This window comes from Phycodurus eques, chromosome 5 (genome assembly GCF_024500275.1).
Source record: "Phycodurus eques isolate BA_2022a chromosome 5, UOR_Pequ_1.1, whole genome shotgun sequence".
NCBI classification, from domain to species: domain Eukaryota; kingdom Metazoa; phylum Chordata; class Actinopteri; order Syngnathiformes; family Syngnathidae; genus Phycodurus; species Phycodurus eques.
In genome coordinates, this window is record NC_084529.1 from 18,934,890 (window position 1) to 18,995,837 (window position 60,948).

The following is a 60,948-nucleotide window of genomic DNA, read 5'->3' on the forward strand; positions in this document are numbered from 1 at the left end:
GCAAGGTCAAAATGGAACATTATATACACATGCAACACCCACTGTTGCTTGTTGTGGTTCTATTTTCATTATTTCATATGGATGAACGTGTGGTTTAGCCCCCCCCCCCTCCTTCCCCCCCAAAAAAACGTGAATTAATTGCACAATCAACATGTTTGAGCACTTAGTGGAGGATAAATATGACAATAGATGTAAAAGATTCGATTGTCACTTGGATGACACACATGGCTGTGGTGCCAAATAGTCACGCCTGCTCGAGCCAGCAATAATTTTTCAAACATTGCAAGAGGAAATAACTGTGGAGCCCCACCACACACACACACACACACACACACACACACACACACACACAATCCAGTCCCCATCATTAAAAGACCAAAGGCATACTGTTTATTTTGCTGCCGCCTATTATTTGTTGCTATTGCTGATTTGGAAGGTCCACATAACTGTCATTATTGTAGAGCAGATCAGCCGAGTTTACAGACACAGTGGATTCTCTCATGCGGAGGTGGGGAACCTACACCCGTATGCGGCCCGTGAAAGCATTTGATCCCGCCTGCCATACAATTCCAATTGGGCTGAGTTCCCATAAAGGACTATACCGCTTATCCTCACTAGGGTCGCGGCCGTTAACCGGAGAAAACCCACACAGGCACAGGGAGAACATGCAAACTCCACAACGGTGGGGCCGGGATTCGAACCCCGGTCCTCAGAACTGTGAGGCAGGCATGCTAACCGAACCATAATACCATAATAATACCACAAAACCATAATTTCGTCTAATGAAAGTCTTATAGCTTAATGCTAACATATAATGTGAAACGCCAGAGGGACTAATAGAAATTAAGATTGATGTTACTGTAATTATAAAGCTTAAAAAACTGCTAGTTTAACACGCATAAAGGAGCAACACACACAAATGGAATATGCTGATTTAATGGGAAAGGGTCGTATTTTATAGGGCCAGCATTTTGAGTACTGTTGCCAACTCTGGCAAAAGCCCACAATTTAATTGGACCGCCTTACATGGGCCTTAATAAAACCTCAGAAAAGCCAAAAATATTTGACTCATAAATGCTTATAATATATCCATCCATCCATTTTCTGAGCCGCTTCTCCTCACAAGGGTCGCGGGAGTGCTGGAGCCTATCGCAGCAATCATCGGGCAGGAGGCGGGGTACACCCTGAACTGGTTGCCAGTGCAGGGCACATACAAACAAACAACCATTCGCACTCACATTCACACCAACGGGCAATTTAGAGTCTCCAATTCATCCATGTTTTTGGGATGTGGGAGGAAACCCACGCAGGCACGGGGAGAACATGCTAACTCCACACAGGCGGGGCCGGGGATTGAACCCGGGTCCTCAGAACTGTGAGGCTGACGCTTTAACCGGTCGTCCACCGTGCCGCCCTTATAATATATGATGATGATAATTTGTTGGATACATATTTTTTCCATAACTAGTACGCCCCTTGTATGAACGAAATGGGCCTGCTCTAGCCATGTCTATGTGTCTGTGTGTTAAGATCTGGACAAGTGCTAGTGGAGGGAGGTACGTAGCCAGAAAGAGGAGGAGGAGGAGTATTGGGCTTTAATTTTGGAGGATTTTGGATATCAGTGTTTGCTCTGGCCTGCTTCCAAAGGACCCCTCTACTTCTCTCAGTTGGTTATAATAAGGAATACAGAGGAACGAAAGGTGACCCAAAAGAGACGGTAGAGCAGGGGCGGATGTCGTGTGGGGAAGGCACGCAATCAGAAAGTCGTCGGAGGGCTGCAATAACAGGTTGAACGTCCTTGACTTGTGAGTGCCACAATGAAAATGAGGGGGAGAGAGTAACATGAGAAGGAGGAGGCGAGTAAGTGGGCAGTAAAAAAGAATAAGTAAAGTGAGCAGTGAAAGCAGGGACTAATTTATCCCCCCCAAAAAACAACATAGATTACAGTAGCGTGTAGCTGGGACAGGGAACCATTTCAGTTTTACTGTATGTCCTTCGAGGCCCATGATCAGTTTATGAAAGAATTTGATGCAGCCAGTGGAACTTCAAAAGTTTATACTGGTCGCCTCGCTATATTGCGGTTCATCATTCACCCCCCTCCATTGTGGCATATTTTTTTGTGGAACGTATCTGTCTGTTGCTGAAATCCATGTTTTATCGTGGAAGTCGGTGGTTTATAGTGATTGTTTTTGTAGGTTTTAAAAGTATACAGTGGATTCACATTTTTTTGACCCGATCCCCTGCTTGTTTGTTTTTTTGGGGGGGGAGGGGGATAAAAAAATGGCAATAATGATGAGCATCAGTCATTCGGGGTCGGGCTGGGCCCTGTCCTCTCCAAATTGTGAAAAATGGACAAATAATTGCCATGATTAACCCCCCACCAACCTCAAAAACACAAATAAACGGCAGATTGGGTGGAAAAAATCTTGAAAATAAGCAGAGGATTGGTAATAACGCAGGATAGGTTCCCCATAAAAATACAGGAATAGGGTAATCCGTAAATGCCGAACCGCAAATACGTGGGGGTCCACTGTTGTTGCTTACTGTAATGTCCTCGCATGCGGGAAAAGGAGAGCCACAGTCAGCGATTTACTTTCAAGCTGTTTATTGAATGCTGGAAGAAGAGTAAAACATAATAAACACAACGAGCACACCCACGCATGAGCTGCTGTTGACCACAGCTCACACCGAGATACTCACACACAGACTTGCTGACATCAGATGCTGACCCAACAGTTCCCGCCTCTTAAAGGCCCATGCATGTTTCTAACTCATACACTATCATACATATCGTATGCAGTATTTTCTATACGTTTAATGCTTGCAAGTTTTTTTGTATCCAAATGCATTTTTTTTTGTTTTAATAGCTTAAAAGTTTAATAGCTTTTTTATGGTCTCAACATGATAGAATTATTTATTATGAGCATGTTTTCCAGATTTTAAGAATTGTATTCTCAGGATCTCTAGACAGGCCAGACCAAATGCTCTCTGACTTGGCCCGCTGGCAGTAGATTGTTACAGGATCAACACTTAAAATTAATAGAACAACATGAATGCAAACGAGAATCATGATAAAGCTTTTTCTTCCATCGAAAACGGCTTCAGTTCATTGTCACATTTCACTTTCTAATCAGTCCTGCTTTGGGGCCACGGTGTTATCATTTCCAGACGACCTTGAATGCCGTGTGCTGTTGAGCAATATGGGCTGTACCAAGTGCAAATGCACAGCAGGGGGGCTGGAGGCCGCTAGAATTGCTTTGTATTTGTACAGTACTGTAAGTTGTTTTCCAGCCATGCTGACTCGATAACTGCAAATGTCAAATTATAGCATTCATGTACATTTTGGGGTGAACAGTCAACCCCTGTTCGTCATGGGGGATACTTTATGTTCCAGACCCAACCGCAATAGGTGAAAATCTGCCATTTAAAGAGCCCGTTTGAGAAATAGTTTTGAAGTAATTTTAACTCTCCTACACACTTTAAACCCACTAAAACTTGTTAAAACACACCTTTTAAACACACTGTAAACACATCCCTTTCAAATGTATAGAAAATGTCTGTATTGTCGTATCTCTGTATTAGCTACGTGCCTTTAAGAGAGGTAGGGTCGCCTGGTAGGGTAATGTGTGTCGTCAGCAAGTTGAAGGGAGGTTGGCCGGTTAGCGTAGGCGATGAAGAGTCCGCGTGTGAGCGTTTGACGTCTCCTATCAAGCTGGACTGGGTTCCAGACACAAACCTGCAGTCTCAGTGCAAGAACAACACACCACTTTGATGGCGACAAATCTAGCACAAGTAGCGTTTACCCTACGCTGTGTAGTGACGCCGCCGTATCCCTCTGTTCTTTTTATGTCTGTCCTTGTTGAGGGCTGGTAGTGGGGAGCCACGTGTCCGACACCTGTGCAGTTTTGACAAGGCAGATGTGATGCTGCAGCCGGATCAAAGCCACTTTGATAATGTGGCTGAGGTTTAGACAACACGCTTGAAAGTAAAGGCCTGGTTTACTAAAGGTGCAAATTTCATTCCTCATGTTAACAGATACGGAAGCTGATCTTCTAACCCAGGACTGCGTCGGCCAAACGGGCAAAATTGGGGCCCAGTCTTTCAAATTAGGTGGAGTAGATGCAAAAAAAAAGTTACAGGTGCAATGGGCCTTATTCTCTTGTCTTGAAATCAGTTCTTGATCGAGTTCTGTGGCTTGCCTCCAACTTGGAGCATAAATAGTTGCGTTTCCTCACCAAACTAAGCTTTGGTTCGTGAACTGATGAAGCCTGCTCGGATGCGAGGCAAAACCAGACCAGTCCAGTTGCAATCAATTCAATGCCCTGAAATGTTAATTTCGTCGACATCAGCATTCAGTGGTCTATAATAATTGTGGGTTGTGAAAAACTTAAAACAGAAATAACATTTACTTTAAAGTATGAATGAGGACAAAACCACGAGAGAAGCCTACACGTCACCTCAAGCAACTTATATTTGAATGAAAGACACAATGACTCATTAAAGACACGTGTACAAACAGGAGTGGACACTCGGCAGCCAGCGATTGCACAGTCAATTGGCTTCATTTTGCATTTTCAAACTGTGTAACGTATGCTGGCGGCACACTGGACGACTGGTTAGAGCGTCTGCCTCACAGTTCTGAGGAGCGGGGTTCAATCCCCGGCCCCGCCTGTCTGGAGTTTGCATGTTCTCCCCGTGCCTGTGTGGGTTTTCTCCGGGCACTGTGGTTTCCTCCCACATCCCAAAAAACATGCATGGTAGGTTAATTGAAGTCTCTAAATTGCCCCTAGGTGTGAATGTGAGTGCAGATGGTTGTTTGTTTATGTGTGCCCTGCGATTGGCTGGCGACCAGTTCAGGTTGTACCCCGCCTCCTGCCCGATGATAGCTGGGATAGGCTCCAGCACACCCGCGACCCTAGTGAGGAGAAGCGGCTCAGAAAATGGATGGCTGGATAGATGGATGGTAACGTATGCCCGTCGTGTTGCGCCCGCTAAATAACGCCTGATGCGACTTGACGTGCAGTGGACTCCTTGTCAAACTCGCTCTGTGGAAGTCAAACAGTAAAATGAGCTACATTTCCCCCTGTAATTTTTTTTTTTTTATTGGGGGGGGTGTGATAATGAGTCTGTCTCTTTGGCTAGTTTGCATGTCATGCTAACAGCTAACTCTGTGGCTAACACTACTGTTTGCGGACCTATTTATGTTGGCGGGGCTGACTGATTAAATAATGAAATAAATCCTCATTTGTTGTTGCTTGATGGCGTTCGCCGCCCTGTGCCTACGATTGTGACGACATACAGTAAAACATCACTCCCACTCGTGTGACATTAACACACATGCAACTGCAAATGTTTCCCGTTGTTATTTTGTTTTGTTTTGATAGCAAGACATATTTTTTGTTGTTGCTGTGGTGTGGTAGCTCATGACTTCACGGTGCAAGTTTGGCAACAGGAAGACGATCTGGGGGATAAATGAGACAGGAAGGAAGCCGATACAGGACATACGTCCGGGGCTACGTTCTAAACATTTGTGTTCTGTTTTGATGTCTTGTGCTTGACGATAAGGATGGCCCTCAGATCACTGCGTCTTATTACTCTGAGTAGTGTAAGCACTCAGGGGACAGCTCATTACGCAGATCTGACAAAAAGAGCAAAACAAAGCAGCGCATTTGTATGTCTTGACAAAGGAAAAACACAAATCTCTGTCCCAGAGGATTTTGTTTGCTTACTTTGCTCGCCCTGCCCTGCCCGCAATGCTACGAGTGTCTCCTCAGGCTAACACTGTCTTAAAATCTTAGCGCTGTCCTTTGTGGGATGACGTGAAAATCCACTTGGATGTGGAATAAAGGAGGGGATTTAATCTGTTAGCGCTACTGTCAAAAAGCCACTCGGAGGGATCAAACCCCTCTGCTTTGAAAAATCACTTCAGCAGCACTACATTAACCTCCACTATTGCCCTAGTAATATTTAGGATTTAGTGTCCAACTAACTAGAATTAGTTGTTTGACATTTCGGTGTTATTTTGACAGGATGTATTGAATGAGATTATCCACATCCTAAGAAATGACCAGATCTCACAGTAAAGTAAGAACACTTGTTTTTTTTAAATGGTTCCATCCAGACCCAACGATGCCCAAGGTAGCTGAGAATAAAAGGCAAATCGGAAGTGTTCCATTACAGCGGTCTAACAGTTACATTTTGTAACTGAGCAAGAATACTATTTATTTTGATTATCTGGCAATCGATGGCTGATTTAGAGGGCAAAACTGTATGTCAAATATATACAGGTTGCATTTCAGTGCTACACCACTCAAACCAAATAATCCCATTTAAACAAATCATTTTCCAAGTTAAATGCAGAGTTTGACAAGAATCTGAAACAAGATTGCCAAGTTAGGTTCAGGGCTCTGCCAGACACAATTTAGAATCAACGCATTCACATTTTTAGTAGTTATTCCAATAGCAAAGCGAGAACACTATTCATTTGGATTTATCTGACACAGAAGATGGCTGACATAGATGTTGGTTTATGTCAAATCATTACATGCTCCATTTTAGCACAATACCCATCATGAAAAGTAAAGTAAAAATCCCATCCTAATCTAATCATTCGAATCTTAATCTACTCCTTTCTACCAATAAAAAAAATCGGTCAAATGAAGAACCCTATTAATTTTGAAGGGTATCTGACACAAGATGACCGTTATCTAAAGCCACATGACGATTAAAAATATTTTTCCACCACAGCACTCTGCCAGTCACAATTTGTAAACTACATCCTTCTAGTTATTCCAACAGTGAAGCAAGAACCCTCTTCATTTTGACTACTGACACAGGATGACTGAGGTGGATGAGGGTGTGTCAATTCTGCTACATGCTCTGCGCTGTACCACTCAAGAATTTAACCCCCCCTAAAAATATTTTAAGGAAAATTAAGAGCTCAATTGATTTTGAATGGTTTTGATTTTGAATTAGCTGGCATAAAATGGCAGACAATTTAACATGATTTTCCTCTTGAGCTCTACCGGTGGCAATTTTCGATCAATCTTCTTCAGACATTCATTTTGATTTTCGAGTCAAAGAGAAAATTTAACAACTATGTGACTCTGAGGTTAGCACATGAAATTGATGTTAGAGGGCAAATCGGTGTACTGTATGTTCCTTTTCAGCACTCCACTGTTTGGAATTCTCACATATTTTAAAAATGATTTCTGTAGCAGAGCAGGTACACTATTACATTTTTTAAAACGAAATGTGACACATTTTGGCATAGCCAAAATCGATTGTGCAATGAAGCGTAGAGTATTTTTAACCACTTCTCGATATATTTCCAAGAACTGAAACAAGAACTCGACTAATTATAACTGATGGATGACACAATTTGTCAGTCACAGAGGTCAAATTTCTTTTTTGGTGGTTTGACGGTCTCAATTTCTTATCAAAGGACTTTATATTTTCAGGATTTACTGTTTCTTTGGTTAAGCAAGAAACATTCATTTTAATCTGCAGGCTGTGGTTGGAAGCGTTCCACACTATCAATTACAAGCATGACCTAAATAACTTCAAACCTTGGTTTGCCTATATCAAGGCATAGACTTGTTATAATTGAGAAGACTTACTTTTACTTTGAAGGAACTTTAATTATTAAATTGCCATTCTGCTGTACATTGTTCGCTGCTGGTGAAAAACCAGACCACACACATGCAGACAAGGGAGGGATGTCATAGTGAAAATCCCCATAATTTTTTTACTTTCATCCACAGATGGTTTTGAACCATCAAGTCCTAACAGAGTGAGCCACTGCCAAAAGTCAGTCCTTCGAGCCAGATTTGAACCAGCAATTTAAGTACCTACAGTCCTCCACTCTACCAACTGAGCTACCAAAGGTGATGTGTGGGCTAAATTTCCACTATTTTTAAGGGGTCAAGTCCACTGCCAAGTAACGACTTCTCATGGGTCCACAGACCTTTTTCATTGATGAAGCCTATCCCAGCTGACAGTGTACACACCGGACTGATCCAGTCACCACCCAATCACAGAACACACACAGACAACCAATAATTCACATCTAGAGACAATTTTGAGTCTTTTGGAGATTTTGGAATGTGAGAAGAACCTGCATAAAACCCACACAAGCACGGGGGTTACATGTAAACTTCACACAGGAAGGCTGGAGCCAAGATTTGAACCCCGAACATCAGAACTGTGAGGCTGACATGCATGCAATTAATCCTGTTTACCTGTTTGTAAAAACTGTTAAGGATAGTTCAAGTGAAACAAGTCCCGACTTCTCACAACGGTCACATGGGGGCATACTTGAACCGGCAGTAAAACTGATCCTCACCCTTGCTGGCCTGTTGCAACACACACACACCTAAACACACACACTGAAACACACGCACACACGCCCCTACTCACAGAGGGCCCCCGGCCACCCCTCCTTTTGAAAATCCACAATTGCCTTTCATGCTGCAAAACACACACACACACGTTGCCTGCACTTGCTCAGACACACACACTTCCCAGAGGGCCGTGTTGTCAGTGGATGGCGAGAAGCTGGTGGAGACGTGAAGCGCTGGTGCGCTATATACAGACAAAGGTATTGGGACACCTGGGCTTCAGGAAGTGAAAATGGAAGAAAATATTAATTTAAAGATGTGACTGCATACACACTTCTGGGAAGACTTATACAAGAGTCTGTGTTGTATTTTTGTTTTTTTTATTTTAGATTTTTATGAGTTTGGAAAAGGAACTTTATGTATACAATGGATATACACACCCCTGTTCATATTCCAGGTTGTTGTGGTATAAAAAATGAGACTAAGATAATTTTTCCACCATTAATGTGACCTGTACATTTCAATGGAATTTTTAAAAATCTTTTCGAGAGGAGAATTAAAATAAACAACTGAGATGTATATAACTTACGTGGTTGTGTTCAGAATTAATCACTTTCAAACTCATGTTAAATGCGAGTCACCACACAACTGGCACCATTTTAATTGTCTTCAATTAACCCCAAATAAAGTTCAGATGTTTTAGTAGGCTTTACCTGACATTTTCTTTCTAGCAGAAGCCTGAAGGTTTTGTGCTAACACTGACTGCTATTTGAAACTGTTCCTAATGATCTCATCCTTGTCTTAGACCCCAGTTCCAGCTTAAGAAAAACAGCCTTAAAGCATGATCACGCCGGTGCTATGCTTTGCTGTGGGTATGGCCTTCTTTTGGTAATGAGCAGTGCTGTGTTTGCACCTAACATATCTTTCGTAATTATAGCCAAAAGGTTCAATTTTGGTTTCATTGGACCATATAAAAATCCCCCAAACCCATGTGTAAAAATGTGATATGGTCCGAGGAACCTTCAGGCAAGCAAATAAAATGTCAGGAAAAGCCAACTAGAACAGCTCAACTTATTTGTATTTGTATTTTTAAATGGTGGCTTATGTGTGCTCAATCCCTTTAACGTGTTTCAATGTGATTGGTTAATTATGAACAAAGCCACATCCCAGTTATTTTCAGTTGACTTCTACAGGTTATATTTCATATTAATTTTATATCACAAAAACCTGGCATTTGAACTAGGGTGTGTAGACTTTTTAGTATTCACTTTGTCTCGGTTGACTGATTGTGGCAAGTTAACACAACTTAACTACAAGTTAACATATCTTTATTTATGATTGTTAGCAAACTTCCAGGTCAAAAAAACAACAACCAATCAACCATAAATGACTAAAATCAAACTCAGTTCTGTGGCGTGCTTTTCAATATCATATTTTAGATGTGAGCCTAAAATTTAATTATACAAAAATCGATTTATTTTAAATAATGCTGATTCTTTAACGCATCCTTTTGGTTGTTGCGGTGCCTTTATTGTAATTTTCATTCATGGCTTTCAGCTCATCTTTTTCTCAACCCCTCACCTCAGCGACCCTTGCCCGCCTTCACCTGCGACTCTCTCCCAAGGGGGTCGCAAGATATTTGGGGATACGGACTGGGAAGCGAGGGCTGTGGGGATTGTTTGGAAGCAGATGGTGTGCTTCTTCCTCTCATCTCTTTTTGGTGACATCCACTGGGAATCGGGGATGCCTTTAGGCATTCCTATAGAGGCCACGGACAGATAAGTGAGTTATGCAGTTGGCCACCATCTGGGCTTGGAGAAGGCCTGGCCTGCAGCTGACAAGTGTGTGGGTCTATGCCTATAAGTAGTCGTAGTATTTTGGGGAGCGGTTGAGGTGTTTCCATAGTAATAGGGGGATGGAAAATTTATACAATCAAATATTAATTTCTGTGTATTCTTACGTAACTGTTTGACTGCTTAGGCTGCTGAATACGTTTGTTTGGGGGGATGGTTTCTGTTCAATTAAATCACAAGATGACAAAGTCTGACGGGACCACCTTCCTGGGATTTGAGAAGACGATAATAATCAGATAGGGCACAGTCAATGTTTAGTGACGGAAATGGGGCATGATTTACAAATGTATAAAAGAGAAGCTCAATTAAGTATTTGAACAAGTTGTTGCTCCTTCTTGTAAGAATATTAAATCATCTTTAAACTTATCGAGGTCTCCTAGATATTAATTGTGTACAGTGATGCCTCGAGATACGAGTGACCTGACTTAGTCAACATGGGCCTGGTACACACACAAGGATTTTTCAAATCTCTCTGTTTCTGTTACAGACCCACCACATGAAAATTTAAAAATCATGTATTTGGTCAACACTGAAAACCAAATGCATAAAGATTCCGTTCCGCTGCCGTTCTAGAAGGAAGTCCTCCCAAGCAGAAATCTCGTATGATCGCATGATTTTAAAAATGAACAAACACTAGTAGATAAGTTTCTTTAGCCTCTGTGAAAAACGACTAATATTACTTGCAGTGTACTGAGTCGCTTGGAGTAGTTTTGAAAGTCTTCTTTGTTTGTGTCTTCATGACTGTATAAAGTGGCAAGGTCTGGTGCGTACACTTGAACGCCGGTGCTGACTTTTGAGCGCATCTTTGTATGTTTTTGTCTCCCATTGTGGACAAATTTGGTGCCGTTCTTGTGCAGCTGACGGCGCCTTAAAGGAACATAGCATCTGTTTTGAAACAAGGGGGGGGCAGCAAAGGACCATGGCAGGGGACCATGTTCGCTTTGCCAATTTCCCCTTTTCCCATAGCTGGGGGGCTTTGTGCGCCGTCCATTGATGCTGCCAATTCTCATCCGCGCTTGACTTGCTGCATATCTGCCTGTTGTTATGCAGGTTTACGTGCCCGCTTTCAGCCATTGTGCACACGTGTGTGTGTGTGTACAGTTTTTCAGAAACCCCGCATCCTATTCACGTAGCCGTACATCTGTCCTTGGCTGAGTGCAATTGTTGCAGTGGTGCGTGGCAGCTTCCTGCATCATCGCCACGGTATTCCTAATGGAAAAGTCTTTTCCATTAGGAATACTGTGACCAGTTGATTCCCTACCAGTGTGCGCCCCACGGTCTTTCTTCGATTCCTGCAAGTATATAAGCCTTTTGGTTAGGTTCGTGTTTCACACCAAGTAAATCTGTGAGTAAATTAAAACAAGATCATCCTTATTTCATTATACAGTGGCGCTCACTGCGATTGGCTGGCAACCCGTTCAGTGTGTACCCCGCTTCTCGCCCAAAGATAGCTGGGTTAGGCTCCAGCACGTCCGTGACCCTAGTGAGGATAAGCGGTACGGAAAATGGATGGATGTTTTATGACCACATTTTAAAACATTTCCATCTGAAATCACCTTTCCCTGTTGAAAGGAATGAAAATACTTTTAATTCATTCCGAGCGCCCCAAAAAAACACCCCCAAAATGTTTGTGACACGCTTTTAATAACATCACTCTACAGTATAGTACTTTAGAAAAACATGGTCGAAATTTTGGCCACTGTCCATGTTTACTGCACAGACTGGGTGGGGCATTACTTAACTATTCAATGGAATAATCGATAGGATAATTTATGCTCAAGAGATTCGAATGTGATAGCCCTAGAATACATGCCTGTGGGATTGTTATACAGGATATGTCTGTCTACATGTGTTGCTGCATCAGTTTAAGTATCAGTTACTTAAAGGGTTATAAGTATTGCATCATCAATTTTTGTTGCTGCGAGGGTTTTTATCTTTGTAAACGCTGATACAGCTCTTGTTTTGGATGTCATTCTTATGCAGGTGTACCTAATGAAGTGGCCACTTTTCATTTTTCACATTTCTTTGAAACCAAATAACAATATATTAGATTTAAATCAGTCATTCTGACATACTTCTTAAAAATATATATATATTATAAAAGGATAATTAACCCTGGACAGTATGAGCCACTTCCCAGTGTTTCCAAAGAATGTTTGGATCCCTGCAAAGCCCACACACTGTGGGACATTGGTCACTTTGAATTACAAACCCCCCCTCCCGCGATGCCATTTGCCTGGTAGACATGTGGCCGTTTCATGTCTGCCAGCGTTCTGTACACATGGTGTCACGTTGGTTGGGGTACAGTGGCATTTCTGTGACCATAAACCGCTGCATTGACGGCCGTGTGCACAATGCGGCTGAATGCACACTGTGGATGCACAAAACCCTCCCCAAAACACACACAGACGCTTTCCCTTTATGCTTAAATCCTCATCAAAGCCGCCCTTACCGCCTCTCTCTCTCTCTCTCCTTGGCCATCTATGTACAATTTTGTGTGTGTGTCCACATGTGCCTAAATGGGCCCTTTCCTGCTGTGTAATTGCGGGCTGCCCGTCAGCTCATTGGCTCTGCCCTGCGTGGCGACTAAAAGATGTTGCTAATCCCTCCGCATAAAGCCGCAGGTCAAGCAGCCAGCGGCGCTTGAATTCAACTCTGGGACGGCAGCCACAAATTAGGACCGGCCGACGAGGCCCCGCAGCATTCTGGGTATTGTTGTGAGCTGCCAACTGGCCTCAAAAGCCCGTGGCCCCTGAGAGAAGGAGCAGCCGAAGGAGAAGTGGAGATTGATGGAAGCACGGTGACCTGCGATCTCCCCGACAAATTCATATCGGCACTATACGCTTGACACTAAGACTGTTCTTGAGGAGTTAGGCCCTTCCTTGACCCAAGTGCTCTAAAGCCAACCCTCTAAACACACATTTAAACATAAAGATCTTTGATTCTGTTTATTTCGAAATAAATTCTCAATGTCCACTTTATAACAACTTTTTTTGTAAGACCTAAATGTATTTCCCTCTATGGGCTGGAAACGATGCGTATTCTAGGCTTCTTTTTCAGCATACTTCAAGTGACATCATTCCAATATTTAGTACTTTGAGGAAGCGAAAAGAGGAAGAATACCTCACTCGTGCAGTTCTCCAACTAGGTAAAGGTTTACTGTAAAACTAATACTTAAAACAAAAGACAATTAAACATTGTATATTCCATCTATGCCACTTATCCTTACTCGGGTGCCATGTGACTTGGGGGCATGACTGACTTTAGATCATCCATCCATCCATTTTCTGAGTTGCTTCTCCTCACGAGGGTCGCGGGCGTGCTGGAGCCTATCCCAGCTGTCATCGGGCAGGAGGCGGGGTACACCCTGAACCGGTTGCCAGCCAATCGTAGGGCACATACAAACAAACAACCATTCGCACTCACATTCACACCTACGGGCAATTTGGAGTCTCCAATCCATGCATGTTTTTTGGATGTGGGAGGAAACCGGAGTGCCCGGAGAAAACCCACGCAGGCACGGGGAGAACATGCAAACTCCACACAGTCGGGGCCGGAGATTGAACCCGGGTCCTCAGAACTGTGAGGCTGACGCTCTAACCAGTCGGCCACCGTGCCGCCGACTTTAGACCAGTGTTTCTCAATTGTTTTCTGTTACGACCCCTCCAGTAAAAAGAAAAAAAATTGCAACCCGCGGGCCCCGCAAGTACACCTCTATATAAAATTGTATATCAAGGATAATCTAATCTAATCCTTATAAACATTGAAGAAAGTACAAGAGAAAGACATATAGACTGCCATCTACTGCAGTGGATATGCAAATACACTTTATTCTAGTACAGCAAATCATGTTCTTCAGAGTCTCACACGTGCCCCCCACCCCCGGCACTATTTGGGAAGCACTGCTTTAGACCAATATATTGTAAAGACCCTGTAAAGTGAATTCAGAGATTTGTATCTAAATACAATATGCATGTTTGAAGATAATTGCTGAAAAGGTTCAAAGACTGCAATTGTGGAGATACAGTATAGCGGTAAACTGTGTTTCACCATTTCAGTTTTCCTTTGTGTGTGTGTGTGTGTGTGTGTGTGTGTGTGTGTGTGTGGTTAAAACTCCACCACGTGATGCACTTTAGCATCCAGCATGAGTCGCCCCTCCCACACTATATAACAACTTGAGCGACTTTGTTTATGTCAGAAACTATCCAGCGCAGTTGTGATTTGCAGTTAGCTAGCTAGCTATGCCTGCACCCCGAAAATGCATCTTCCCTTCAGATAGTACGCTGACATGGCCGCTTTAAAGCGCCTTGTCATGAAGAAAACGCAAAAAGTGCGCCCTATGGTAGTAAAAATACGGTAGTTTTCCTCCTGTAAAAAAAAAAGATTAGCGATCTTAGTGATGAGTTAACAAAGCTAAAGACATGACGCCGGTGTACCCCGGCAGCGGGGCGAAGCTCTTCACTTTTGTGCTGTCTGATGAATGATGACCCTTTGTTGTACATCTCATAAAGGCTGCCGTTCCGCCCCTTTTCATAAGACCCAGCCTGCAAAAGTGAGGCGTGAATAGCATTAGTGCAAGTCAGTGCACCCATAGCTGTGTGGCCAGGCCTGAAAAGGCAGCCTGCGCGGCCTCCACCCCAACTTTTATAAGGCAAGATGATTGAGGGAAGAAGAAACCTGCCTTGCCAATAGAGGAAGGGACGGGGAGGCGAGGATCGAGGCGCGTCACGACGGATGGACGGACAAGATAAAAACACAGGCAGCAGACGCCGAACAGAAGCCTCACATCCCCGTGCAAGGCGGGAAGTGAAGGAGAACAGGTTTGCCTCCGAGGGGCTGAAAGGGCTCCGGACAAAAGGTGCGAGGGGAAGAATGGAGGCAGTCAGGACTGGCACTGGGCCGGAGTTAGATCTCATTTCTCAAGTGTCATCGCACTATCTGTCTCCTCCTCCTCTCGGCCCAATTACCCCCACTTTCCTGCACAGCCGCATATGCTCATCCGCTTGTAAAGCCCTAACTCCAGTCGGACTATGAGCTTTTGATGGGTACAGTGTGCCTGACTCAAAGGGGCCCAGGATCTTGTTTGTCAGGTTGATGAACGTCGACGTCTGAAGACAAGCATGTACAGTATGTTACATTTCAGGAGTGTTTTACACGACAGTATATCATATCACAGCACAAATGACTGTTATTAGACAGCTTTTGAATCACAAATGTAAATCTTTCCTTTCACAGCCATAACTGTATGTTGTCAGCAGTGTACATTTAAAATCCTTAGGCCAGGGGTGTCCTAACTAAGGCCAAGGGGCCATTTGCGGCCCTCTGCCTGTTTTTAGCAGCCCATAGCATACAGTGGACCCCCGCTATTTATGGAGGATAAGGACCGGCTGGACCGTGAAGAATGAAAATCTGCGGATAATAGATTCCCATTATGACTACAAAAAAAGTCATTGGAGTCTGGAACATGCTATTTTTGATACAATGTTTTTAGTTTTTTTTTGTAAAGCCGTTTGTCTTTGGCAACATATTTGGAACTAGGAAGCACACTAATTCTTCGCAGCTCATGAAAGCGACTCGCCAATGTCACCGTGACCAAGCACACCTGCATGGTGGGTTTGGATAAAATGTGAACGTTTCAAACATTTTCAAGCTTTTTTATATTTATTTACAATAACTTTGTACTGTACTGGGGGTTTGAGGCCATGAAAATAAACTTTAAAACAATTTTGTACTGCACAGTAATAAGGGTGCATATGATCTCAAAAAAGAAGTGCTTCAATGTAACGGACAATTGGAGATACAGGACAACCACCCGATATATATTTTATTCAAACACAAAAATTCGTGGATAGGCGGGGATAACCTGTTAAGTGTTTTGGGGTTGGTTCCCCCCCCCCCCCCCCCAAAAAAAAAAGAAAAAACACAGAGACAAAAAAAGAGTGACTAAAAAAAGAAAAACATTTGAAAAAAATTGAGCAAACGGGTGATTCAGCTGGTGCGAACCACGAGTATGCTAAAATGATGCGACCCACGTTGTTTGCCTGCATTGTACGATGTAGTTTCCACACTTGGTGGCAACAGACTCAATGGGGAAAGTTTTGCGTGCCCCTTACCAGAATTACCTCACAAAATTAGACAACTGAGATGAACGAAAGTTCAATTCTGCAATGCGTGCACAAATCACATTCAATTTAAGAAAATCCTGATCAAAATGAAATATTTCAGTTCGGTTGTTCTGCTGTAAATTTAAATGACAGCAAAGTAAAGAAAATACCTTTACATTACTTGAAATTAGCTAAGATTTTTCATCAATCTGAATTTTTTTCAGTGTGTTTTCAGTGTTTTTTTTTTTTTTTTTGACAGTACATCCATCCATCGAGGTTCGCGGGCGTGCTGGATCCTATCCCAGCTGTCATCGGGCAGGAGGCGGGGTACACCCTGAACTGGTTGCCAGCCAATCGCAGGGCACACACAAACAAACAACCATTCGCGCTCACATTCATACCTACGGGCAATTTAGAGTTGCCAATTAACCTACCATGCATGTTTTTGGGATGTGGGAGGAAACCGGAGTGCCCGGAGGAAACCCACGCAGGCACGGGGAGAACATGCAAACTGCACGCAGGCGGGGCCGGGGATTGAACCCCAGTCCTCAGAACTGCGAGGTAGACGCTCTAACCAGTCGGCCACCTTGACAGTACATGTAGGACGCTAATGATTTAACATGTTCAAATTGCCATGAAGTGGACTTGAACTTTCCCCACATTGCCAGAATAATTCAATTGTCCAAAATGTATACCTAAAATAAAGACTAAAGATTTATGGCGTGTTAAGGGCTCTACTCCAACCCCCGATGCATCAATATATTGAACTTGAGGCATGTCCGAGTATGTTCCTGTGCCCCCTTTCTCCTGACTGTGCATGCTGCGGAGGCAGTTGACCATCTCTTCGCATCCCTGGCTTCACTTGCAGCTCATCTGTGGGAATGCAACACCCTCATTGTGTCTCTGCTGGCACGCCATATGTTGATGCCCGCGTATTGATGGCCGTCTTGTGTATGAGTGAGGTTTGGGCGGTCAGCTGCACAGGAAAACAAAGAGGAATCTGAGACAGATGGCATGTTGGATGTTGTTTAAGTGGCAGCTGACATGTCACAGTTTGTATTGTTGGAGGCCCCTTAAAGCAGCCTTTGCCAAATTTAGAGCCAGGAACCAAAACAGATCCTGTGTCAGTTTTTAGTGAAAACAGAAAATGTTCCTTCTCAGAGTTCGAGCAGTCACCATTTTCAATTACAGTGGAATGTTTTACCTTGACTTATGAGTGCCCCAACGTACAGGTTTGTTGTTTTTTTTTTGTGTTATGAGACGTCGCTTGATCGATTGATCAATCAACCATTACAGTGATAGTTTCCATTATTAAAAACTTAAGAAAAATTGTTTTGGGGGAGCTAGAACGGATGAATATCATTTCAAAGGGAAAAATGCTTTCTATACAGTGAAACTGAGTCACAAGCTTGGTCATGGAATGATTTTTTTTAAATGTATTTTTTATTTTACCTCGTTTGCTGTCCCTGAGATTCCTTCAACAAGATCCTGTGCCTTAACCTTGCCCACCAAATGCGTGTGACCTTTAAACCTTCTCAAGTGCAGAGCGCTCCCTTGAGAGGACACCCCTCGGTTCACGCGCCCCTAATTGGCACAAATGTCCATCTTACTTGAAGGAGTTACTTATTTGAAGCGCATCAAAACATTCTTTTACGGGTAACTACGTTGTATTTTCAAAAATTCTAATTAAATTAAGTCTGGTTACTGCTCCAACATACTGAGGCCAGTTCTCACTCGCTGGACACTTCATTAGGTACGCTTGTACATTCTGCCTTGAATTGAGTTTAACAACAGGTTAATGATTTAGGTTGCAGCGCACCGAATGCTGTTCCTAATATTTTGGTTATTTCGAAACAAGAGCAAGGCAAAATATTGGACGTTGGAAATATTTCCAGCCCCTCCCACAATATGAGCAATTGCAACCATAATGATAAACATTTGGCTAAATATGACAGTGTCAATAAAAATTTGCCCTATTATCGTAGTATTTGCTGTCATGTCAGTGTGCAGTTTAAAATATACATGTATGTCTTAATTCAATTAACAAATAGCATGCTTGTAGTTTGGAGTGGTGTGCAACTACATTGTTACTAATATTCTGCCAATCTGCCCCTCACATGTCACTCAAATAAAATAACCAAAATTAGAAACAGCCCTTGGTATGAAGAAGTGTATTCCAAACAACTGCAAACTACAACCACAATAGTCAACATAGGGTTAAATTTGTGCTTGAGCTTTGTGTATCCCAAATACGACAAACTGCAACCACGGTAACAAAATTGTTAGGTTCGACAATGTCAATCAAAACTTTGACAAATATTATATTTGTTTAGGCTCTCATTAGATTTTGAAGGTGTACCTAATATTGTGGTCACTGCATTGGCATTCAATGCCCAATAATAATAAAAAAATAAAGCCATCTTCTTGATGCATGTGGAGAGCACAGTGAATTAAAGAGGATGGAGGAGAAGGTGGGAGGCTGAATAATGCCCGCTTCCCTCTTTCTTTTCCTCCCCCCTATCCTCTCGCACACACACCAAAGTAGAGATGCAAAAATAACAGCGGAGACAGAAAAGAAGATATTTTGTAAAGCAGACAAGTTCCCTGTCACCCCGCCTCCTGCGTGGACGAAGCCGCCCGCAGGCCCCTTTTGTCCCACGCAGGCATGAATACAAAGTGGATGTAACGGAGAGAAAAGGGAAAATTGGCATTGTCGGGGCTCGTCCTTAAATGGAAAGAACATTGTACTATGTTCGTGGGTGTGGGTGTGTTTCTGGGTTTTGGTTCATTTTATGTGTACATTAATACAATATCTTTCTTTTACATTATAATAATTGGAAGAAAAACTAAGCAGTAAAGATAAAATAATGATTGCATTTAATACAGTCTGATTTAAAATAATATACTGTATGCAATGTAGTTGCAATTGAAAATTCATAATGTTTCTGTTTTATTTCATCCTTGATTGTATATAGTTATTAACAAATTATAAATATACTAATAATAATATATCAATATTACTGTTGATAAATGACAGTATTTCGAAATCACAAAACCCTATTGTCTGAACCAGATGCTGTGTCGTCAACCCTTAAGCACTTTTCACCAAGTTAGAAAAAAATTGATTTCACCCACTGAAACACATTTTGCACTCTGATGCACTTGTCGCATAATGCTAAGCACAAGTGGCAAAAGGTAAACTCACTTTAAGCACAGGTATCTCAACATAAACTCAGCAACTCATCTCGCATTTGTGGCTAATGATGCGAAGAAACCAATTTCAGACAGTTCAGGCAGGCCTTGTTGAAGTTTCACGAGAGACAATCGGAGAGACAGAGGCAGAGTAAGAGGAGGTGTGTGTATATGAGAGAGAGACAACAAAAGAGAAAGAGAGAGAGTGCATGTGTGTGTGAGAGTGATTGGGAGAAAGCAAGAATGAGAAAGTGTGTATGTCACTGACCTGCACGACAGGCCACAAATCCCAATCAAGTCAATGTTCCTCAGCCACAAAAAAAAAACACACCACTCACAGTCCACAATATTCTACACACCTACAGCACAATGAGCTGCAATATCATATTCGTTGCATAAATTTTGTTGTTTTAGTTTAGTTTGCAGTACAACTACAATGTTTCTAAAAATATAATTTTAAAAGTCCATCTCACACAGCTAAAACTATAATATATAGTCCATAGAAACCGCTCTCAAATAATAAACGTATGGTAAAACGTAACATTTGAGTATTATGAGCGCTGGAAATGCAGTGTGTGTTTATTTTAGAAAACAAAAAAGGTAGCACTAACTAGATGGATGCAAAATCACAGATTAATCTTGGATCAACTTAAAGTGTCCAATAGTGTCTGGTCCGCACATTCAAAACAAACACCGGGCTAAATTTAGCATCCCATTCATCATGCTCTGGGGTTTAAAAAAAGAAGGTGTGGGTGTAAAAAGGGGGGTCAGGGAGCTTTAACTCTGTGACAAAGCCTCATTTGCAGGTCAATGCGATGGCACACTCTCCTCTCCTCTCTGTGCAGCTCGCCTTTGTTGGCGCTTGCCTGTGCCCATGCCAGATGGTCATGGAAAATGCTAATTCCTCGGCCCTATTTGCCTCCTTTCTGCATTTAATTGCACACTGCTCCGTTAATTGTGTGCTGCCGAGGGGAGGAGGAGGATGTGATTTTTAAAAAAATTTGCTCTAAAATGACAGTTGTTTTTGCAGCATGAATTGGATTCACTTTGGTGTAAGGTTGCTGCATTCAAAGGATTTGCAAGCCTTTCACAATAGGATGTGGATAGACTTCTGATTTTTCATTATATAGAGAAGTTTCCCATAGTGTGTATATGTACATTTGTGTATATAGGGGGGGAAATTGGGTATGTGTGTGTGTGTGGGGGGGGGGGGGGGGGGGGGGGGGGTTATAATCATTATCAAGTGTTTATAAATCAGATATAAAAAGTCTACACACCCCTGTTCAAATGTCAGGTTTTTGTGGTATAAAGAAAAATGACACCAAGATATTTTTTGAAGAGTTTTTCCACCATTAATGTTATCCAACCTGTACAACTTAATTGGAAAAAAAAATATATCTTTTCAAGAGGGGGAGTAAAAATAAACCTAGATAATGTGGTTGCACAAGTGTGCACACCCTCGTATCACTGGGCTGTGGCCATGTTCAGATTTACATTCCAACGTGTTAAATGGGGGTCAGCACACATCTGCTGCCATTTCAAGTGCCTCTGATTAATGCCAAATAAATTTCAGATGTTCTCAAAGGCTTTTCATCTTTTTTTACCTTTAGCAGAAGCCTGAAGGTTTTGTGCTAGCGCTGATTGCTATTTCAATCAGTTCTTATTTCCCTCCACCTTGTCTAAGGCCACGGTTCCAGCTGAAGAAAAACAGCCCCATTGTATGATGCTGTCATCATCATCACTGTAGCTGTGTTTTTCTTTTGGTGATGAGCAGTGTTGTGATTGCACCAAACATACTGAGTATATCAGACCTTAACCCAAGCTCCTAAACACATGTAAGAAGATGTATGAGCAAAAACATGTCAAAAAGCCTACTAGAACAACTTAACTTTGGGGGGAGGGGTATTCAGAGGCCCTCTAAATGGTAGCAGGTGTGTGCTGACTCCAATTTAAAAAGAGTTTGAATGTGAATGGTTAATTTGGAACACAGCCACACCCCACTAATAATTGGGTGTGCACACTTGTGCAACCACAATATTTCAGTTCTTTATTTTTAGTTATCCTCTTGAAAAGATTTTTAAAAATTCAAGTTCGGTATCAAACTAATGTATTATTATTAGTGGCAGATTTCGATGTTGCCCACTACCTCTCACCACATACACACACTTTTTATGGATGGTTGGAATTGTTTTTGCACTTGTGACTCTGTGAACGATACCATCGCAGAAATGTCGCAGTAAGTTAGCATATCCAACAAAAACATGCCAACGTGAAATGTCTGCGTTGCGTTCAAAGGTCATACGGGACACGACGCACGAGGCCCTCATGAGAGTGATTCCCCCCGCGCCCCCATCTGCAGCTGCTTGTGTCATTATATTCCATTGACGGCTTGTTAGTGAGGCCCGCACATAAACTGTCATCTCCTGCCTTTGTGTCCATCAAAGTAGCCCAAATTGAGTTATAACAGCCACTTCCTGTACAGAGCTCATATTAGGATGTATGGAAAATAATGGGATGTTGGCAAAATACATTTAATCAGATAGATATACTGCATCATTGGCAGGAGCAACCACAATGTATTTGTTATATTTTATATAGTTGCACAGATGAAGAAGGAAAAAAATGGAAGGTAACCCCCTTTAACTTGGGGGGGGGGTACCCGAGACCCCGAATGTGTCCTGTCTCCAGCACAGAGGGGACTTCATTAAAGTAACACATGAACAGCTGTTGTCTTTAACATGTAAACTATTGAGATTTTTAAAAGTCCACTCAATGACGCCCGCGGCTCCCCGCAGGCATATGGGCGTTAATTAGCTGGATATAGCCATAGATTAATTATCATATTTTTTTCGGCCATTGGTATCAATAGAGCTGCCAGACAAAGTGTCTTTTGTTCTCTGATGCAGGACATTCTGTGGCTGACTGAATGGGTCTTGGCTATGTCTACATGGATTTGCCATATGGCAACAAAAAGCAAAGAAAGGAGCCCGAGAGCGCTTTGTGTTGGAAATCAGAACAAGCCCCGGCGGCTTATTGCCGCATAGAGCCGACAAAGTCACTCTTGCCATCAAAAGTCTCCATTTTTATCATGTCACACAGTCAAAGCCATTGGAGCAATCGCACAATGCTGTGGATAATTATCATGATGTGGTCGGGCATGCGCAGTTTGCAATCCTTAGGGTGGAAATATGGCAATAAAATCCACTTAAAAGATGGCGTGGCCCAGCTAAGGTCCAATGCAATTTTTTTCCGAGATGAGTCACACTGTATTTCATAAACAAAAATTCCCATGAGGAAATATTGGAATTTAGAAAAAGAATCCCTTCCAGCAAACTCTCACCATCTTTATTAACTGTACTTGAATTCATCTGAGAGAGGTGCATCTGTGCTACTGTTTCTGTTAGCAACTGAGTTCAAATGGGCTTGAACGTCAACTCTAACTCAACTTTAACCTTTTTTTTTCTTTAATCTATTTATGTAAATACGGAATGTGTTCGACCAATATATTTTTTATGGCCGATATCAATATCGATTAATAGTCAAGGAGGCCGATAACTGACATTTAGAGGTGATATTTATTTGCTATAAAATGGAAAATATTGGTGTCAAATTTTTTAATACAAACTCCAACTCTTTGTTAAAATGCCTATAACATTTATGAAACAGCTTTTCAGAGTTGCAAAAGTTTAATTTTTTTTTCTTACACGAGACGTCTTAGTTTTAAAATACGAACAAAAAGTGCAGAGAGCTCCCAAGCTCAGCAGTATGTTAAAACTTAAGTAACCCCTTAAATCTTTCTGCAGTAAATGTTTTACAAAATTTCAATCCAACTGAAATGTTAATCTCTTACTCATCTTTTCTTTAAGTTCAGTGCAGGGAATTTCTAGAGTCAGCAGCATCCCTTGAAAATGTAAATGAATAGTTCCCTGAAGTTTTAAATTGATCTATCAGCCATCTGATTTTTTTTTTTTTTTTTAAAGACTGATGTCAATATGCATCAAAATTACAAATATTGCCGCGGATAATTGAAAATTGGTCCATCCCTATTATGTATGTTTGGGTACAGAATTGACAACATGCTAATTAAATTAAAAAAAAAGGCCACCAGCATGTAAAAACTGATAAATTGAAGCTGCTGCGTCGTGCTCAACGCGGATTGACGCATCGCTGCCCCCGCCGTGCGTTTGGTTTCTTTCAATTTTGTGTAAACTTGCAAGTATGACCTACTGAATGCTATGTGTCAATAGAAGAAGCCAATTACAAAGACTTGAGGTTTTTCTCTTTCCAGCTCTGGCAGGTGGCCTCCACGCCCAGTGTACCCACAGTGGAATAAACAGCATGTGTGTGTGTGTGTGTAAGTGGGTCTTTTGGGGGGCTCGTTGAGTGCGGCTGCATGTGTGGATGGGGGGGTGAGTCTCCGTTGTGGACAATGCGGGGATCCAAAGGCAGCTGCTGCTTCTATAGAAGGCCAAAGGGCCTTTAAATCCCAGCCTATATCCCGCAGCTGCCATGTGCTGCTCAAGTCTCAATACACCACCCCCTTAAAAAAATAAATAAATAAATAAATACACACATAACATACACTCACCCCCACTCTTACAAGGTATAAAAAGGCTGCACCTGAGCCCCACAGTGGATGGAGAGTCGTCCAGTCATAAATAGGGAAGAGAAGTAACCACAAATGCAAAAGGTTATTTAAAAAAAAAAAAATTTATTCATCTTTTTTTGTTTTGTTTGTTTTGCTCATGAGGGCACTTGCATGGAGAACAAACATGTTTAAAAATGGCTCAGAGACACAAGGGCAACTATAGTGTACGCTACAAGCTACATGATTGCAAATACACCGCCATTACAAAAATAAGTAAATAAAATAACAAACATACACCGTAAGGCTAAATCAAGAATTCACTTAACATGTACAAAAGAAACATAAATAAATTATAAGTTAAAATGGTCTTAAAAATATACATTTACAGGAGAAAATAAAACCCAACAACAGATTATTCATTTACAAGCTGATGTCTGTATAAAGCTGTACACTTTTGGCCAGTGTAGACAATTTAAAGTCTCTTCCCCCCCCCCCCGCCCCGCCCCGCCCCCCTTAAGGATTGCACAGATGTTAAAACACTGTTAACACGGTCAAGTGGCAGCAACAATGAATGCTACATTTGTACTGGATTTATAAAATTAAAACAATTTTAAAAAACACGGCCACACCTTCCCCACCCCGAGAGCCCGGCCGGTTCAGTCCTGAGAGGCCGGCGGGGAAGGTCCCGAGTCCGGCCAGCGACGCTCCACAGGACCGGGGGGAAGGAGGCCAGCCGGCTATGGTCCACCCACTACTTTCTTTCCTTCCTCTGTGTGTTCCTCAAACATACCCACACTAGTAGTAGTGCAAAAATCCACCTAGAGAGGAGAAAAAAATGGCGAAAATTTGAGTGTTCATGAAAGAACAAAATGGAGAAATACAACAAGCGATACGACGAGCGTCCTCCTCGCCAGGAAGCAAGAGCAATAAAAGGGGCGTCACCTTGTTTTCCCGCCACGGCATGTGACGTTGATCACCCCTCCCTCCCTTTCACGCTCACCCCTCCCCCACCCATTTCGCTTTTATTGGGGGGGCTGTTAAATCCTTTCAAAATAATGCAAAACAAATAATAATAATAATTTTTTTTTAAATGGAATCCCAATCATAAAGAAAACAGAAAACCATATGAGTCAAAGCATCAAGAAATAACCGGAACACGACTCATGATAGTAAAGAGCAAGTTTGGAAAACAGAACAGAAGAAATTAAATACAACCGAATTATGTGATAATAATTTTTCAAATAAAGTTCAATTTAATAGCCTTAACACGACTCAAGTAAATAACAATAATAAATAAAAACATACAGCAGAAAGCGCCCTAACATGTCCCAGAATTTGTAAATTTAGATTTTTCAAGATAAAACAGAAGATCCAATTAAACAGCCTTAAAACGACTACTGTAATACTAATATAGTAAATGTGATTTTTTTTTTTAATGGTTGGATTTATACCAAATAGCAATGAACTTCAAAATAATATGGAAAAATCTCAATTAAATAGCCCGAATGTGATTTTAACAACTAAAACGACCGAATTAAATAATCACAACACAATTCAGGCTGGTAAATAACTCAAAGTTAAATGGACAAGACCAGATAGAACTGCCTATGCGCAGCCTGTAGCAATAAATCAACGCAGCCCAATTGGAATATAATATTTTGAATTATGAGTAAACAATGGGTGTTGGAATGGTTTGTAATTGTACCTTCAACGGATCCTCTTCCTGGGGGTTTGCTCCATGGGAATGGGAGACTTGGAGTGTTGGCTCAGCTCCACACACTTTCTCTCCGCGGCCCTCTTTCGCTTCACGAAGAAATCTAAACGCGACAAAGCAGAAGATTAGCACTCTCGAGCACGGAATTGAAGCTGCCCCCACTATATGGATGCTGGGTCCGCCGCCGTACCAGTGATGTGCGTGTTGCTGTCCGCGGGGGCGGTCGTCCTCTTCCGCCCGCCACACGGGGCCCTTCTGCGGGCCAGCCCCCGGGAGTTGACCTTGTCCGCACGATTCTCTTGGTTGAGCTCCACCGTCGCTCCGTCGCTCCCCTCGGGCGCGGCCAGACGCTCCAGCGCGTCCGGGTGCTGCTTGACGGACGTCGCGGGCCCGCGGAGCTGGGACGAGCCCTGGTAGAACGCCGGGGTGTTATCCGCGGAGACCTCCACCCACTCGTAGTCTCCATCCAGGGGGGTGTTGGCCTCAAAATTAAAGTTCCACCGCTGCCGGTCGCGCTCGGAAATCTCCCGCAGCTTGACGCTCATTTCCCGGCTCAGCTCGTCGTGGTCCACCGGTCCGAAGAGGTTCCGACAGACGCTGGTGCGCTTGTGGAGGGGGAAGGTCCTCCGGGCCACCAGCCGCTCCATGGCGATGCTCGATAACTGGGCGTGAGACATGTCCCCCATAAGCCACACAACAACAACAAAAACAAGATTTGACAAGATTTCCAATGCGGATTCCTGGCGCGAGCGCGCGTGTGTGTGCCTGTGCGTGTGTGTGTTCCACGCTGCGCACTTGCGTTTAAATGTACCGTGCTAGTAAAAGTCAAGAGTATATAACCTCCAGTCAAGCCGTCAGTCAGAGCGCACACCTCGGACGACGTCGTGATTGGCTGCTACAAGTCCAACCCCCTCCCCCGCCAAAACACACGCACACACATACGTACACGCACACAACCCCCACTCTGTTTTTACGCACGGTGTTTCCCAATCTTTCTACAAGGCACACACGTTACATACAAAGAAATCTCACTACACACCATTAAATAAAATGTTTAAAAAATAATAATAAAGTCGACACAGGTTAACAAATGGAAGCGCGTTAGATTGTTCTGCCTATCGCTTTCAGTCATACGTATGGCTTGACATGAACAAATATACAATACAGGGAAGCAAAATTGGAAATTTCCAATGGGAATTGATGGAATTTACAAAAGTTTTAGCTCTTAAATATAGTTGGTGGAAATATATTTGAGCATAATTCTGACTAAAACGACCAAATTTCATGCAAGTATTTCCTGACACCTTGAGCAAAAATGCAGAGAGAAGCTTTAGGGAACATGTTTTTTTTATAATTTTTTTTTTCTATTAATCTGAATTGTTTGAGTGAGAGATAGATTATTTGTAGCATATATAGTTCTTGGACCAATTAAGTGAAATTGGCACAGGTGATGATCTTTCATGAAATGATAACAACTGAAAATGCATGTGCTTTTTCAGATTAGATGGAGATATTTCAAAAGCCACAAATTGGTGTTTTTTAGGCTGCCAGTAGACACAAATCATTCTCGGAGCCAACAACATCTAACAATTCTAACAAAAAAAAAAAAGAAGCTCTGAATGGGGAGGATCTTGCGTCTTCGAATTTGTTGCGTCATCGTTGTTTATGCTCCCTGGTTAACTTTCCTCCATGTCACGGCTGCCCCTGTTGTTTTCTGACTTTATAAGACTCCAAATTTTCTATCAAACAATCAATCGAGGTCCACTCAATGAGTCAATCAATCAATCAATTAGTCAATCAATCAATCAATCGATGAGTCAATAAATCAATAAATCAATCAGTCAATAAATCAACCGTGGTTTAGTCTCTCAAAGTAAGGAAGGTGTGTTTTCAAATGTAGCGAGTAAAAGTGAAAAGTCTTAACCAAGTAACACAGAGATACCAAAATCTACTTCAATGCAGTAACAAAGTGTTTGTGTTACATTACTTTCAATTCCTGACAGCACAGCGCTATAACCTCATTCATCTAATTCATTTACCTTCTTATTTTACCCACTGGTTGAGCAGATTTATTTAAAAACTACTAGTTATTTCCCCCCCTTTCAAATCAATTATGACCCACAGGACAGCACAACAATAGAAAACAACACGACCTCCCCTCCAGGCTTCACTCCACTCCTGCAACGTCAGACGTCATCTTCTCTCTTTTTTTCTTCTTGACACACACGTATCTGCTGTGCTTTTAGTGAGCCTTCTCGTCACACCTTTTTCCTGCTATGAAGTGATTTATTGCAGCAATTAAAATGAATAATAATAAGAATTTGAAAACATCAGACCACGCTATTGTAAAGTTGTGTAACTTGTCAATTACACAAACAAATTGTGAGCCAAATGTTAGTGATATATAGAGACAAGTCCCCTGTATGATTTAATACAGATCAGAATAAAAACACATGTTTATGCATTTCAATACCAAATACAGTTTCATAAATCGCTCTCTTACAAACGTCTTTCTATTAGATGGTGGACACACAGCGTCCCCTAAAGGTAAAAAAGTTCAACTTTAGGGAAACCATATGAAATATTAAATGTGGTATTTAAAACTAGATAGACATGATTTCTAGTCCTGCGTGTTTAATACATTAAAATTCACATTTAATGTAACGTGTAACAATTTGATTGAAAAATGTCATGGTTTGCCTTTAGTGTCCAAACAGGTAAACATCTCGGAATTACACTCGTGAAGCTGTAATGATCCTCTTTAACAAATTCAATGTGTATAAACAAGCAAAACCAAATGATGCAATGAACCAAAACGCCCTATAGATGATAAAATCTTATTTTTTTTAAATTAATTATTTCTTGATCATGTTGACGAGATCAAATCAAAGTCATTTAAAAAGACGAATAGGTTGAGTGGCTGCCACACCCCACTGCAGAAATGTGCCGCAACAGTAGATTCATGTGTGGTGCCACAACGACATCTAGTGTCAAACCGGTGCAGTGAATGGAAACTAGTTTAAAAATAAGGAAAAGAAAAACTGCTGCAGACGATGACTTGCAAATGAAACACAATAATAAATAATGATAGTTAAAAAACAATAAACATTTTGACACAAGATTTCTGATGTGCATCTGATGATGAAACAAAACACCAGGAAGTAAAGCAGATTTAACTTTGCAAATTAATTTTAAAAATATATTTCCGCTTTAATTTTTTTTCACCTTTCAATGCAGTTGAAGCGTATGCAATAATATTGTAACTACTTGTGAGTTAATTATTTCATCTCAAAGAATTTGACTAAACCTTTAAAGCAATACCAGTGTTTGCAAAAAGCTTTTATATTATCAAACCTTTAAATTTATGTTACACCTGTCCTTTTAAAGCAATAGTGAAGCATGCAAGCATTTTATTCAATTTATCAAATATAAGTTACTCTTGTCCTGGGATAAATAGCCACCCTTTGAAGTGATGAGAATGCATGCTAACATTTTTATTTCATTTATGAAACATGTTCATTTTATTTTGTTAAACATCTTACTCCTGTGATAAACTGTCACCCTTTAATGCAATGGATATGCATGAAAACACTTTTATTTTATTTATTAAATATAATTACATCACTCCTGTGATAAAAATTAAAACAATTGATATGCATGCAAACATTTTCTATTGTATTTATAAAATATGAGATACTCCTCCATGATAAATATTGTCGCTTAAAACCAATGAGAATGAATGGAATCATATTATATTTACTAAATATGTATATGTTACTCATGTGATAAATATTCACATTCGAAAGCAATGCATGTAATCTATTCATTTTATTATTTCTTGAATCTTTGAATATACTTATTACTCCTGTGATAAATATTAACACTTATGGTATATATTGTAATTATTTTATTTTTAATTTTATCATTTTTTAAATTTAATTTATGAAGCTGTATATGGTGTGTGTCTGAAAGTACTTAAAATAAAATAAATTGGGAAATGTCCTGCAAAAATAATCTAAATTAATTTCTGTTTCTATTAGGTATTTGTACTTACTGTAATTGCTTTTTCCTCTGTTGTCTTTTCCAGTTTGGGGGGAATAATGGGATCTGTTATTTTGTGCTGTGGACCAGGCAGGCTAACAATACATCAAAGGTATATTCATTCTTTGGAGACAATAAGTGCGAAATGTGTTGCCTTTTCACTAATTGATGAAGTTGTTGTTTGAGGACACTGTTTTATATTGTATGTAGTCAATCATGACAATCAGACAGTTCCCAGACAGACCCTGGAAGCCTTGGGCTACTCCTACCGTTAGTTTATTTCTTAATTACAAAGCCTCACGACAGTTTATGATCCATTACGGCTCTCAGGCCTCAAAGAATAGTCTTCAGCTGAGGATATCACACATACACTTAATGTCCTTCAATTTATTGACAGGGATTATACCAGACATGGGCATTATACGGCCCACGGGCGAAATCCAGCCCCTCCATAGTGTGTGACCGGAACATGCAAAGTCTTTATGAAGTTAAGATAAAATGTAAAATATGCAGTGCTGTTATTGTGATGTGCACAAATTGGGGGCGATACAAGTGAGCGAGAGCAATGTTGTGTCTTCCGTTTTGCCGATTTAGTGACCTTTCTGACCTCTATTGAAACTTTTTGGCCAAATTTGAGAAAAATGAGAAGCTCGTCGAAGGATATCCAAAACGTTCGACCCAAGTCATATGGTTTAAAGGCAATTGTACCAAATACCAATAAAATGTAAACTTCTGACTTACATGAAAATAATAAAATATTTTCTAACAACAAAAAATGCTCCTCTCATTATTCTGACCCAAGTCTTGCAGATCTCAGAGCCCTACTGGGTTTATATTCCATACACATTTCTTTCATGTGTTCAGGACATAAACCATTCAGTGATTTATAGACCAGTATCAGAACTATTCTATAGCTAACTGGGAGCCAGTGTAAAGATTTTAGAATTGGTGTAATATGCTGCGATCTCTTTGTTCTGGTCAGAACCTGAGCTGCAGCTGTTTAATGCTCTTTTGTGAGAGTGCCGTCAGAAGACCATTATAATAGTCAAGTTTACTGGAGATAAAAGCATGGATGAGCTTCTCCTGGTCTGCTTAGAACCTGCAACCCTTCACTCTGGATTTGTTTTTCAGTTGGTAGAAGGCTTCAGTGATTGATTTGATATGACTGCTGAATGTCAGATCGGAGTCCATCAGCACACAAAGGTTTCAAACTTAGTCTTTGGTTTTTCAAAAGCGTGACTAGATATTTACTCACAGCAATCCTCTTTTCTTTACTCCCAAAAACAATTTCCAAGGACATTTGGTTCATCCAGTTATTTATTTGTTTCAGACAGTGACACAAAACACTTTATTCTTCTGGGAATTATTTCTTTACTCCAAACAATGTACCCTTGTTCATCTACAGTATCTATGCCCGTGACTCATAGAACAATACAAAGGCAGAACAATTAAATGCTCTTCCAGTGAAAGCCAGTTAACCCTTGTATCCATTTTTTGTGACATTTTTCTTTGGTGGTGTGCAGTGTGAATTTTTTTTTTTTTTCTGATGTAAAATGATGTGCCAGGCCAACTAGGCCTACTGTATAATGTAAAGAGCTATGAGAGAATAAATAAATAAATAAAGGTGTCAATAATTATTTAGATATTTCTTTATTTTATTATTATTTCTTTATTTTATTATTTCGCTACTTATTACTATCTCCGTAGTATGAAGGGAAAGGTGTAATAATCGGCACATATTCCGGGGGGGGAAAGAGGGTGGCGCTACTGAATTAGAAAAACAGGATAACAGCTGACAGGAAACAAACCGTAGAAGAAGAAACCGATTCCCCGCGCATGCGCAAAATCGTCTCCAGCGCAAAGGCGCCGCTTGTGGTGGTCTCCTTGGCTCAACATCTAAACAATGATTACGCTACTTGAGTTGCTGAAAAGTTGCTGAAAATGACTTGACGTGGCCGTACTTCGGATAGTCGCGTCAAACTATGTAATACTCGAAGGACATTTTCCGACTCTAATCCGCTTTGGACGTCTTTGTTTGTCCGGGATGAGAGGCGCCAGTGCTGAGCCTCTCACGCCGATTTAAGTAGCAGACAGACAGTGGCGCTGAAGCCTTCAGCATGAAGAAATTATTCAGCTTCTCCAAGAAGAAACAGTCGCCGTGCCGTACGCCTGACCGAGGCAACGCGCTCACTGCTGGCTACGACGTGAAAGAAAAGGACCTGGGCAAGTTTCACAAGGCTGCCTGGCGAGGAGATGTGGCCAAGCTGGAGCACCTCGTCAAAAGCAACGATGTCAACCAGGCTGACAAGCACAACAGGTCAGTGTGGGATTGTCCCATTTTTACAGTGATTACTTTGTTCAACTGAACTTACTTCTACTGAAGATGGGCAATTGAAGGGTAATGTGTTGTCCTACAGGCTCCAAAGTCAGGGTTTTATAAACTGTGGGTCTGGACCCAGTATTGGTTACTGGTTCATTTTTATTGGTTCAGGGTTGAATAACAATGAAAAAAATAAAATGTGGCTTCTGAACTGTGATTTTATTTTTGTATTTTTTATATGAATTATTTACGTAATTATTTTAATATTTTTAGCAAATTAAAAAAATGGCTTGGCTCAGCAAAAGTTGAGAAACACTTGACTAGACACTCAAGGGCTCTTGTTTGTAGTAAGAAATTGATGCCTTCTGTGATCTTTAGATGCAAATTTTGTAAATTGACTTTGTGATAGAGCGGCACGGTGGCCGACTGGTTAGAGCGTCAGCCTCACATTTCTGTGGACCCGGCACCGCCTGTGTGGAATTTGCATCTTCTCCCCGTGCCTGCGTGGGTTTTCTCCGGGCACTCCGGTTTCCTCCCACATCCCAAAAACATGCATTAATTGGAGACTCTAAATTGCCCGTAGGCATGACTGTGAGTGCAAATGGTTGTTTGTTTGTATGTGCCCTGCGATTGAGTGGCAACCAGTTCAGTCCGCCTCCTGCCCGATGACAGCTGGGATAGGCTCCAGCACGCCCGCGACCCTAGTGAGGAGAAGCGGCTCAGAAAATGGATGGATGGATGGACTTTGTGATAGTTCATTAAATATTTGACTAAATCGGCATCCGGGGGTGGGGAAACTTTTTTAATTTGGTCTGAAAAGGTTCAGGCAAGCCTCATCTAAATAGGCAAATGTAATGTAATCAAAACCTTGAGGTTATACTAACAATATGTGACATTTTAAACCATTTTTGGTGCTATTAAAAGATAATTTTGTTTTATTTTATAAATTAGCTCCACTCTTTTACATAAGTCAAAGGCAGAACAGCACGCTCACAGATGCATTTTCAAAAATAGGCAGATAACAAAAGATTTTCTTGTTTTATTTTTTTAGTTTCACACTTGTTGATGTGGTAGGCACTCCAAAGACCAAACTATTTGTATATAAGCCATTATAATGACAAATTTCCATACTAAATCCTCTTATAATATAGCTGTGTCAGTACTATCCAGTATTGCATGTACTGTAAATCCAAATTCTAAACATTGGTATTCAAGATTTTCTCTTTTCTCTTACAGAACAGCCCTTCACCTCGCTTGTGCCAGTGGAAATGCTGAGGTGGTGAGATTTCTCATGGAGAAAAAAGCTAAGCTCAGTTTATGTGACAATCAAAATAGGTTCGCTTTAATGAAGGTAAGCCTGGACACACTTGGACTCGTTAACATTTTGATGACCATCAATTGTTTTCATGAACCACGTCGATGCGCCTTCAATTTATCAGGCAGTACAAGGTCACCATGATCTGTGTGCTAAGATTCTACTGGAAAACCATGCTGATCCCAACCAGGTCGACACAGAGGGAAACACAGCTTTACATTTGGCCTCAAGCATCCCGGCAATCTCCACTGTTGTCACCCTGGTGGATCATGACGCTGACATCAACGCACAGAACAAGGTGATTTTCATTATCACGGCACCGTTGAAGAAACGCGTCTAGAAATACCAAAAGTAAACACACATGCTAATGTTAGCTTAGCTCTGGATGCTGAAACACTGTGCTCCACAATCTCCATTCGCCGGAGCACTCCGGTTTCTTGCTGCTCGCAGTGTCCTCATGGATAAAACTAATCTCCTTACTGTAATTACTTCTTACAGTCATTGTTGTTGTCCCAAATTTGTTAGTGTCTTGTCACGAATGTTATGTTCAATGCCACATGGTTTCCTGCTGTGTTTTTTTTGTAAGTGGAAAATTTAGATTAATCATATCCAGGGAAGATTTTCTGTTTTTGTATCCCCTCTTACTCAAGGTTCAGTGTCTTTTGCCTTCAAAGATGTTCTCCAGCATGTCTAGGCTGTAATTAATCTGTATTTTACACTTTAATCTCATTTTTAGGAAGGCATTTCACCACTGTCTGTGGCAGTTCAAGAGAACCACATAGAAGTGGCCGAGTTTCTCTTGAAGAAAGGTGCTGATGTCAATGTTTTGGACCGAGATCAAAGGTCGTTACCAAATAATGACTGGGAGTGTACCATATTTAAATCCTCTTAACATACCAGTGTTACAGTGTAGCTTCTTTTGTGCGTGGTCTCGAATCAAATTTACAGGTCGCCATTAATGATAGCTGCCGGGAATGGGCACATCGGCATGGTACGAATGCTCCTGCAGTTTCACGCAGATATTGCTCTGAAGGATAACGAAGGAAAATCAGCTGAGGACTATGCAGCCATTGAAGGGCATCATCCGTAAGTTTCTGTTTGGACCAGTCAAGAACTGACCTGAAATGACAGGAGCAGTCGTGTATTCTCTAATGAAGCATCTGCTTATGTGAAATCAGAGGTTACAACATGTTGACAGTGTCAGTGTCATGACTGTCTTGCAGCTGTGCCATCCTCATTAGTGAGCACCATGCCCAAAGGAACCAGGCGGCCTCTCTGTCTCATCCAGGTCCAAGTAAAAATAAGTCAAAATCCGAGATGGGCAACACATCCCGAGCCCTTGAAACTGGCTTCTCTGTGGGAAGACCAGCCATCGACAAAGATGGTGAATAGTTTATACTTCATACAAGATCCTGAATACGAAACAACCTAGTTCACACCAGGCGGTACAGTTCAGTTCTGGTGTGTAGATTGGATGGAAATACCGTGACATCTTAAGTGTCACACTGTGACAATTGTCTTTAAGGTGCCTTTAAGATGTTTAAAAATATAATTATTATTATGACTATAAATATCACAACAATTTTGATACGATTCAAAAAAAGGAAGCTTAAAAAATTGCATACTAAACTGAAATCTACTCCTTGGTAGAACCCATACTTTAGAGTTTTTGTATTTGTTAAATAGGTTTCCATCTGTCTTGGTTCAAAAAATTTTAAGCGGTTCCATTGCATTGTTTCAGATTTTGAGGATAATTCTCAAGCAGAGTCACTAAGCCAGTAAGCTTGTATTTCTTTTCAATACATGAAAACTACACGTGTCAGTGACTGTCCAGCTTCTAACTCTTGTTCTCTGCAATTTAAGGATGTCAAAAAAGGGTGGCACTGATGAATGGGCTTCATCTGAGGATGACTGTGAGTCACCTACCGCTGAAAAGGTTGGTCGAGTCAACTTGAACTCTATTCAAAATTTCATTGAGTTATGTTTTTAGCAGCCTCTTATTGCGTGTAACTTCCTGTCTACTTTTTGAAGATGTTTTCTCCCCCTGCTTTCTTTCAGACCCCACAAAAAATGAATCTTAGGAAAATGCTTGAATCTAAAAGAGGAAAAGGTACTTGACACCTATTTCTTCCCTTGCATTACTCCAATAGCTTATTTTGTGTGGATGGTAATTGTTCTTATAACGCTCATAGCCTTTGCAGTGCTTGACAAATCCATGAGTGCTTCAGAGTCTGACAGTGACAATAGTGCCCCGAGAGTCGCGTCCAGTAAATCCCCAAAGCCCTCAGTAGAACCCTCACCTGTTCCTTTCCTTCCCAAAGCCTCCCAGATGATCTCTACCCCTCTCCCAATCTACTCAAAGGTAACATATTTCTGTTTATTCTTCTGTCGCTTTCCGTTGACGCCGTTCCTCTCCTTTTCTTTCCCCTCTAACTACTTAAAACAAGCAGAGAGTCAGTCGGAACCTGCGAAGAGCAAACGTGGTCCGATAGATCAGCTGTCAGGAAGTCAATCAAGCTTAGAATCTCAAGCCCAGAGCTCGGAAGGTGAGGGTTCTGAGGAAGAATATGAAGATGAAGAAGAAGAAGAAGAAGAAGAGGAGGATGAAGATAATGAGGAAAGTGAAGAGATAGATGATGATGATGAAGATGATGATGATGATGATGAAGAAGAAGAAGAGGAGGAGGAGGAGGAGGAGAGTGTCCCTGACTCTTGTTTTGCCCCTGTTCATTCAAACACTTCTTCTTCGGAAGACGCACAAAAACCTTCCCCTCTGGAAGTCGATGTTGATAGTTGGAAAACTCAAAACAAACAGAGTTCTGATCACATTCCCAGTAACGATGATGTGGTTGAACCTCCACAGAGTTATTCAGAAGCATCTGGAAAATCATGTTCTCAGATGCTGCGGTCGTTGGATGTGGACCAGGATTTGGTCGTGTCAGCCATTAGAGTGGAATCCAAATATTCCGATGAGGATGACGAATTAATGTTGGCACCGGGTCAAAAGATCATTTCAAACCTCATCAAGAGGCTTGGTGCACAAAAGGCAAATGAGGTTGAGATAGAAGAATTGGAAAAGATGCATAATGATGATGACAAACAAAAGACCCTTCAGGACGATCCCCAAACAAGTAAAAAAAATATGCTGGAAGAAGGAAAAAATAGAGACAGCGAACCCGACACTGAATGTGGTGGTTCAAAAAAGGAAAAACCCAGATCACCATGGGGCTCCTCCATGGAGAGCACAGACAATGACGGCTGTAAGGAAAAGGACATCATTCACAAAACCCCCAGTCCAAAAGGTGACAAACCTGCATCACCAATAGACAGCTGCTCACTGCCAATAACAACCAATGATGAACAAATAGCCTTTGACAAAATGTCTCCAACTTGCTCTCCTCCGTCCAAAAACAGACTGTCTTCAGCAGAATCCGACTGGGATTCTCCATCTGAAAAAGACGAGGGACCAGTTGCCGGAAGAAATTCAAATGTGGCGTCAGAGGAAGAGTTGGGTGGACGCTCTCTGGCATCCAATGATAACGGCAGGCCTAAAACCCTCAATGAAAACACTACCAGAAACCGAATACAACCATCCAAACACTCGGTGGGCCAACCAGCTGATGATGAAAACGAGCTGTCGGAAAAAGGGAAGGATTGTGTGCCTCTTCATAATCCTTCCAGCCCAGCTAGTTGGCTGCATTCCATAGCTCGAAATTCATTAGACAAAATGGTAGACGAAGAAGAGACTCGCTCAAAACTCGCAAAGGTGTGCGTCAAGTTCATCACCGATGGTGGTCGTACATCTCCGCAAGGCGGGCCTACAAATCCTCACACAGAAGAGTCCTTACAAAAAGAAAAAATGACCGATCTTCCGTCCAGCAAAATTAACGTCGCTGGTGGTCTGTCAGACACAAGTGTGTTTTCAGAACCGTTGCCTCACACTGACATTGACGATGTTGATTTGGACTCATCCAATGAGGTAGGGAGCGGAATGCATCCTGAGGATAGACACACTAAAGTTGTCACCGTGCAGGTACAACTAGTTTGTGTAGTAGGTATTAGTATGTCTATGCTTAGTCTATCAACAAAGTAGCTTGTACCTTGGGATTTTCTGTTTTTTTTTTGGGTGGACCCATTTTTCTGCTTTACTCTCACAGTTCAATCCCACAGATGAAAATAAGAGAATATTTTTATACAGAAAGAGGAAGACGAGAATGATGCTAGTGAAGAGGACCCAGACAGTGGTGATGATGATGACAACGATGAGGACCGAGTGGAGGAGGAGGAAGAGGAGGAAGAAGAAGAGGAGGAGGACGTGGACATCTCAGATGATAAACTTGAAGGAAGAAGAGGCCTGGACTGTGCAGCTGATCATGTTGCGGAAAAAAGAGATCTTTCTAGAGATATGAAAATTGGTAAGAAAAGTTCAGGTATCCCTTATTATATGCTCGGTGAGTGCCAGTATTTCTTTAGATAGTGGCCTCTTCTCTAATAGATGCCATGCCTCGATCAAATGGCGGGTACGTTGCCCACTTTTAAAATTAACACCTCAACTCAAATAACGTGCTCATTTTTCCTTGTGGTAAATTGAAATACAGCGGTGCCTTGACTTCCGAGTTTAAAGCAATTCGTTCCCTGACCACTTCATAAAAACATGCAGTAATAATATTTAAATACTTAAACTGAGTTTGTGCATAATGATTTCACCATGCCTTCGTTATGTGAGTGCTTCTGGTGTGTGCACAGTGGCCACCAGGGGGCAGTTTAATGCAGGCTCACGAAGGGAACTGTCACAAAAGCAAGTAAGCTCAGTTGCTGCCTTGTTTGTGTTTAAATATCCGTTGCTTGAAGGGTTATAACATCATTATCGAGCCTACTGTAGTTTCATTAGCCCGTCTATGGCGTTTTGCATTGAGCCTTTGTATTAATCTAGCGGACTTTCATCAGACAGTTATGTGATTTAGTTAAATACACAACGTAATTCTCTTTGTTTTATGTTTAGTATGACAGTTAACTTCAACTGGGACGGGGAATAAACAGCTTGTAAGTATTTGGCCTCTTTTTTAAAGAATTGCTCGCAACTCGAGACAAAAAAAAGTAATCCGAGCGATGGCTCGTATCTCGTAAAACATGGAAGTAGGCTCACTCGAAAGTCGAGGGATCACTGTAATAGGTTCTGTACCTCTACTGCGATATCTCACACCAACAGGTGTCGCCCTTAACAAATGGTGGTGTCAGTCCATTCGTAGAAAATTATTTTTTTTAATTAGCACAATTACTCTGTATTATAATCAAATTATAATACCATAAAACGAAATATATTATACATTGTCTTGTAATATCCATGCAGTTTTATTATTTTTTTTATTTTTATTGCGCTTGCCCTACAGGAAGCCAGAGCCTATTCCAGCCAATCACACTCACATTCGCTATTGATAGAGAATTCAGAGTCTCATTGCCTTCCTGTTACCTTTGTTCGGTTTATAATGAGACCTGCTATGTTGTATGGTTTGGAGATGGTAGATGACCAGAAGACAGGAGACAGAGCTGGAAAGTGACAGACTTGATGTTGCTGAGATTCTCTTTGGGCGTGACGAGGATGGAAATGATCAGGAATGAGCTCATCAGAGGGACAGCGCAGACTGGAAAGTTTGGAGACGAAGCTAGAGAGGCCAGAATGAGATGGTTTGGACACGTGTAGAGGAGGGAAACTGGATTTATCGGTACAAGGATGCGGGAAATGGAGCCACCAGGTAGGAGGCAAAGAGGAAGACCAAAGAGAAGATTTATGGGTATTCTGAGGGAAGACTTCCAGATAGATGGAGTTAGAGCAGAAGATGCAGAGGACAGGGACAGACATGTATGTTAGGTTTAACATGCATGTTTTTAGAATGTGGAAAGAAGCATATGCTGCCCATATTGTAATATTTATTGCAAATGTTGACCTATTTGCAAAAAATAATAAAAAACATTACATTAGGCAAACATACAAATAACAATCAATTGTACAACAAGTGTACAAACATATTTTATTGTCTTACCTCTTATAAATGCCTGGTATGTGCTGTTAAGTAAAGCCACTATTTTGGGTAACTGTTCATATGATCTCCTTTTGCCAGTTAACATGATATGATACATTGGCTACATACTGCAAGTTAAGTTTTCAACTGACATTACTTTTCCTCTCCGACTTTAATGAATGCGGTTCTTTTGAAAATCTCAGATGTTTATTCCGAGGTGGGTCTCGAGAAGGAAGAGCAAGAGCCGGGGTCTTGGGTTTCTGAGGTACCTTAAATGAGTGCGTTTTTACAAATGTTGCTTCAGAGATTTTTGTGCACTGTAAATACTTATTTATTACTTAATCACTAGCATGAAGACTGCAGTTTGCCACGGGAAGATAAACAAAGCGAGGAAGCACAGAATACGTCTGGAGAGAAGATGGAAGAAGGTAAGCCATGTTATTTTAAATTATTATTATTTTTTTTTCGTTTTATAATGTAGAAAAAAACTGTTGCATTTTTCCTGTAGACTTGTTATATAGTTCCTCATTTTTACGAGGGGCACGAGGCGGGTGGAGGCCCGAACCTTGGTGGAGTAGAGGCAGACTAAGAGGCAGCCTGGGAGTTGGTAGGAAAGATGAATGGTCACTGTGCTCATTTTGAGCAGCTGCATGTTATCTGTGCACGATATTTCACCATCTACTCATCAACATTTTTCATAGAATGCATGCAGCATACATTTTTATGTCAGCCTGGTTAATGGATGCCATTCTTGTTCTTCAAACCATTACACTGTTTAATAGTTTTCCAAAGGAGAAAATACAGTGCAGAATTGATCAGATCTTGAATTGTCAGTTGTCATTCCGAAGTTAGTGTCCAATAATTGAAAAGTGCATGTGATTCTGAATTTTTGGCACTCAAGCACGATCACAAAAAAAAAAAAACCATGGGATCTAAATGCTTTGAAAGTTTCCCAATCATATTTTCATGAATTGTGATCTCATGTGCATGGAAATGTTTTTTATTTTTTTTCATCAGTCTTGTTTAGTCATCCAACATTATGCAAGTACGTGTTTTGTCTTTTTAACCATATCGTTATTTTACCTGATCTGATCAAGCAAGCGCTTCATATTTTACACTCTCAATTCATTCAGCTTGACACAGAAAAATTCGGATACTTTTTCTGATACTGCGCGACTGAAAAATAATGACTACATTTTTGGCTAAGGGCAAGCTGGACAGGCCAGCAGACCAGCGCAAGGTTATTTGGACTAAATGAAACACGGTACAAATACAAACTGAAAAGGTTTTGTCTTGATCGCCAGGCCTTGGTGCCGTTGGTCCTGTTGCTGAAAATAAATACAGTGCGGATACCAGAGGTGTTCAGAAAGGGAATCCTACACAAAGAGAGGTAAGCTCAGCACCAGATTGACATTTTATTTATTTATATATATATATATATATATATGTATGTATGTATGTATGTGTAATAGTAAAGGGGGTTTTCATCCCACTAGAGTGAGAAAACCAAATGGGGACTGCTTTTGAGCAAATGTGAAGGAAAAGGCAAGGAAAAAACAGGTCAGTAAGTTGATAAAGCTGAGACTATTACTTTTTATTGTGTTTTAAAACATACATAATCTTAGTTTGCTTCTTTGACAGATTTGATGGAAGAACTTGGTTTGGGAGATTTTGACTATGCTGAAGGTCAGAATGAATTAATATGAATGCTATACATCAAATTGTTTATAATTTAAGTTTTAGTAGATAATGCGATCTTTAAGTGTCACTTTGCTCTCATTTTCCTTTTACAGATGCATCAGACTGGGATACATCTAGCAATGCTAGTAAGAAAAGCCTGCCGCGATGCACAGAGACCGCTCCTGCACCTGAGGAATTCCAACAATCCTCCAGAAAGGAGAAGCAGGTCGATGTGTCTCCAAAAACGCCCGTTGCTCCTCCGAGGAAAATCTGCACGGACGAGAAACAGGTCGCAGCTCCTCATCCCCAGCCTCGTTCCAAGAAGACGGTGCCTCAAGAATGTGACAGTAAGAACTTTATTCTTTTTCTACTTGCCATTCAAACTACATTGACTTGATGCTCTTTCATTTGTATGTTCTCCTTCAGTATCTGATTTGGACCAAGACAATTTAACTGGCAATCAGCAGCTTCAGGAAGCGGTCAGAGAAGGTTAAAAGACTCACTGATCATTTCCTTATAGTCTACATGTGTGCATATGTTCTCTGTGTAAAGACTGCCTCTCTTTAGGGTCCCCTGAAGTCTCAACAATGGCAGAGGGCATGAAAAGTAATTTGCAACCTGACAAACAGCAAGAAGAGGTGAGAAATAACCAGCTGATGAAATCAATGCCACGGAATCCCATTTTAATTCATCTCGACATCAAACGTGCCTCCCCACCCATGGAGAGAAATAGTTCAGATGGAAGATTGAAAATAAAATATACAGTTGGCTTGACAAATCACATCAATGGGTGTTATTATGAAGATGAGATAAAGTGATGGACAAAAATGGAAGAAAATATGTTTGTTAGTCTCCCTTTTGGAGTTATAGCTTCCACTCCACTTTGGCAAATTACACATCTGCTCAATTACTGTATGTTTCCAGTAATATAGTTGAAGTCATGTAATGAAAATATAGTCTGTTGTCCGGAAAAATAATTGTGAAATCCCTTGTTTTTTGCTCTTTGTCTTCTTTTATGTTTTTCTATCCCATCTCAATCCAAGGAAAAAGATGATGCCTTTGAGTCATGTGACTTGAAGCCAAGTCACCCACACACATACGGCCTGATGGTTGTTGATGGGGGAGGCGGCGATGTGATTATAGATCAACAAAGTCGAGAGGAAAGGATTATTGATGATGTTCTGCCGGAGACCCAGTATGAGAAGCTGTGGGAAGAAGTGGAGAAAAAGGAAGCAAAGCCCTTCAGGTTTGAAGAGGAGTTCAAATCAGAAGGTGTCATAGAGTCGTCCTCTGCTGAAGAACAGTCAAGCGATGAAGTCAGTCAACACCCTGCAGCTCGATCAGGGAGGCTGGTCCTCCTTTCTGTTCCAGAACAGAGGGAGTCTGCATCAGAAGACTCTACGTCGGAGTCCGCTGACTACTCACTGAACGAGGAAAATATTTCAGACCACTTCCCTGCTCGTGGGAGCACCGTGTTAGAAAATGCAGAGGAACCCCTCCATAGTGAGGCACTACGCGCCCACACAGCAAAGGAGGAGAGCATCGTAGACACTGCTGGCCAGAATAAACCTAGGCTTTGTCACAGCCGGCAACTAAAAGAACCCAAGAAGAACCGCACCAGCTCTGAAAAGAACCCTCAAGAATTTGCCAATTCTCAGCCGAGCTGGCCAAGCAGAGATTCTGGCTGTTTCCCTGTTGTTGCCCATGAAGACTTTAAAGAGGAGGTTGAAAAGTTGAAACTGGAAGTCCAGGAAGAGGTAGAAGATGGTCGCCTGGCTCCATTAGTCATTTCAAAGTGTACTCTTCTCTCCATGTTTCTTTGAGATATGAAGCACATTTTGTCAAACCGCATGAACCTTTTTCCCCTTTGTGTTTTTTAACCAGTAAGAGATCCTTTAATAAAAGATATTATATACCGTACTAATATTCTTAGAACTAAGGCTGAAATATACAATCAAATTTTAGTTATAATTAATGGGTGATTTGAACTCATTTATCATGCAGTGTCTTGAAGAGAAGTTATGAAAGATGCATACACACCACCAAATTAGATTTTTCAAAATGAATATACCCCGGAAAATTGGACCTACGGTGGATATAAAAACTCTACACACCCCTGTTTGAATACCATTTTTTTTCTATTACAAGTGAGCTCAAGATAAACCATTTCAAAACTTTCCACCATTAATGTGACCTATAACGTACAGCCCCAAAGCATGATGCTGCCACCTTAATGCTTCACTGTAAGTACGATGTTCTTTTGGTGTTGAGCAGTGTTGCGTTTTTGCCAAACAAACCTTTTGTTTGGCAAAAACAAAAGGTTTGTTTGGCTTTTTTTTTTTTCTTCAGTGGAACTGAGCCCTTAGCTAATGTGGAAGGAATTATGAACAGTTTGAAATAGCAGTCAGTGTTAGCACAAAACCTTCAGGCTTTCTGTTAGAAAGAAACAATTGTGAGGAAAAACCTTCTAGAACATCTGAAATTTATTTGGGGATAATCAGAGGCGCTTAAAATTTTGGCAGGCTCATGCTGACTCCCATTTAACATGAGATTGAGTGTGTTTGTGTTTGGGAAAAAAGGATTTATCTTGCTGTCATTTTTTTTTTTTTTTTTTTTTTTTTTTAAATTTCACAAAAACCCAGCATTTGTACAGGGGTGTGTAGACTTCTTATATCCAATGTCAGTCATTCAACACAGCCCCCCCAAAAATGTACACAATGTTCCTCTGATCTCTTGAGGGTTAGATTTAACAAGTGTTATTTTTCTTCTGTTTAATTCCATTTGATGTCAAGGGCATTGTTTTGTCTCCATCTCGTGTTCAAATTAGTGTGTACTTTGTCTCTTTGGGTTGTTGTTTGAATTTACATAATGTCATATTTAGCGGTCGACTTTCTGCATCCTGCATGGACTTGGTAGCATGTGCTGTGTTCACCCTGTCAGCTACTGAAAGAATAGTTTTCCATCTTCAGCGTGTCTCTTGTCAAGTAGAGTTATCGCAGTTAGGTCTCCTAAGAATTAAATTATGAATTGTAGTGTTCAAGACATGCAACCCTATTCTTAACACTGATCCAAACCTTTTCCTCTTTGGTGTGGGCTTTACAGGTTGTCAAAGAGACTCCCAAGGCTGCTGTTTCAGTGAGAAAATCCATTGCTTCCAGTACAGGTGGAAGTGCATCAGAGGGGTTTGCTATTAGGAAACCCGAGATCGGGTCAGCGAGCCCCAAAGAGACGTCAAGTCAAACTGAAACCTCCCAACAAAGACAGAAGCTGCTTATCTCAGACAGGTATGCACTTTTCTTTTTTCAAATCTGATGGTCTTGTATGTTTTTTTGCATTTGCAATTTTAAATTTTTTAATTGATTGCAGTATATTAAATGTATTGTACACTCTTCTAATGCTGTAATATATGTATTTCTCTGCTTGTTTTTTTAAGTCATGCTTCAACAGATTCAAACTTGAACAAAATCTTTGCTTCATTTGATCACTGTCACAGTCACAAGGGGTATATGTGTCTTGTTTTTGACATTTTATCATAAAAAAGAAAATGCCATGTACAAAATTTGCATTGATAACTGCTTTTATTGAGGTTGCCATGCAGCGTCACTGGCATGCATGAGCTCCTGACTGGTCTGTTTATATATATTTTTTTTATTCCATATGACCAGCAGTACATTGATGGAATCCCAACCCTCACATCAGCGGCCATCCGGTATTAGCAAGCCTGTAGAACAGGCCGTAGAGGACACCTCACAGCTGGCAGGAGGAAGCAAGACCCACAGATCCAGAACCCCTCAGACCGACGACAGGGAGCTCTCCTTGTTTGACGACAGCACTCTAAGTGACATGTCGGACAATGAAGGACGGTATGTACAGTATATTATGCACTGTGGAATGCATTATTTTTTCCATCGGCCGTTTGTTTCCACAACAGTCAGTTTTTATTTCTCTGTTGGCAATAGGTTTAAAACTGCAGAACAGAGGAAAAAACAGGTAAACATGATTTTTGTGCTTTTTTTTCATGACTAAAATTGAATGCACAGATTAAGACCACATTTTCATCCATTCAGCAATCAGAAGAAATTGAGATGTCTGAAGATATTGACGAGCTCAATTCGTCATCTGACGTGACCACAGATGATTCAGACTTTCACGCTTCAGACCATCGTTGTAGCTCCCTCTTCATTCAGAATCTGGACTCACTTGCGACAGGTACAGTTGGTTTATTTATTTAAAAAAAAAAAAAAAGCAGACATCCACATACAATAAATAGCAGGTGACTTTAAAGGCTAAATTTGTGCAAGTGGATAACATCTTGCAACACACTTCCTAATTAACTGGATACATACAGTAGGTTGGGTGTCATTCAGAAGACAGTGTCAGTTAACCTGACCTTATTATGTTTACCTGATTGTTTTGTTGACCAACTTTTGTGTATGTACTGTAGCTATGCTTTATCCCTCAGATTCCAGGAGCATGGTGAAGCTGCAGAACATTTTCCACAAATATGAGCGCTCCATTCAGAAGGCCAAAAGCCATCACGGTTACTTCGCAGACAAAGTGAGCCTTCTGGAAACGGAAAAGGCGCAGCTAAGGAACTCTCTGGATGAAGTGAAAGATATTAAATCGGCTTTGGAGCGCAACCAGCTGGACTTGCAAACAGAAGTAACCAATCTCAAGTAAGAACCGCTCCACTGTCTCTCTATTACGTTTTCATAAACTGTCTTTGGTTCTTTAATTTTTGTTGTTGTATCGTGTTTGTGGCACAGATTTCAGCTAAAACAGGAGCAAGAAAACGGCCGTAATGCCACCATGATGTATAACACCACAGGAGAAAAGCTGAGGAGGACAGAGGAGCAGCGGCAGGTAGAGGTTCAGGAGAGACAGAAAGTGGAGCTGGCTCTTAGGAACTTGGAGCTGGAGATGCGAATACTAGTCAACAACAAGAAGCAGGTATAACTTGTACAGCTGTCCTAATGATATGCCGTGAGTCAATGTCTCACCGGACTTCGGAGGTCATTTGTTAGATTGCATTTTTGTGTTTATTCTATATCTCTCCAGCTTGAGGAGGACAACAGTCAGAACCAAACGCTGTTGGCCCAGGAGCGCAGCGCACGCACAGTGCTGGAAAATCTGCTCAACAGTCATATGCGCAAGCAGCAGGAGATAGAAGAGGAGAACAAAAGAAACATAAGCAAAAGCCATGAGGTAATTCCCACCATTGTACGCAGTATGGTGATTTTGACACCCTCGTTAACCATTGTTGCAATATTACAGCAAATGCATCAATCTTGTTTAAAATAAGCATGGGCTTGAACATTCTTATAGTATTTAACGCGCAGAAACCATACCCCGCTCAACTGTCAATCAAGCACCACTACAACGACCTGGACAGCCTTCAAATTAATTTCATATGTACAGAGATTTTGTTGTTGTTGTTGTAGTGTTTCGTGACAAAGTATTTATTTATGGATTTAAACATTCCTAGGCATTGTCTCAGCTCACGGAGGCCAGCGACAGGGAGCGGGAGCTGCTCCAGCAGATTTCTATATTTCACGAGCAGCTGAGCACCCTCAGAACAGACCTTGAGAATTCCCAGGCCAACAGCAGCATCAAGCAGAGAGACCTCCAGGAGGAGAATAAGGCCCTCAAGGAAAAACTTGAAGTGGCCCGGCAAGCTCTCAAAGTCAACGGCGACACACTCAACCAAACCGTCTTGGACTTCAACAACCAGACGGCCACCATGAAGTCGGAGTTGACGATCACCGCGACCCACCTGGAGAATGAGCGTCAGGCCCGCGAGACCGTGGTGGCGGAGTTAGTGTCTGTTCGTGCTCGCCTGACCGTGGCACTGCAGGAGGCCGAGCGCTCCATGGCAGCTCGGTCGGATGCAGAGAAAGCTCTGCTCCAGGAGAAGGAGGAACACCATCGTCTTAAAGACAGACTCTCAAGTGAGTATGAGTGCTATAATTGCCAAAATGCTAAGAAGCTCATGGTTCAGCTTTGCATCTTTATAGGGAAGTGTAGTCAAAGAAATTTAAAATGACTAATGATTATTGATCAATGGACTTTAGATGGGGCAGCATGATGGCCGATTGGTTAGCTCACATTTCTGAGGCTGGAGGTTTAAATCTGTTCTCTGACCTTCCTGTGTGGAGTTTTCAAGTTCTCCCCGTGCTTGCATGGAAGTTTTTCGCTGCTCCTACCACATTCCAAAAACACGCGTGTTTGCCAGTTAATTGAAGACTAAATTGTCCAGAGGTGTAAATGTGAGTGTGAATGATTGTTTGTCTTTTTGCCCTGTGATTGACTGCCGACCCGTCCAGGGTGGACCTCGCCTCTCGCCCAGAGTCAGCTGGAATAGTCTCCAGTTTACTTGTGACCCTTGTCACCCTCGGTGAGAATCTGCAAAATAGAGTCCATATAAAGAAAAAATTTATACAATATATCAATACTATTACTGCTGGAAAATATCCCCACAATAAACAGCGTCTCACTGTCGTGTAAAACTGTATTGCTTCCCATTCTTTAAGGCACAGCAACTATGCAACAAAACCTCAGTGGTACCAACGTTAGCTCAAAGAAACTACACATCATCAAGAAATGTTTTAATTGCCAATCTATCAGGTCCATAAGTTGTACCCTATATTTTAAGTGACACTGTATAACTTTGTGTAAGCGGAGTCTGTTCACACCACTTCTTGTAGTGGGGCAACACTGACTCCTACTTGACTTATCTGTACAGGTGATGCATCCAATCAGTACGAAGCAGTCAGCAGCCTCTCTCAAAAGCTGTCCAAGGCAGAGGCGCATGCAAACAGTATGGAGAACGAGGCCCATCGGATCATGCTGCAGTTGTCTGAGAAGAACCTCCTGATGAACACTGTACAGCACGAGAGCGACCAGACAGCCGCACGTGTTAAAGAGCTGGAGGCCGCTTTGAAGGGCGAGAAGGAGCTGGTCGCTCGGGCCGGAGCACGTCAAGAGGCCACGCAGGAGCGCTTAGCCCAAGCGCAGAGTGAAGGCATGTTGCTACGGCAACAGCTGGAGGAGGCCCAAAACAAGGGTGTTGCAAAGGAGAACGCTGTGACAGATGCCCAGAAGTCTTTCAGTGACATTTTGTCCAAGCTTCGCTCCGACTGTGAGGACAGAGTACAACTCGTGCAGGACCGGAATCAGGATCTGGCCACAAAAGCTTCTGAACTTCGAGAACATATCCACCAATTACAGGAGGAGAAAAATGAAAGAGAGGTGAGAGCACCTCCTTATAGAGTCAAATGATCAGTTGTTCCCAAGCTTTTTACACCAAGCTCAACCTCACAAAACACTTGACCATCATTTAAGTCCAGTAGCTAGGACGCCTAAATGTTTAACATAAACAGTAAGAACATTAGACTAAAATTATACTTCAATAATAATTCAATTAAAATGTATTGAACATAAGTTAAATTTAAAAATACATAAATGTTTCAAAACAAACTATTCTAAAAGATTAAATGCAACTTTGTTCTACTTAAGAGTAAAATACAACTGAACTGTACTTAACAATTGTATTGTACTTGATCAAAAAAAAAAATAATTAAGCTACTTTATCACAGTTGCACAGTTTGAACATATAATTCAATGATTCTTCACATACCACAAGAGCGATCCCATGCACCATGAGTGGTGCACGTACGACAGTTTGAGAATCATGGAGCTAATGCCTGGACAATCTCCGTATACAACCAAATATTTCTTTTTTTATTAATTCTGGGTCTGTTAAGGCAAGTCAGAGGCAGCTGCAGCAGGAGTTAGCAGACTCATTAAAGAAGCTGTCGATGTGCGAAGCTTCTCTGGAGATCAACACACGCTATCGTAATGATTTGGAGGAAGAAAAGACTCGGCTCCTTAAAGACATGGACAACCTTAAGGCAAAGGTACTGGCAGGGAACAGTGCTGACTTTTTTTTCCCTCCCCTCATAGCCTCATTTGTTGTGTGTGGCGTTACTCATGATAAATGAGAGTGCGCAATATGTATTTTTTTTAACATTGGTCAAGTTTATTTTCTGTGATATAGATGGAAGAAAGAGAATCCCTATGCCTTCAAGCTGAGAAACAAGTGAACGATCTAAGGTGTCGTCTGGATGAACGAGAGAGAGAACTCAGCACTGCCGCTCAGAAACTGCAAGGGGCGCTGTCTGCTGCGGCTGCCTCCGATGCTGCCGTCAAACAGCTGGAAGAGGCTGTGCAAAGGTAAAAAATGGAACTGCATGTTCTCCTGTGCACTGCTAAAACAGAGAGAACAGTTTTCTGTTTGTAATCAAATGTATTAACTGTGTCATGTCTGCCTAATGCTGCCTTAGGCTGGAGATAGAGAATGTCAAGCTGGAGGCCGCTGCAAAGCAACAGTCTAACAAACTTGAAGCACTTCAGAAAGGTTCTCAGGAGGAGGCAAGAGTGAGTGCAACTAATTTTCCTTTTATAATACTTTATCTTCATGGACGTATTTAAGAAAATTATTTTTTTTTCCCAGCTGTCTGACAGTGCAAATGGAGGAATGGTTGGTTGGTGTTTTGGATTTAGATTGACTTCGCCCGTGACAGTGCATCTTTGACTTAATATAAGTTACAATGAAATTCAGTGGTCTTTCTCTGGTGTCTTTGAACAAACTGCAGCTCAAGTAATGCAATAAATGTGGTAGCTGTTCTTTTGGGGAGGTTTATCTTGGCAACCTCATGGATTATTTTCCATGATTCTGGTTTCTGGGGTCTTCCATTCTTCCTCCAAGCTGCATGATGCATGGTACAATCTATCAAGTGTCCTGAGGAGCTCTTTAAAGTTTACAAATCAGCCTCGCGCTTCTGTATTTTCAAGAAACAAAACACTACACACTTTAAAGTGTGACATTTTTCTTCGTTTGTGTAGGTCAGAGCTCATTTGGAAGATTTGGTGACCAACCTACAAAGTAGTAAGATGACATTAGAGGACCAACTCAGTAAAGAGGTGAGTGCTACATTTACTATAGCAGTTATATTTGAGATCCACTACATTCAAAACATCACCTGACCAAACCTGAAAAAACAGTTTCACTGACTTCCCGTGTATGCTGCGCTAATGACCATGACTACGGTTTGATGACGTGACAATTAGAAGCGGAACTTGCTAAAATGTTTTCTTTATGGCTGGTGTTTTCGGACAAACGTTAAATATATGTATATCATTTATTTATACAAACATATATTTAAACACGAGCAAAGCCTAACCACCGGATATTGTTCTCTTTGGTGGCTGTTTAGTGATGTCTCATATGGTAGGTGGCAGTTGTTACTAAATGGACATATAGTCATCAAATTTATAAAAACCTTTTAAGAGCTAACATTCATAACAAGCTTAGGTGATTTTTGTGTAATCGTCCTGCACGTTATTCTAAGTTAAAACAAACACCTTGCAGCAATGGCAACCAATTATTTTTAAAGTAAAAACGGATTTAATGGTGTGTATTTTTTTGTCTCACATTTTATTATTTTATGTTCAGGTGCAAAAGCAAGGTGTATTGTCCAACAGTGCCCACGACTCTCAGGTCATGTGGGAGGAGGAGCTAAAGAGCCGCTCTAAGCTAGGACTGCGTCTTGCGGAGCTCGAAAAGGCAAAAGTAGAACTTAGCAGCCAGGTGAGTGTAATTTTGACTTAGTCAATGTTATCGAAAATGAATTAAATAGCAAGCACTCCTGCCCTCTTTTGTTTTCTTCCTGACTTTTGATAGCTTATGTGATGTGTGTTCCAGGTGGAAATAGAGAAGAAGAAAGCCAAGAAAGTAGCAGAGCAAAAGAAGGCTGTCGATTCCCGTCTGAAACAAGAGATGGAGAGAAACACAGAGCTTCAAAAGGAAATGTACAGGTGATTGTGCCACCTTTCATTTGTCTTACCCGGATCCAAACTCATCCAATCATTTAGCATTACCAAACAAAACCCCATAGGAAATCCATCCATTCTGCCTGATGTGTATCAGCAATGTTTGTTCAACAGTTCAACAGACTGCAAGACGTATTCCACAATACGAGCTTTTATTAACAACTCAAGGCAATAACAAGCCTCCCAGTCTGCTCGGCAACACTCCAACAAATTGGGGCAACATTATCGTAATAATCCTGTCAAAAATCAGGATTAAAAAAAAACCACATCTGTGGAATAACCACATCTGTGGAATAACATCCATCCATCCATTTTCTGAGCCGCTTCTCCTCACAAGGGTCGCGGGCGTGCTGGAGCCTATCCCAGCTATCATCGGGCAGGAGGCGGGGTACAACCCTGAAGTGGTTGCCAGCCAATCGCAGGGCACATATAAACAAACAACCATTCACACTCACATTCACACCTACGGGCAATTTAGAGTCTCCAATTCATGCATGTTTTTGGGATGTGGGAGGAAACCGGAGTGCCCGGAGAAAACCCACGCAGGCACGGGGAGAACATACAAACTCCACACAGGCGGGGCCGGAGATTGAACCCCACTCCTCAGAACTGTGAGGCTGACGCTCTAACCAGTCGGCTTAGTTAGCAGTTGTGCTCAAGCGAGTAGCGAGTGCGACTGCTAAATAAACCACCAAGTTGCCAAAGAAAGTGAGGTGAAACTGTTTCCTGAGTGTTTTGCAACAGACCGGGAGGGTTTATTTATTGCCTTAATTTGTTAAGAAAAGCTTGCTTTGTGGAATATTCATTGCCATCTGTTGAGCCCTTTTTACACAACTTACAAAATGCCTCGGATGAACATGCAACACTTTCGGGAAATGTATGGCTGAGTCACGCATTTTTTGTACAAAAACCAAGCGGATATACGAAAAGTGTGGGACAAAATCTGGACGAAAATGTGTCCAAAATCGAAAACAAGGCATACGAAAACCGAAGTTCCACTGTATGCTTTTCAAAATGGGATACCTGTGGTTTGCATTCATTTTAAATGGCTCTTTTTGGCTATTTGTCTGCTCAAAACAGTACTTGAGATCGCAAGGCCTAAAATGTTCCAATTTTGATGATGTTTTTTTTTCCCCCTTCATACATTCAGTGCCATTCAAAAGACACTTTATGGATTATTGATTAATGGATTGTTGGGTTCCCATTGGCTTAGCACCTGTGGGAGGGCCCATAGGGATCGGGTACAGTGCGACCTGGGCGGTGGCCGAAGGCAGGGACCTTGGCGATCCGATCCCCGGCTACAGAAGCTGGCTCTAGGGACGTGGAATGTCACCTCTCTGGCAGGGAAGGAGCCCGAGCTGGTGTGCGAGGTCGAGAAGTTCCGACTAGATATAGTCGGGCTCGCCTCCACACACAGCTTGGGCTCTGGTACCAGTCCTTTTGAGAGGGGTTGGACTCTCTTCCACTCTGGAGTTGCCCACGGTGAGAGGAGCTGAGCAGGTGTGTGTATAATTATTGCCCCCCGGCTTGGCGCCTGTACATTGGGGTTCACCCCACTGGACGAGAGGGTAGCCTCCCTCCATCTTCAGGTGGGGGGAAGTGTCCTGAATGTTGTTTGTTTGTTGTGTTGTTTGTTTGCACCAAACAGCAGTTCAGAGTACCCACCCTTTTTGGAGGGAAGGGGTGCTGGGGAACGCTCCCGCTGGGGACTCCATCGTTCTGCTGGGGGACTTCAATGCTCACATGGGCAATGACAGTGAGACCTGGAAGGGCGCAATTGGAAGGAACGGCCCCCCCGATCAGAACCCGAGCGGTGTTCTGTTATTGGACTTTTGTGCTCATCACGGATTGTCCATAACGAACACCATGTTCAAGCATAAGGGTGTCCACAAGTGCACTTGGCACCAGGACACCATAGGTTGCAGTTCGATGATCGACTTTGTGGTCGTGTCATTGGAGTTGCGGCCGCATGTCTTGGGCACTCTGGTGAAGAGAGGGGCGGAGTTGTCAACTGATCACCACCTGGTGGTGGGTTGGCTGCGATGGTGGGGGAAGATGCTGACCTGGCAGGCCCAAACTTATTGTGAGGGTCTGCTGGTAACCTCTGGCAGAATCCCCTGTCAGAAGGAGTTTCAACTCCCACCTCTGACAGAACTTTGCTCACGTTCCGGGGGAGGCGGAGGACATCGAGTTCGAGTGGACCATGTTCCGCGCCTCCGTTGCTGAGGCGGCCGACCGGAGCTATGGCCGTAAGGTGGTTGGTGCCTGTCGTGGCGGCAATCCCCGAACCTGTTGGTGGACACCGTCAAGCTGAAGGAGTCCTAACGGGCCTTTTTGGCCTGTGGGACCCCTGAGGCGGCTGATGGTACCTATCAGCTTCCTCTGGAGTCCCACAGGCCAAGTGGAATGCAGCTTTGGTGGTCGCTGAAGCAAAAACTCGGGCATGGGAGGAGTTTGGTGAGGCCATGGAAAAAGACTTCCGGACGGCTTCGCGGAAATTCTGGTCCACCATCCGGTGTCTCAGGAGGGGGAAGCAGTGCACCATCAACACTGTGTATAGTGGGTATGGGGCGCTGCTGACCTCGACTTGTAACATTGTGAGTCGGTGGGGAGAGTACTTCGAAGGCCTCCTCAATGCCACCGATACGCCTTCCCATGAGGAAGCAGAGTCTGGGGTCTCTGAGGCAGGCTCTCCTATCTCTGGGGTTGAGGTCACTTGAGGTGGTTAAAAAGCTCCTCGGTGGCAGCGCCCCCGGGCTGGAGTTCCTAAAGGCTTTGGATGTTGTGGGGCTGTCTTGGTTGACATGCCTCTGCAACATCGTGTGGACATCGGGGACAGTCTGGGGTGGTGGTCCCCCTTTTTAAGAAAGGGGACCGGAGGGTGTGTTCCAACTACAGGGGGATCACACTCTTCAGCCTCCCTGGTAAGGTCTATTCAGGGGTGCTGGAGAGGAGGGTCTGTCGGGAAATCAAAACTCTGATTCAGGAGGAGCAGTATGGTTTTCATCCTGGCCGTGGAACAGTGGACAGATCCACACCATCGGTAGGGTCCTCGAGGGTGCCTGGGAGTTCGCCCAACCAGTCTACATGTGTTTTGTGGACTTGGAGAAGGTGTTAGACCGTGTCCCTCGGGGAGTCCTGTGGGGGGTGCTTCGGGAGTATGGGGTGCTGAACACCCTGATATCGGCTGTTCGGTCTCTGTACGACCGGTGTCAGAGTTTGGTCCGCATTGCCGGCAGTAAGTCGGACCCGTTTCCGGTGAGGGTTGGACTCCGGCAAGGCTGCCCTTTGTCAAGGTTAGAGGGGCTCCGGTTTGGTGGCCTCAGTATTGCATCTCTGCTTTTTGCAGTTGATGTGGTTCTGTTGGCTTCATCAAGCTGTGACCTCCAACTCTCACTGGAGCGGTTCGGTGTGAAGCGGCTGGGATGAGAATCAGCACCTCCAAATCTGAGACCATGGTCCTCAGTCGGAAAAGGGTGGCGTGTGAGATCCTGCCCCAAGTGGAGGAGTTCAAGTATCTTGGGGTCTTGTTCAGCAGTGAGGGAAGAATGGAACGAGAGATTGACAGGTGGAGCGGTGCAGCGTCTGCAGTGATGCGGACTTTGTATCGGTCTGTTGTGGTAAAGAAGGAGCTAAGCCGAAAGGCGAAGCTCTCGCTTTACCGGTTGCTTTACGTTCCTACCCTCACCTATGGTCACGAGCTGTGGGTCGTGACCGAAAGAACAAGATCCCGGATACAAGCGGCCGAAATGAGTTTCCTCCGCAGGATGTCCGGACTCTCCTCTGCAGGGTCTCCAGGCTCTCCCTTAGAGAGAGGGTGAGAAGCTCGGTTATCTGTGAGGATCTCAGAGTAGAACCACTGCTCCTCCACATTGAGAGGAGCCAAATGAGGTGGCTGGGGCATCTGATTCGAATGCCTCCCGGACGCCTACTTGGTGAGGTGTTCCGGGCACATGAACTGGCTGGGGAGAGGGAAGTATGGGCGCCCCTGCTAAAGCTACTGCCCCCGTGACCCAACCTCGGATAAGCGGTAGAAAATGGATTGATGGATGGATTGTTGGGTCAAACAACTTTTTAGTCAGCACGATAGATTCGTTGTGTGTCTGTCTAATTTGTCTTGCATTTAAAGACAGAGCCTGAGCCCGGTTAACAAATTTCCAGTTTATCTTAATTTCATCAACACATTCAAGATGTAAAACAAGTCAAATTTTAAAGTGCGAATATCCATTGTAATTTGTAGTGAACAATACCTTGCATTAACAATAATGATTACTTTATTGTTATTTGTTTACTGACTACTCGTTTGTGGTGTTCATTTGAATTAAGGCTACGGACTCTGCTTAAAACTGCAAAGAGGAGGCTGCGGGATCAGGACAGAGGTGGTGGCAGAGGAGGTGACTTTGCCTCTCCAATGAGTAGTCTAAAGATGGACCTGGGAAGACATAGCCAGGCCGATGGAAGGAGGGAAAAAGTTTGTCCAGCTAATGCTTCACTGTCATTATAAAGTACCGCACAAACTCAGTATGTGAGTTGTGTTGCTACTCGTTCTTGTCTCCAGGTGCGAGACCTGCAGGGGGAGCTAGAGAGGGATGTGTTCCAAGGCAGCCTGTCGGAGAGGAGGCTGTTGGAAGAGGAGGTGCACAACCTCAAACACAGAGTGGAGGCCTCCGAGGTGGAGCAGAGGCAGATGGAGCAGTACCGTCGGGAGGTGGAGGAGAAGGCACGACAGGAAATACATCTGAAACTACAGGAAGTCAACTTCTTCCTGCAGGTATGGTGAAAAATAATAAATATCTTCGCCGGCCACTTTTAGGTGCACCTGCACAATCAAATTGACTTTTGTATCAAACAAAGATAATGCTCAGTTTTGTTTGCTTAACAATTTATTACCTTAATGTGGAACTGCATTGCATCATACTGAGAGCTTTTTTTTTTGTATTATTATTTTTTTACCTCTCCTGTTGCTAAATTAAAAACCAAACTATTAGAAACATCTCTCAGTATGATCCAAGGCCATTCAAAGATTTGTAGTAAGATGGCACCTTCAGTACCACATCACCTTTAGTCACCATCATTGTATATTCAATGTTAATTATTTCTCACAGTCCCAGGCGGCGACCCAAGAGGCACAGGACCAGATTAAAGCGGCCAATGAGGTCAGCCTGCACTTGAAGATCCAAGAACTGGAGAGCGAATTGAACCGAGCCCGAACCATCCAACACGACACCGTCAGCCTGAGAGAGTCCACGCGCACAGAGCTGGAACGGTTCAAAGAACTGTACAGAGAGGAGCAGAAGCTCCGCAAGTCCCTGTCTGCCGATCTAAAAAGGTCTGAAAGTCGCTACTTTAAAACAAAACTGCTCAACTCCACATAATGTCGTCAAACATCTGCTGTTTACTGTATACAGGACGAACTATCAGCTCACAGAGGCCAGTTCCAGGTTGGTCAACGAGCATGACACATCTCTCATCACCTCCCCGGGACCTGGACCACCACTGTCTGGAGTTGTGTGCTCCCTGGGGGCCCCATACAGGGGCCTTGCCTCAAGGCTCCTCAGCCCTCTGGCTGAAGGACAAAGCAGCAGTGTGGAGGACTACCTTGCCATGGTATCTCACATTAATGTACTGTAAATTGGTACCTGGACTTATGAGTGGCCCAGGAGTTTTTCGAGTTACAAGCTGTCGCAATGTAGCAATTATGCTCCTGTAATTCCCTCACAGGTGGGCAAAGAGAGCCGCAGTTGCCGATCCACTCTCAGCCGTCAAACTCCCAAATACAAAATGAGAACGTATCAAAAATAAAATTTTCCTCCATTCTCCTTCATGCTGCGTTTAAGTTGTTGTTCTCTTTACAATGACTTCAGGGAGACCAAAATGATTGATGGTTTCATAATTTTTTTTTTTATAATAATCCAATTGCTCAATCTGTATTGTTGTCTTCAGATGCAGCGTCAGTTGGACAGAAGCATATCAAGGGAACTAAACAAAGGTGCGAGAAGAAACAATTTACAAAGGCTATTTTGTTGTATTGTTCCATGTGATCAGTGTCCATTTCCCCTCCTCAGCCTCTGCGGAACTCGACGTCTCTTTGGCCCGCATGTCTCCAGTGGGCTCTGCGTCGAGGGTGGAGCTGGACCCCGTTAGCAGAGCAAAGCAGCAGTACTTGGAGGTCGTGAAGAAGAACCACGAGGTCTAAGAAACACTAGAGATGTCCCAGCAGTACCAAGTTGAGGTAGAAATTACTGAGAACTTCAGCGTGTGTACTGAATATCCACATCTGACTGGGATTTCACCACTGACCTCACAGGGGGATTGTTAAATAGAAATGACATAAGGTACATCCCACAACAGTGTATATCTGTACATAGGAGCTTTAAGTACTGTCTGGACCAATCAAGAACAAACAAACCAAATGCACATTGCACTTAAGCACTCAGGAAGTGAGCACATTGCTCAGCCACACTCTTAAACCCACAATCTAATGCACAGGTTAGCCACCGCCCAAAAATCAGGAAAATGAAATGCTGAAAAACAGTTTAACACTATATCTCCACAACTGTGTACTACATAACTGCTGAAAATGTGCAAAGACTGGGCGTTATCTTCAAACATGTATACTGTATTTACAAACAAATCTCTGCATTCACTTTACAGGGTTCAAGATACACAAAATTTTATGAACTGCATTTTTGATTATGGATTAGATTTTTACTGTACCTAATGTTGTGGCTGATCAGTGTATGTTGTAGAGTACACTGTATTTTGCATCAATCAAGGGACTCACAGAGAAGTATTAAATCAACATTCAGTTTTAATCAGCAACATACACTATATGTATTTGAATTTTATCATTCTTTCTTTGAATCTGTTGATGTTTTTTGTTTGGTTTGCCGTCCATCATTGCTCCGTGCCATCAAATGGGGACGTTTCTTTCTTGCTTTAAATTTTAGGTATATTTAATTTACACGATGTATGGGTCAACATAATTATTTCTTAACGAGCCTCTCCCAAGGTAACGATATATTCTTGTCACTAATTTCAGTTGTTTTTTTTGCAACACTCTCACAATTTTTCTTTCTGCAACCCTGTACAGTTGAGTAAGAATGCCTGGGATGTTTGTGAATCTTGTCTATCAAAAGGACTGGAAAATAAAACTTTAAAGCACGTAGCTTGCTGTACATTTCAGGAAATGAAGTCACATGAGAGAGCCAATAAAATGAAATTTGATTGAAATGTTCCAAAAAGGGTTTAAAAAAAGTCTTAAACATGGCCTTCTTAAATCTTCTGATACCCTGAAGACGGACGGACGGGTTGTAGTAAAAGAGCATCTGGGTGACAGAACATAAATATTTACAGCTGACCTACACTGCTGAATTACTGTACATACAGTATAGTGTTTGTGTACTTTGTTTATGACGTGCACTGATTGCAGGTGTCTGATTCTCATGATGGGAAAAAAAGCATCTTTCCATCAATGTTTGATGTTATTTATTGGCCCCTCATTAGTTATATTTTGATATGTTTACTTTGTACCAGCCCACCCTCCCTCATTGTAAAGGCACAAAAGTTGAAGGTATGCGTCGGTGAAGAACCTATTCCCCTCACTTATTCAAATGACACAATGCACTTGTGATTGCCCCCCCCCCTCCCCACACACACACACACACACCACACACCCCTCTGTCTTTTCCTCGCTTTGATGCTCACATTTATTTTAGTTTCCTTTGCAGCAGATGGGTACATCTGACAGACTGACTATTAAGTGTGATTATTTCTCTTTCCTCCCCCCAATTGATGCCACTTCACACACTACATGTAAAGCTTGCTTTGATTGAGGAGGTTACAAACATCAGATTTACATGTGGCCAAGAATACAAATAGACACATGATGAATAAAAAGGCGGAGAGTTGAAAGGATGTATTTATTTATTGAAAAGTTATGATGGCTAAAACAAAGCTCTCTATGTTGAGTCATCTTTTTGTCATTGATGCCTAGTTAAAAAAAAAGAAAACAGAAGAAACAAAAGCAAACTCTTGTCATTGTGTAAATACATACATTTATCAAACTTTTTTACTGTTTTCTTAACCCAGGGGTGGGGAACCTTTTTTTCTATCAAGACTAGCATGATGAATATGAAAAATAGGGTGCAACCTATGTAGATTGTGTTCCAAACAATCTTTTGAAATATGTATATAGTTAGCGTAATAGCATAGTTGTCCAAGTCATTTTTATCTTAGTGTCACAATATCAATAACAAATACCAACATGCTTGTTAAAAGAAAAGTCTGCAAAAGTTAAATCAAATGGATTCTTCTCATTTGTTGGATGTTTTTTTCCTTTTTCCTCCCCCCTCCCTCTCTCTTCCCCCCTGTAAATAGTCAAAAATGACCTGGACAATTATGCTATTAGGCTAGCGTTATCTGACTAACTACATGTCTTTAACAAAATTAAATAGGTTTAATGTTGAAAAATAAAACATTTATCAAGATTCCAACACCATATTCAAACAGCTACATATTTTATAACCAAGTTCACAAAACTTAACAAATTTCACCTTCCTCTTGAAATTTTTAGTGGCATGTCCAAATCTGCAGCCAAAATCGTGATCATGATTAAAATTCGATTAATTCAACTACATTCAACTAACATTGAACTTAAACTTAAGTTTAGCGTTAAACTTAGTTTTTACATATTGCTTTATAATTTAAGTTCATTTTAGCAAGAATTGGCTGTTATGAGTTTTCAAAATTATGTTAATTATTTGTGTGCGTGTATCTGAGTGTGCGTGAGTGTGTGTGATTTTATTTATTGAGGGGAAAAGAAATATTCAAAGCGACCTGGCCCTGTGTGACAAAATATTTGCCCCCTTGATAAATCATGAATTAACTGTGGCTAATCACATTTTTTGGAAAACTGAGTTAATTTTTACTGCCCACACCCAGGCCTGATTACCTACAGATCTGTTGAATCAAGAAATCATTTCAATAGAACCTGTCTGACTGAATGAAGTCAGCCAAAAGATCTCAAAAACTTGCAACAAAATGCCACGATCCAAAGAAATTCAAGAAAAGATGAGAAATAAAGAATTTGACCTCTGTCAGTCGAGAAAGGGTTACAAAGCCAATTTAAAGCTTTCGGACTCCAGTGAACCACCATGAGAGCTATTATCCACAAAATTGAGAAAATGTGGAGGTGTTGAACCTCCACATCGAGAGGAGCCAGATGAGGTGGCTGGGGCATCTGATTCGGATGCCTCCCGGACGCCTCCCTGGTGAGGTGTTCCGGGCACGTCCCACCGGGAGAAGACCCCAGGGACGACCCGGGACACGCTGGAGAGTCTACGTCCTTCGGCTGGCCTGGGAACGCCTCAGGATCCCCCCTGGAAGAGCTGGATGAAGTGGCTGGGGAGAGGGAAGTCTGGGCGTCCCTGCTAAAGTTACAGCCCCCGCGGCCCCACCTTGGATAAGCGGTAGAAAATGGATGGATGGATGGAAGTGTTGAACCTTCCCAGGAGCGGCCGATCAACAAAAATTAGCCTAAGAACAGCGCTGACTCATCCAGGAGGTCACGAGTTTAGGAGCCCAGGATAACATCTAAAGAACTGCAGGCCTCTCTTGCTGCAGTTAAGGTCAGTGCTCATGACTCAACATTAAAGAAGAGAAACATGGCATCCATGGCAGCGTTCCAAGGCGAAACCCACTACTCTCCAAAAAGAGCAAAGGCTAAGACTTTTGGGAGAATGTTCTATGGACTGACAAAACAAAAGAACTTTTTGGATGGTGTGTATCTCGTTACATCTGGCATAAATGTAACACTGCAATTCAGAAAAAGAAAACCAACAGTCAAACTTGGTGGTAGTGTGAAGTCTGGGGCTGCGTTCTTTTTCAGGA

The 60,948-nt window shown here is 42.1% G+C and overlaps 2 protein-coding genes across 4 annotated transcripts; one reads left to right on the forward strand and one right to left on the reverse strand.

Annotated features, from left to right (window-relative positions):
• Positions 1-24,179: 24,179 nt before the first annotated feature.
• cdkn1cb (cyclin dependent kinase inhibitor 1Cb) lies at positions 24,180-26,600 on the reverse strand. Its single transcript, XM_061676745.1, has 3 exons — positions 25,981-26,600; positions 25,782-25,893; positions 24,180-24,894 (listed from the first exon to the last, which is right to left on the reverse strand). The coding sequence occupies exons 1-2, from the start codon at positions 26,474-26,476 to the stop codon at positions 25,784-25,786; spliced, it is 606 nt and encodes a 201-aa protein (XP_061532729.1). The 5' UTR covers positions 26,477-26,600; the 3' UTR covers positions 24,180-24,894; positions 25,782-25,783.
• Positions 26,601-31,681: 5,081 nt separating this feature from the next.
• si:ch211-272n13.3 (ankyrin repeat domain-containing protein 26) lies at positions 31,682-58,965 on the forward strand. Of its 3 annotated transcripts, none has more exons than XR_009768629.1 (43): positions 31,682-32,148; positions 33,388-33,502; positions 33,591-33,764; positions 34,203-34,309; positions 34,415-34,552; positions 34,690-34,850; positions 35,208-35,244; positions 35,330-35,402; positions 35,525-35,576; positions 35,914-37,445; positions 37,665-37,881; positions 39,690-39,751; positions 39,836-39,914; positions 39,995-40,093; positions 40,791-40,876; positions 40,983-41,046; positions 41,128-41,172; positions 41,280-41,513; positions 41,593-41,655; positions 41,734-41,804; positions 42,210-42,923; positions 44,269-44,450; positions 44,832-45,029; positions 45,126-45,156; positions 45,234-45,375; positions 45,611-45,842; positions 45,933-46,116; positions 46,225-46,371; positions 46,652-47,114; positions 47,909-48,414; positions 48,930-49,082; positions 49,223-49,398; positions 49,509-49,602; positions 49,679-49,705; positions 50,071-50,148; positions 50,681-50,815; positions 50,930-51,042; positions 55,384-55,528; positions 55,616-55,828; positions 56,163-56,386; positions 56,466-56,664; positions 56,779-57,046; positions 57,123-57,171. XR_009768629.1 is itself a non-coding variant. In XM_061677928.1 (43 exons), exons 1-43 carry the CDS (start codon positions 31,949-31,951, stop codon positions 57,251-57,253), a joined length of 8,142 nt encoding a protein of 2,713 aa, XP_061533912.1. In that variant the 5' UTR covers positions 31,682-31,948; the 3' UTR covers positions 57,254-58,965. The 3 variants fall into 3 exon arrangements, 2 of the variants coding, with proteins under 2 accessions (XP_061533912.1, XP_061533913.1); XM_061677928.1 differs by having other exon boundaries at positions 57,001-57,046; positions 57,123-58,965; XM_061677929.1 differs by having other exon boundaries at positions 45,629-45,842; positions 57,001-57,046; positions 57,123-58,965.
• The last annotated feature ends 1,983 nt before the right edge of the window (positions 58,966-60,948 follow it).

Bases quoted from the DNA above. Each gene is read 5' to 3' on its own strand.
- cdkn1cb (XM_061676745.1), bottom strand. From the start codon at position 26,476: ATGGGGGACATGTCTCACGCCCAGTTATCGAGCATCGCCATGGAGCGG. The intron at 25,894-25,980 runs GTACGGCGGCGG...TGTCGCGTTTAG, and splicing joins CAGCAACACGCACATCACTG to ATTTCTTCGTGAAGCGAAAG.
- si:ch211-272n13.3 (XM_061677928.1), top strand. From the start codon at position 31,949: ATGAAGAAATTATTCAGCTTCTCCAAGAAGAAACAGTCGCCGTGCCGT. The intron at 32,149-33,387 runs GTCAGTGTGGGA...TTTCTCTTACAG, and splicing joins CAGGCTGACAAGCACAACAG to AACAGCCCTTCACCTCGCTT. The intron at 46,372-46,651 runs GTAATTCCCACC...AAACATTCCTAG, and splicing joins ACATAAGCAAAAGCCATGAG to GCATTGTCTCAGCTCACGGA.